Consider the following 69,412-nt stretch of genomic DNA (forward strand, 5'->3'; position numbering starts at 1 on the left):
GACCATTTAAGGCCTGGGCTCCACAAGGCCTGGACTTCACTCCTGTGGTATCTTGCAACAAGATATTAGCAGCAGATCCTGTAAGTTGTGAGGTGGGGTCTCCATGGATTTCATGAATAAGCCCATGGCTATGTTGCCATTTCATCTGTTGTCCTTTCTGACCACTTTTGGAAGGTACTGAAAGCCCTTGTCAAAGTAGCTCAGATTCTTACACTTGTCCCTTTTTCCTCTTTCAAACACACCACCTTCAAAAACCTTTTACTTGTTGCCTAATATATCCCACCCTTTGACAGATGCCACTGTAGATGTATCCATCAAAATGTTCATGGATGAGCAGTGTATGTCTAAAAATGAATGTTATACATATACACCAAACATCCCTAACAATAAAACCATGAGGTAAATAACACTGACCATTTTGTTACAGCAGCATCTTTTAAAGGGTTGAATATACATATTATGCTGCAAGTGAATAGTCAGTTATTATTAGGATCAGAGGGACTTTGACAAGGGCCAAACTGTGATGCTTTGTGGGTGTTTCCAGTATACAATGGTTAGTACCTACCAAAATGATTAAGTGAAAGACAACCAATGAACAAGTGATCGGGTCATGGTCACCCATGGCTCATTGATGTGCGTGAAAGGGTGAAGGCTAGCCTTTCTGGTCCCATCCTACAGAAAAGTTACCTGCCTCCTCCTTGCTCTCAAAAGTGGCGTGGATTCCATAAGCAGTTGAAAAGGTTGGGGCATTCAAGTGATGATTGACTGGTATTATCAGGCCCAAAGTGTGCCAAGAAAATATTCCCCAAACCATTAATAATTACTGGACTGTTGATATTAAGCAGGTTGGGTCTATGGATTCAAGATAGTGCTGCCAAATTCTGACCCCTACCATCTGTGTGCCTCAGCAGACACTGAAATTCTTCATACCAGTCTTTTAACTGTCCAGTTTTGGGGAGTATGTGCCCACTGCAACCTCAGCATTCTGTTCTTGGCTGACAGAAGTGAAACCTGACGCGCTGGTGTAGCCAATTTGCTTCAAGGTTGAACGTGTTGTGCATTCTGAAATGCTTTTCTGCTTGCCACAACTGCAGAGTGATTATCTTTCTTCTAGAATCTAACGATTCTCTTTTGACCTCAGTCATACAGCTGGACTTTGCTGAGCTGCTGAGCACTGGATGTTTTTCTTTATCACTGGGATCACATTTTGATTATTATTGTAAATGTTACCTGAAGCTGCTGGTCCATATCTGCTTTATTTAATCCACTGCTGCCTCATGGTTGGCTGATTAAATAGTTACATGAATAAGTAAGTATAACTAATAAAGTTCCTAATAAAGTGGTCAGTAAGCTTCTGTTGCAGCCCAGACATTTTCAGGTCCCAATGTTTTCTGCGCTGTATTAATCCATAATAGTTAAGTTAGTTGGGTATAGCTTAACACCTCTTGATTGCTAAACATTTTTGGTGTAAAGCCCTAACCCACTAGCAAACAGGTCAAAAGATTCTGTCATCTTAACCTTCATTAGTTTATGAGAACCGGACAACCTTGTTGTAGACACAAAGAATAAATAAAAGAAATAAAACCCAAGCAGACTGGTCTTAAGCATTTTATATAAATATGAACGGTGTGCAAATGTACTGAAAAGTACCTTAAACCATCTTACATATCTGAGAGTAATGTCCTCATTGACACATTCATTTTGAGTTCAACATAAAGAAACATTATTCAGTCAAGAGTAAATGAAAATGTTCATTACTGCACAAATAACAGTCTAAAAACAAAGGCCATTGCTACAGCTACACCCTTTTGAAACCTCATATTGGTAACATCACTGATGTGATCTCAGTGCAGTACCTGCAACAGGCCAGACAGTTCAATTCTGTCTCAGGTAAACAGAAGCAGAGTCATTGAAATTTAACAAAGTAATACTGTCCAGTAGAAATAAAAGCGCAGAGAGGACGTCATTCTGAGTCATGCACTCTTCCTCTTCTTACAGTACTCCAGCCCTTTTCTGGTTAGGTAGCCAAATGAGTATTCAAGCAAAACTGGCTCCAGCAATTTCCCTGTACCTCTGGAGAGTCTGCATCATCATGGTATCAAGGCCTGAGCCTAAGGCATGTTAGCTGAACTGGCACCAGGGAGTTTGGCTGAGGTCACATTCCAGGAAGGTGCTGATGACAGTACAAGGGGCACCGCTGATGGTCAGCTCCTGCCTGGACTCCACCTTGTAGCGCAGGTTGGTCAGACCACCCTCTGGGTCAATCTTGAACTGTTCCTGTGAAATTCACAGACGGACCATTAACCATTATAAGCCATTAGGGTCAGCAATAACTCAAATGTGTGTTATAGTTTGATTCTAATTACTTTTCACACATGACACCACAAAACAAGCAGAAACATCAATAAAATACAAAGAAAAATAGTCTAGTCTCTTAACTGAAAGAGGCTACTGTAGCCTTGCTTCAGTTCCATGAACTGTTAATGATGTGAAAGCAGAAAACCACTGGAAGAGCCATCTTAAACTTCAGTATTGTGTTCAGTTATATCATTTGTAAGGGATGTAACTGGCCAATTTGTACAGGATAATGAAAACAGAATTTTCCCCAAATAAGCTCAGAGAAAACCATTGTAGCCTAGGGAACCCTTGACAGCGTGAATACAGAAATTAAACAGATCCAAACAAAAACTTCCTGTTAAGGATAGAATAGCACTAGGCAGGTAAAATAGGCTCAATAAATCCACCAAATGCCATTCAAGACATAACATCCACTGCCCTTAAGAAGTACTAAGATCTTAAGCATTTTGTAATATTTACATTTTTTAATTCTCCTTTTTATTATGCCATCGCTGAAAATGTTCCTGTTTTGAATGTTGCGATTCACCGAAATGCACCACAGAGCGCCACAGGAGGTAATTCCTACCTATGGCCATCAAACTCTATAAATCTTCTCTTAAAGTGTGACACTATGGTTCATCTGTGGAACACTAAATAATTATACTGTTCATTTGTGCAATAATTTCAGAGGTGCAATCCTTGGACTGCTTTATACGGCATGTCATCATTTATGATCACAGTTACTGCCACTTTTCCACTTTATTATATTCACATCATTTATAAACACATACATATTTGTTTTGTCTCTTTTTGTTTGACATTTTAATTTGTTTATAGTGTTCATTCATACACAAACAGTTGCAACTATGACAACTGCAATTTCCCTCCTGGGATTAACAATGTATTTCTGATTCTGATAAACGAACTGTGCCAAGGCATGCTCTATTTTAACAGTTAGCAGTGTATTCTCTTTACCGGAAAGAAGGACCAAGATCTTTTACAAGATTATTTTAGATCAAAGAGGACTACTATTACCAATGGGGCTCTGGGTTTACCAAGTTATGGCATGTAATCTACTCTGAAAACATCATTTAGCAGACTCTGGATTAAAATCAGCATCTAGTCAGCAAATTCTCATTACAGCACCTCCCCAGCTAAAACTAACCTAGACTGCCCTCTGCTGGTGTGCAGTAAAAGCATGTTGGTAACTCGAGCATAAAAAGGAAATCGTACACTTCATTGTGATGGAAACACAAGCCTCCCTTACCAAACCATGTTTAGAACAAAAACTTTCATAACAAAAAAAAAACCTTTTTGGAGGTTTAGAAAAGAGGCAGTTATAGCTACAGTATAGTTACAGTTATCAGTTATAGCATACCTGCTTTTGTGCAGCTATCCTCTTCTGGTCTCTCTTCCTCCAGGCCGGGTCATGAATGTGCCTGAACGTTTTGTACCCTGTGTTTATTCCCTTTGGCCTAAAAAGCTGCATGGAATTCAAAGCACACAATATTTAGCACTAGGAAAATATGTGGCAATGTCATGTCGCTTTTATGTTGAGGTAATGGCCTGCGAGTTTCAGCTCTTGTGTACCTGCAATTCAGCTGTTCTTAGTCTTCTGAAGAACTCGTCATCTTCTCTTCCCCATCCCCAGAATCGATTAGACATGCCATTACACTATGAGAAAATATACATATACGCTAAATGAAAGATACATTGCTTTACCATGAACAACTCACCAGACATATCCAACTTAATCTTACCATTTGATAATGTTTCTTGGTAAGCAGTAGAATTCCTCCCACATATGTTTTATAGTGATACAGGGGATGTAGTTCTGGTGAGGCCACATGGAAGGGTCCCTCATCTGGGAATCCATAGTCCAGAGCTTCATTTTGAGGCAGCAGGTCCACATCATGCATTGCTATGTAATCTGTGTCATTACCGCTCTCCATGTAGCCAACATTAATAAGAGAGGCTCTGTTAAACCTGGAAGAAAGTACAGAACTCCAGTTTCCCCATCCAAATGTATCAGCTTTGACTGTTACTCTCATCAAAGCAAAGCAATCTAAAAATCTAAAAAAACTATGATAATCCAAAATGACTTTAAAAGAGCTCTGATTAAATGCTAAACTGATCATCTGTCTCAATAACTTAGAATTAGCTTCCAGTACAAAACAAGATACTCACCGAAAGTGATCCACCTGGTTAATTACGAGAATCTTGTGTCGAATTTTCTTTTTGTTGAGGAACGTGTGCATGTACGGCACAAAAACAAGCAGTTCTTCAAAACGCTCTCTGAAGGGAACTATGACAGCCATTTTGTGTGGCCCCCAAGAGGGGTCGTCGACAGTTGGGGTCTGTCTCTCCACAGGACAGGGCTGGTGAGGAGGGGGTCCATCGCGTATGGGTTGGTTCAGGTCTCCGGAACAGCTCAGCTGCAGCCACAAAAGGGACCCCAAGACGAGAACCATACAGAGGCCGAAGAGTTTCAGGACCGTGCATTTCCTTGACAAAAATCTGAAAGAAAAAAAGCAGCAGTGCTGGGTCACAAAACAGAATTCAAGTTCAGTCAATCAGAAAACCGAAAAGTTCACAAGTAAAAGCAAAAACACAGTCCATTATGTTATGCATATTTCACAAACAAAACAAGGTTAGAGAGGGATGCACAAGAACATCAGAATTATAAGATCTGTTTAGATAACTGTTTAAAATAGCAAATTCAGACAGATATTCAGATTCGAACAATTATTTAAAGTGATATTTGATTATGTATGTGTGTGTGTACGTATGTATGTACGTATGTATGTATAAAATGTCAGCAAACCGTCACGTGCAACAAAAGATTTATTTGTTTTAGAAAACCTCAAGCAAACACACACTGCTAATGTTACTCACAGCACATCTGTATGATGGGGCTTTGGGTTTTCACTTCTTGGAGGTTACCCAAAAGTATAAAACAAATAGTATATAGTTCTGAGACGACCGTGAGTCAAAGAGCAATGCTTTACAGGTTGTTACACTAGTATAAGACAATACAGAGAAGAATTAATCCTTTAAGCCTGGACCATCAATCAATTACCTGAAAAAAAATTATCAGATTTTGTATCATATCTGATACACTGAGAATTTATTGCCCACAGCAGACTTGAAAAAAAAAAAAAACATTGAACATATAAACCCTATATACTCTAAGATTGTCTAGTTGTCTAAGTTGTCTAGTTGTCTAAGATTACAAACATAGAGATCTGTATGTATTTTTCTGTTGTTGATACTTATGCAATTTATTATTATACTTACTTTAATGTTTTACATATAATAAACTCAAAGATATACATCTTATATGAAACATTCGGCTTTAAAATGTTAAAAGCAGAGGTGGGCAATGACAATATTTTATTGTATCGTGATCAATGTTGATATCATGATGCACAGCATATACTTTCCTAAGCATATCGAGGACATGGTCAGGACTTAAATAGCACTGATCAGCTGCACATTTCACTACAGTGTGATTAGTCTGGTCTAACTGGATGAAGGGCCGCACAGTTTTAATAAAATCACTGCACTAAATATGGGAGCGTATTCAGATGGTAGTTTTTAAGAATCTGTCACTACTGATGGGTTTGTTCTGCGATCAGGTCTATCGAGATAAATATGGTGATTTTAAAAAGCGACTGAAGCACTACAGCCTGCTGCTGATAAAGACAGCCACACCACTTACCTTCTGTCCTCTTTAAAATACAGCACCGGTTTCCTCCGTGAAGAGTACATCATCTTTATATTCCTGATGTGAACTGCGGTGCTTCTAAAAACGATTGACCTAAAAGCACAAACTTGTGTAACGCCAGCTACAGCTCACAGACACACATCCCGCCCGGTTACCGTCAGCGTTACCTGAAATCATTAAGACTAGCTAATTTATCCAGCCACGTCGCTCCATTACTCCTCTAATCTCACATCTGGCGACGGGGTTTGATGGCGGTACTCTTACATGACCGCTCTTACAAATCATAGCACGGGTTGGGTGTGAATGCGGTGTTATAGCTCATATGAAACAGGGTGGTCTGTTATCTCCTGCTGCCCCCGTTTCACCGCCGCTCAGCCGATAGCATCACGACACGTAGCGAGCTAAGCTAACCTTCACGATACCGCGGTTCGCCCGATGGAGCTCTGCCTGTTCCCCCGTTTATCCGGAGTCAGTGCCGCACACACTGCTGGCTACCCGAGCCAGAGAGCTCACACATAATGGCAGTGTCTGTTTCTGCCATTTCTTCTGGTGAAAACAGTCAGTAAAGTTTAAACAGAGCGGCATTAACAACAAAACAAAAAAAAAATCACACGCTGGCTGTTTTCGTTCAGTCCGTTAAGTAAAGCATCCCGATGGAAACATGAACTGCTACAGCGTTCCTAGTGCTGCTCAGTATATAGAGGCGTTTATAAGAGAAGGTGTTTCAGCTGTATCCGGTTTTTCTATCAAAGTTTAAACGTGGGAAAGTGTAAAAGTTTATTTGCTTATAGCTTATTTGTAATTTGGATGGTTTTAGAACTTTTGCTTTTAGCTACATATAACATAATCTTCACTGGCAAAAAGGTCACTACATTATAATTAAATTTAACTAAAATTGAATTCACACTAGAAAAAGATGTAAAAACATTGTAAAAAAAAATAACTTAAAATATGAATTCATGGATTTAATGATATCATGTCTAGTAAAATGAACTAGGAATAGCACTGATTTTTGATAGGGAGAACTGGGGAGGTTTTGCTTGCTAAAATGAATGTTTATATGTTTTACTTCTGCAAACTAACAGTTCAGTTTTATTTTTAGAGGGACTTCAGAGACTTTAGAGATCCAGTTGACCCGGCACCTGCATTGCTAACCAGCACTTCAACCGGCACGTCTTTCAGCAGGCGGCTCGCCGGCCAGCAAACTTTTCGGCTGCCAGGCAGTGGCCAGCATATCAGTCGACGCACCTCCTGGCTGCCAGGCGATCCTACAGCTAAACCACTCGACACGTCCTAAAGCTGACGGAGTTTTAACCAGAGCATCCTAAAAAACACCAGCCCTTCAAACTGACACAGCTAAAAGCAGCGTCTGAAAACTCCCAGCACACCCTGCGGCACACCATAAAGCTGCTGACACCAACCGGCACATCCTAAGACCCAGGTTTGCTAATAGACCACAGCTGGGTACTTGATCAAGATTTTATTGGAAATATTTACAAATAAATACACAAACAAAACAATGACATTAGTTTTTCACTCATTGTTTGTGTTACATGTCAATTTTTTATTTGCACTTTTAGCAGATGTCTGTCTGTCTACCTATCTATGCATGTCTTCAGGACAAGAAAAAAAAAAAACCTTGCAAATGATGTCAGAATAAAAAACACAGAGCCGAGCTGCACCTTAACCAAAGTTTAATAAAAAAAAAAAAAAACAAGCGTCACCCAGAAGAATCACCCAGAGGCTGTATCACTTCTTGTCTTAACGTTACCGTCTCAAGGGCACGTATGTCAGGAAGGGAAGGAACCTTGTGTGATCTGCAGGGGTTTTTCAGATTTAGGACACTGCAACGTCATGACTGCACTTTAAAATGTAGATTAAAATCAATTTAAATAAAACTAACAGCGGTGTTAGTAGACTGTGCTCATGTGTGCCAAAAGGGTCCTGCGTTACCGTAACTGTTCAGATCCACGAATCGGACTAATACATTATCATTAATCTAGTCCTAAAATGTAGACACATGCCTGTCTTAATAGGTGTGTTTTTAGTCTGATCGCTTTCCTGAGCCTTTATGAACCTCACTTGTTTTTACGCATGTTGTGCGCTTTTACGCACGGCGCGCGTTTTTACGCATGTTGTGCGCTTTTACGCACGGCGCGCGTTTTTACGCATGTTGTGCGCTTTTACGCACGACGCGCGTTTTTACGCATGTTGTGCGCTTTTACGCACGGCGCGCGTTTTTACGCATGTTGTGCGCTTTTACGCACGGCGCGCGTTTTAGCGCAATGAGACGCGATTTTATGCGTAAAACAAGGGAAAAAAAACTGTACACTCAACAATAAATGCTCTTTATGTATCTTTGTGCTGTGACAAGCTGATAAACACAGAATTCTGATCTCGTCTGATATTCATCTTTTGATCTCAAACCCAAACGTCTACAATGTTCAGCAAAAACTGAAGAATTTGCTTTTCCATTCTACTACTTATATTTATATTATACTTTGTGTGCCAGGCTTTACATCCAACCTGTGTTGAGCCGACAGTTAAATGTATTCGTACTAACAGGATAGCACAGCTGCTCACCAACTTCAGAATGCTCGGTTAGTGTGCTGGCTGCTTGAGGTTGTGCCAGGTGGTGTGCAAGCAGCTATAAGACACGCCGGTCCTGATCAGGTAATAACAGAGCCTCAACACCAAATCACACAGCAGATAAGGTCCACAGGTCAATGCTTCTTAAATGCGTAAAACAACTCATTACTTTCAGTCAATTGGAGGGAGGCAAGTTCTTTATTTCTGAGTGCAACCATGAACACAACATGACACAGTCACCCCCCTCCCCCATGGCCTTATTTAAAAAGCTTTAACCCTCAGCCAGCAATATCTGTGTACCCAAATGTCATCCAGTTACCCCTAAAAAAGAAATACACTCTAAAGCTTAAAAATGCAGGGGGAGGCAATATGAATGGAAAAAACTTATTTTAGACGCCACTATATTCTTTCAAGTATTTAAAATGGCCACCACCAAAGGATACCTTGAGCCACATATCCACATTTTAGGCCTTTGAGGACGAGAACATTTATTATATATTTTCAGTGTTAACAGGGCAGCTCTTCATGACCCAAAAGTCTCAAGAAATACCTGAGTATATGTGCACATGGGTTAGGGATGACCATGAGTTTTGTTTGAAAATACAACTAAAGGCATTATTTAAAGCTCCTTCAGAGGGTGGTTTATTTAAAACTCGTGCCTAAAATGTACCAAAACTCCCCCACAAACCAAGCAGTTAATAAGACTTGTCAATAAACTCTGTGTTTTTTCTGTCTGAAAGCAGAATCAAAATGTAACAAGCAAATCATACCAATCTAAAATTTTAGAGGCATATTATTGATACTTTCTTAATTAAATCTGCAAATGTATACCTAACTCACTTATTCATAAAAGCCATTTGAAATACAGATCCAGTCTCTGTACTCCTGTCTACAGAAAAGGGTACTAGAGCTGTAAACGACACAGTGATGCAGATGTGGCTGGGCTTTTAGGCTGGTTCATGCTAATTTAACAAATGAACTTTAAATAAACATATGGACATACATTCGCTCTGAAAAACCAAACTTTAAATAGTTCTCTAATTACTGAAGTAACACAAAATATTTTAGACAAACCAAACTGAACCAGTGATTTGAAGGTTGTGTCTAGGATCTGCGTGTGCATCCACACCGTAGGAACATTTTACACACAAAGTTCCAGATACAAACAACTAAACATAAGCTCATTCCAACCAAAATGCAAATTTGTTATTCTACAAAAAATATGGAGGAGGGTCAAAAACTCAAACCACAGAAAAAATTAGCAAATTGTATCTGTGTTTGTCCGTTTTCAACTGTGGTCTGGGGAAAAAAAGCTGAAAGTGGTTTTGACCTTATAATGAACAAGAAAAAGGTCTTAAAAACACAAATCTCATTAATATACTACTGACACTATAGAGAGGAAATGTTCTCAGTTTGTCAACTGTCATACACAGCTCAAAGGGACGTGGCACAGAAATGTGTACTGTAAAATAAATCTCAAGCCAAAATTGAGAAAATTTAGAAAGGGGCTTGAACTGGGAGACTCATCTCAGCAGTCTAGACTTCAAACTTTTGAAGCACATTATTTCTCAAACTCCTGTGTACTGCATGAACTGAAAAAGGAGAAAACACTGCAATACACTCTACACTAATTTTTTGGCCTCAAAGAAGCTCTTGAGATGTCTCATCTGCCAGAAGCCGATCGCAACCAGAATCAGCGTCTGAACAATGGACCACCACAGCACTCTTTGATTGGTGCTTTCGCTGGTCTGTCTGAAGCGCTCTTCACGGTACTGGGGGAAAAAAAGAAGAAGAGAAGATCTGTCAAAGGAGTCATACATGCCACTTTATCATTGTAGACCCACTCATTCATGCATCTAGTCAGCGAATTGTGTGACAGCAGTATAAAGCATACAATTATTAAAAATATGAGTCAGCAGCTTCAGGTATAGAAAAATATGATTGTTGGTGCCAAGATAAGATAAGATAAGAATCCTTTATTAGTCCCGCATTGGGGAAATGCTCAGTGTCACAGCAGAAAGGGATAGCAAGACACCCAGTTACAAAAATGTAGATAAATAATTTACACTATATACACAATATCAATAAGAATTTAAAAATCAATAACAATATTATTATTATTTTTGCATTGAGGGATCTCTGTTCCCTGAACATGTGTGTGTAGTTTAAGTGTGTGTATGTGGTCCGCTGGTAGCAGTGCTGGTTGTGCAGTCTGACGGCAGCAGGAAAGAAGGACCTGCGATACTGCTCCTTCACACACTTTGGGTGAAGCAGCCGGTCACTAAAGGAGCTGCCCAGTGCTGCCAGAGTCTCATGCAAACTGCCAGAGTCTCAACCAAACTGCTTTGAGTAATTCACTAACTGCTGATCTCTTGGGTTTTCAGCAGTTTACTCTGAACGCAGTGCAGCAAAGAAGAGAGATTAACATAATAGACTCATCTGAGCTGACAGAAAGGCTAGGGCAATCCAGATAAACACTCAATTGTACAATTGTGATGAGCTGGTAAGCTTCTCAGAATGGCAAACACATCCAACCCTGAAGGATGTGGGTTCTACTTCTGTCAGCCAAAAACAGAAATTCCACCACTATCAAAGCAATTATTATCGTAAATGTGTGTATAAATACACACACACACCTATGAAACAACTAAGAATACTTGATTATTTAAAAAAATCTATGTCACACTGAAAACCAACACATAAATGAAAAGATCCTCACTCTCTGATAGTTTTGCTCCTTCTGGATCTGATCGACCTGCTCCACCAGCTGGCGCACCCTGAGCTGCAGCTCCGTCAGTTTGTCTTTGGCAGCAATCTCGGCATAGTTGTTAGTGTGCTCTCCCACTTGGATGTCCAGGTGAACTCGCTATGGCAAGATATTGCAAACGATTACAGAAAATGACTGGGATGAAAATCATACAGTGGATCTGCGTAAAAACATCAGTTTCATTAGTCTATTTGACTACATAAATCATATAAATGGCTTAACTCACAAGCATCCCACCAGCAAACAGGGAAAATTTGGAGGAGTTGGAATGCAAGCAGATCTGGTGCTCTCCAGGTGTGTGAGAGGTGAAGGTGAATCTGCCTTCTGAGCCATACTGACGAGACAGGATCACCTAAAACGCATCAAAAAGCTTAGGCTGCTGAACATGAGCCCTAACACAATTTTATAACTGACAAACAGTCTAACTAAACGTGACCAACCTTCTCATCAGGATCCTTAACTTCCACAAACATTCCAAGTCCCTGTGTGGCAGGCAGGTACTCTTCTTTCTGTTTGTCATAGAGCTGTGTTCGATAGTTTCCTGGTGAAAACACATATGCACATACAAAATATGAATTAATGTAATCCTAATTAACACCGAAAGAAAGCGGAGTTGTGGACTCAGTTATGATCTGAACATTATGCTTAAAGACACTCACAAGAGGATGTTGTTTTACAGAAGCAAAAGTGTAAAGGTAGAAGAGGGAGACAATGCATAGCCCAATAACATTAGTATGATTACTGACGCTTTCTTTCTGAAAGGTAATTTATGATCACAAGATAAACTGTGCTTTGCTTGTTGTGAACTAAAGAGAAATCATCTGACAATGTAGTTCCTAGTTTTCCATAGAGGCTACACTAGTATTAGGGAGTATAATATGCAACTCACGAAAATCCCAGCATGTTATTCTCCTTATATTCCCCCAGTTTTTTCTATTTTATTCTAATTATTTTCTCAATCATGGAAACATCTTTGAGCAACAATCATGCCTGTGCCATCAGTCTGTGCAATCACAGATAATCACATCAGAGCAGAAGTGTGCAATATGTCAAATATATCATGATACTTCTGATAAACTGTATGATAAATGTGTGTTTTTTTCCTGGCAGCTTATCAGTTGAAATGGACCAAAAAAAGGAAGAATAAAAAATAAAAAAAACAATTCAGCACAGCACTAATCCAACCAGCACACCCAGCACTAGTTACCCTTTCTTTATAATGAAATATGCCGCTAGTCTTTGTTCAAGAAGTACTAACCACCACCCATTCCCAATATGGTCACAACAGAGTATTGTAATGTAATTTATCACAATGAGGGTAAATACTGGATATCTCCTCCCTCAACATTTATGGCTGAGGTGTTTTTAAGAAAGGCCCCAACTGCTCCGCTCAGGGTGTGTGCTGTCATTGGGCAGCAATCAAACCACAAAAGCAGTACGCATATACTGCACATATACTGCACATATACTGCACATGAGTAAAAAGGCACTCGTTTTCATTTAGGCTACGATCTATGTGATGCATGCTCTGAGCATCAACGAGACAGTTTAGCTGCAGCACAGCTGTGCTTCTCAGGTGCTCCTTCATTAGGGTGGAAACTGGATTCTCCAGGAGCACCAGGAGCAGGGTTGGGCAGCCTTGTCCTACACACGGTGCTGAATCTCATGCATTAATGTGCATTTTCAGACCAATCCTCAGACACCCACATTCCCATCGTGTTCCAGCTGTTCCCACACTTCAGCCAGGATCTCCATTATCCACCTGTTCAGTAGGTTACCTGCCTCAGCTGTGTGCAGAGCCAGGTCATGGACATTGCAGTGGATTCCTGAGGTGTGTAATGAAATCCCTACACTGTGGTAGTTAGTTAGTTAGTTAGCTAAACGAGAGACACCTAGCTAGTAAATGCAGTTTCCGTCCAATGGGGAGCTGACAGCCGGCTCGGACCCAAGCTGTGCTAAGCTGGCTGGCTGGCTGGCTGGCTGGCTAGCGCTCGTCACTATTTTGGTTTTCGTCCTGAAAGGTTTTAAACACCAGAGCCCCCTAACCCACATTAAACAGCCCACTGTTCAGTAAACGCAGAGTAGTCGGTCTCTCAGGGTCTGAACTCCACCCGTCGAGCAAGCCGAGTGCCCTGCTGTGACAGACGCCGCTAAGCTAGCTAGTCGCCAGCTATTAGCTAACTACTTAGCACTAGCTAGTGCTAGCTAGCACGTCCGGGTCTGCTAACCCCAACCAGAGCCCCCAACTTCAGAGGAACCTTTCACGGAGGATACTGACCAATGATCATCGTTTCATCCGGGATTTCCTCTATGAAGCATTTCTTCTCGGTCTCGCCGATGTGGAAGTACAGCGCTGACACGAGACTGTAGCAAAAGTTGAAAATCAAAACTGTGCATAGCGTAAACTGCATCCTGAACACCACCATCTTACCACTGCCGGGGAGCACGGAGCCTGCGCGAGGACACCAGTGCCACGTAACCTCTCGCGCACCTTCATCCAATCAGAAGCGACACGCGGAGGCGCGCTGCGCTCGACCTACCCTCTGGTCGTTGTAGTTTCACAGCACCTGCTGGGCACGGGTGAGGCAATGCAATTACTCAGGTAGATAGATATATCGCTGGAAGGAGGGAAGGAACAGTAATCCAGTGAATATGAATAAAGATTGGATCACTGGCAAATATTGGAAACCTACAGGTCCACTGGGAGTCAGCAAAGGCATCAGGAGAGCCCCAGTTAACTCAGTTCTGTGCCCCCAACTCCAATCCCACCTGCAATGCTGACCACCCTATTCTTTCAACACCCATCTACCTCTCAAATAACTCTAATTAAACACTCTGATTAACTGAATTGAGACATTACATTACTTTACTTCCCATGACTTTCTTTGAGCAGCTGCCTCACTCACACCATCCCAACAGGACGCTAACTGTGTTGCCCATACCTGATTCAAGTCAAGAGGCGTCAAGTACACAGTGGAGCAAAATCATGTTCCTCCAGTACTATGGTGCTACATGAAGCAGAAACCATACATACATTTATGGGACAATAAATACCATAAATACAACAGACATTAGACACAGTAAAGAGACGGGACAGTGCAACGCAGACAAAGTACTCAAAAGTGTTTGTGGTGGGGATGAGGTGCAAGCTATGTAACTTGCCATGACAAATAGGTACACTGAGGTAGAAGAGAGCAGTTCATATGTGTACAGTATTTAGCTTTAAGTAACCTGACAGGTGTGCAAGTAGGCACATGATGGGAGCATCAATAGAGATGTATATGTGAGTGTGTATGTGAGTGTGTAAGCATGAGGTGAGAGCGGTTCTCAGCTGAGTCCTTGTAAGTTGAGAAGTCTGACAGCTTGGGGGTAGTAGCTGTTGGAGAGTCTGGCAGTGACGGCTCGGATGCTCCGGTACCTCCTGCCAGACGGCAGCAGTGAGAAGAGTCTGTGTGAGGGGAGGGTGGGCTCGTCCACAATGCTGGTGGCTTTGCAGACGCAGCATGTGGTGTAAATGTCCATGACGGATGGGAGAGAGACCTTAGTGATCTTCTTAGCTGGCAGCTACCATTAACGCCTGCCACTGGCTGCCACTATTAGCTGCCCGAAGAGCTGTAGGTTGCTTATTATATGCCAGTGATTAAAACTGTGTGACCTATTCACTGAATGAGTGGAAGACCAATGTGAGAATGCTGTCCACTGACTTCAGTTCAGCTTTCAACACCATCATCCCTCAGCAACTGATCGGAAAACTGAGCCTGCTGGACTGAACACGTCCCTCTGCAACTAGGTCCTGGATTTCCTGACTGAGAGACTTCATTATGTCAGGATTAATAGCTGCATCTTCAGCTCCACCATGCTGAGCACTACAGCTCAAACCACATCATCAAACATCGCTGATGACACAACGTGGTGGGGCTCGTCAGAAAGAAGGATGAGTCAGCATACAGAGAGGAGGTGCAGTATCTAACAGACTGGTGCAGAACCAACAGCCTGTCTCTGATGGTTGTTGACTTTAGAAGAGTATTAGGTGACCACCCCCTGCTGGACATCAATGGGCAATGCTGTGAAAATCATCAGGAGACATCATCATCTACATCGCAGAGAACCTCACCTGGTCCCTCAACACCAGCTCCATAGCCAAGACCCTACAGAGTGCATCCATGGCTTTCTCACGCAGCAGTCTGTTAGAAAGCCCTAGACCAGCTTTTGGATGATCTAAACTGGTGTTGGATGGTCAAGGTGGTTGTAAAGCTGGTCATCTAGGTGAAAACATACCCTATTCTGGTAAGCCAGCTCTTGACAAGCATAGTGTGTGCTGCGTTTGATTTCAGCCATGCTTGGTCATGCTGGTTGACCAGCGTGGTCTTGCTGGTCATGCTGGTCGACCAGAGTGGGAATTCTCTCTATTAGCCAAGAACTAAAGGGTACTAATAAGGTGTCCTTTTGTACCTTGGTAAAGAACCCTCAAGTGAAGATTATTTAGACCTTATTTAGAGGTTCTTCACCTTCATACATCTCATGGTTCTTCAAAGCATGGTTCTATGCAAGGTTCTGCAGGAATCCCATATTGGGAGACCTGGTTCTCGATAGTCCCTCGGTGCGTCTGCTGACTCCAGTCCAGTACGTGGCGCTAATGCAGCAGAGCTATTCTCCTGCTATAACTCCACAAGAAGAAAGGCTTTGTTAGGCGCGTTTGTATTTGTATGCTAAGCTAACGTGGAAGACCTGGCTGACCAGGGAGTGAGGGCATCCTTTTGGCCATAGTCGGTTCCTAAAGTCGACGCGTTGGATGCAGGAGAAATGGGCAGGCGTGAGGACCTCAGCGACTTCGACAAGGGTCAGATTGTAATGGCCAGACGGCAGGGTCGGAGCATCTCTGAAACGGCACAGCTTGTGGGGTGCTCCCGGACAGCAGTGGTGAACGTCTACCGACGGTGGACCGAGGAGGGACACATCACAAACCGGCGGCTGGGGGTTGGACGCCCGAGGCTCATCGATGCGCAAGGGCAACAAAGGATAGCCAGCCTGGTCGGAAAGAACAGAAGACCAACCCTGGCACAAGTTACAGAGATCTTCAATGATGCTACTGGTAAGAAAGTGTCTCAACACACAATGCATCGCACCATGATGCGGATGGGTCTGCGGGCCCGCAAACAGGTCGGAGTGTCCGTGCCATCCACCCCTGGACACCGCCACAGGCGCCTGCTGTGGGCACGAGAGCACCAGAACTGGACTGTGGATCAATGGAAGAAGGTCGCTTGGTCGGAGGAGTGCCGGTTTCACTTACACCAGGAGGACGGCCAGCTACGTGTGCGCCGTTTACCTGGAGAGCCGATGGCAGCAGAAGGCACTGCAGAACAAGGACAAGCTGATGAAGAGAGTGTGATGCTCTGGGCAGTGTTCTGCTGGGAGACCCTGGGCCCTGTCATTGCTGTGGACGTCAATTTGACCTCGGACACCTACCTAAACATTGTAGCTGAACAGGTACGTCCCTTCATGGGGATGGTCTTCCCTGATGGCAGTGGCCTCTTTCAGCAGGATAATGCGCCCTGCCACGCTGCAGACGCTGTTCAGGAATGGTTTGAGGAGCACGACGAAGAGTTCAGCTTGTTGTCCTGGCCTGCAGATTCCCCAGACCTCAGTCCGATGAAGCATTTGTGGGATGGGCTGGAACAAGAAGCCCAATCTGCAGCGACTCCACCTAGCAATCTAGAGGAGTTGAAGGATCTGCTGCTGAAGTCTTGGTGCCAGATACCTCAGGACACCTTCAGGGGTCTTGTGGAGTCCATGCCTCAGCGGGTTGAAGCTGTTTTGGTGGCAAATGGAGGACCAACAGCGTATTAGCCATTAGATGGTCTTAATGTTATGGCTGAATGGACAGGTATTAGCCTAGTCCCTACAGTAGACTATGTAGTATACTGAATGGAGATTGTACAATGTAAGGAAAATAGATTTTTGCTTGTGAAAGTGAATTTCCACATTTTTCATTTAGAAATTATACACTAAAATATAGTTAAAATAAAAGTACTTTTGGCATGTTACCGATCAAATTGTAGTGGTCTTCGTGTTTTGCAAGTTATTTACTTGTTCAAATTTAATATTTGAAAGAAAATACTAGATTTAAAAAAAGTCTCATTTGCATAGGCCTATATTTAACAAAGCAGGCTGTGCAGATATATTTGGAAAGCTGACAAAGAGAAATTCTGCCATCACTTGTAACCACTCCAAAGGTAAAGTGGGACAGTTAAGTTACTTTGCAGCCAATAACAAAAAAAAAAATTAAGTAAACAAAAGACCACAACTAAATATGACAGATTGTTTGTCTTAACCTGAAGGCTGACTAAGGTTTTATAGGAAAATAAGAGTCAAAAACATCGGCCAGTACAGGAGGAACAGCTTTATTGCCCCCTTGTATGTATATCAGTGCATCTTAACCAGTCCTTGATAAAAAGGATAGTAGTTACTGTATTACATTAACAAAATAATCTTTACACAGATTGTGTAGGTGATCGCGTCTATAAAAAGACACGTCACATTCAACTAAGAAAAGGAAAGTCATTCACTTGCCAATGAATTCATATGGTTTTGGTTCAAAATATACAGCATTACTGCACTGTATTGTCCAAACTGCTCAGCATATGCGCAAAAAGAGTTGTTGCAGTCACCCATCATCTCCCGTTTTCTCAACATACAAAACACACCTCAGATTAGACTCTTCAGTTGTTCACTTCAAGAATACACACATTCTTCACTGCCAAACATTTTACATTCATCTGCAATCCTCTTTAAAATTGTCCGGTAAAACCTCTTGTTCCTCTTGTCGTTTCTGAAAGCCCACAGCTCCTACAGCAGCTACCAGTTGGTTAGTGGCAGCAAGTCAGCATGGCAGGATTGATTGCAGTTGGGGGGCCCACACTGAGTTTGCTTATAGTGCATCCATGGCTTCTTCACGCAGCAGTCTGTTAGTGATGCTTGTAAGCCCAAGCTGCTTGCTATGCAATCACAGACAGTATTTGTAATAAGACTTTCTGCTTTTGAAGCAGGGGTTTAAACCTGGCATAGGGTACAAGGAAATTAGGTAGCACTGCTGGTGGTTATTCTTGCAGAAGAAATGGCAATAAAAATAGAAATAAGGTTAAACTAATCTAAATAAGAGGGCAGAAATACAATCAAATATAAAATGCATATAGCAGTTGCTTAAATATATAATCTGAGAGGCTGCACATTTACTGAACTGCAGCAATTGCAGTGGCCCCAATAAATGAGTAATGCTGAATGATACAGTTGGATAAATGAGATGTATGATGTGTATATAGCAGCTGAACGTTTTCACTGATGATACTGCGTATTTACAGGATTGCAGCGGCTCTATAAACAGGTAATGCAGGAATATATATATCATCTCTGTCCAAAGAAAAACATGTATCTCCGAAATTGTGATTTTACAGGAGAAGGCAAACATATTCCTAACTCTGAATGGAAGTCAATGTAAATAAAACTATTCCAAGGCATTTAGAGCATTTCTATTGGTCCATTGATCCAGAACTATTCACACAGCGTACAGAGCAGCTACAGGATTGAAACCATGGAGAAAACTAAAAATGGGACAAAAATGGAGATACATGGTTTTCATTGGACAGCAGCGATATGCATACTAATAAGGTTGGGGATATATATATATATATATATACACACACTAAGGTGCCTTCTGATTGTAGATGTTAGTGTTGTGATTACAGTCACACCGGTCTGTGGCAGTGAGCAGTTCTCGTATGGCCCTGGAATAGAAGCTGTTCACTGATTGTCATTACTGACAATTTACTAGTCAGTGATGGGATGGACCTGAAGTGTCTACTGGTGGGCAGCAAATCAGACAAGAGTCCAGGATGGAAAGTATGTTGGCTGCTTTTCCTTGGCTTTCCTGGCTAAAAAGGTCCTCCATACAGTTTAGTGAGCAGCCTGTGATCTACTTGACATTATTAATGAAGTGAATAACACTGACCAGTTTGTAACACCGACATCTGTCCATAACAAACATGGGTCTTTTATTTCATTGCTCCTAAAATATTAGAAGCATCTTCATTGCCAACAGAGCAGGGCTGCAGAAATCTCTCACTGGAGGAGCTAGCTGAAACTACCTCTGTGCTTCCATAGAGTCATGCGGGTCTCCAGTCCAGTAAGGGGCGCAATTGCACCAGGGATCGTCTCTCTACTGCTATAACTCCACTAGAAGGACTATGGGGCTTTGTTCGGCGTGTTTATATGTATTATAAATGCTAACGTGGAAGACCTGGCTGACCAGGGAGTGAGGGCATCCTTTTGGCCATAGTCGGTTCCTAAAGTCGACGCGTTGGATGCAGGAGAAATGGGCAAGCGTGAGGACCTCAGCGACTTCGACAAGGGTCAGATTGTAATGGCCAGACGGCAGGGTCGGAGCATCTCTGAAACGGCACAGCTTGTGGGGTGCTCCCGATCAGCGGTGGTGAACATCTACCGAAAATGGACCGAGGAGGGACACATCACAAACCGGCGGCTGGGGGTTGGACGCCCGAGGCTCATCGATGCGCAAGGGCAACAAAGGATAGCCAGCCTGGTCGGAAAGAACAGAAGACCAACCCTGGCACAAGTTACAGAGATCTTCAATGATGGTACAGGCAAAAACGTCTCTCAACAGACAGTGCATCGCACCATGCTGCGGATGGGTCTGCGGGCCCGCAAACAGGTCGGAGTGTCCGTGCCATCCACCCCTGGACACCGCCACAGGCGCCTGCTGTGGGCACGAGAGCACCAGAACTGGACTGTGGATCAATGGAAGAAGGTCGCTTGGTCGGAGGAGTGCCGGTTTCACTTACACCAGGAGGACGGCCAGCTACGTGTGCGCCGTTTACCTGGAGAGCCGATGGCAGCAGAAGGCACTGCAGAACAAGGACAAGCTGATGAAGAGAGTGTGATGCTCTGGGCAGTGTTCTGCTGGGAGACCCTGGGCCCTGTCATTGCTGTGGACGTCAATTTGACCTCGGACACCTACCTAAACATTGTAGCTGAACAGGTACGTCCCTTCATGGGGATGGTCTTCCCTGATGGCAGTGGCCTCTTTCAGCAGGATAATGCGCCCTGCCACGCTGCAGACGCTGTTCAGGAATGGTTTGAGGAGCACGACGAAGAGTTCAGCTTGTTGTCCTGGCCTGCAGATTCCCCAGACCTCAGTCCGATGAAGCATTTGTGGGATGGGCTGGAACAAGAAGCCCAATCTGCAGCGACTCCACCTAGCAATCTAGAGGAGTTGAAGGATCTGCTGCTGAAGTCTTGGTGCCAGATACCTCAGGACACCTTCAGGGGTCTTGTGGAGTCCATGCCTCAGCGGGTTGAAGCTGTTTTGGTGGCAAATGGAGGACCAACAGCATGTTAGCCATTAGATGGTCTTAATATCATGGCTGATTGGACAGGTATTAAGCCTAGTCCCTGCTTGTTCAAATGTATCTTTGAAAAAAGGATAACTAAATCTGCTTTTCACAGGCCTATACTTTACAAAGCAGGCTTTGCATACATTGTAGGCCAGAAGTGACAATTCTCCAATAGAAATTCTTAACCCTATTCGACACTTGATTTTTTACCCGGCTGGCAGAAGTGAGACGTTCTGCTGTTCAGCCAAAAAAAAAAAAAAAAAAAAAAAAGACCATGACTGATCAACCAATACAGGAGGAACAGCTTTATTTACAATTCATTCACTACAGTTGTCCTGTACAAGCTTTGCCCATTCTGTTTCACAGAAAATGTCTTGTAGTAAATGCACCCTAATATGTAGATCAGTGCATTATAATCAGTTCTTGATAAAAATGATAGTAGTTTCTGTATTACATTCACAAAATCTTTTCACAAACGGTCTAGGTGAAGGCTCCCTTATCGTTGACACCTAACTTTCAACTGAAGTATATTTAAAAATTGTAAAAATGAATTTACTCGACAAATTAATTTATATGGTTTTGGTCCAAAATATACAGCATTACTGCACTGCATTGTCCAGACTGTGATGGGTCTTTCTATGGCTTGATTTAAGCTACTTCGGTTTAAGTGAATACAGAACAGCATTTCATAAATAATACATCTGCATTAACAGGAGAAAGAAATACTGGTGAATCTTTGGATAATTTGCCCTTGCGTATTGAACATATGGAAAAGAGGACAAAAAAAATTGAGATTGGAAATCACTTGTAAGAAAACAATAAGGTCTTATTTAACATTGTGTCATTTGTCACACTGCAAAACAAACCAAAAAAAAACAACCCTGCATCAAACAACTGAACCATCATCCTGGAGAAACATGCCACCAACGTCAAGCAAATATGCTTGAAAACAAAACGGCAGCAGCCGTAGGATTTGCTCTATATCTATTTGCATCTTATGTTTTCTGGCCGGGTTAACACCAACCCTTTTTTTTGGAGCTTCTAATAACCACCTTCCAAAGCAACAGACATTAAAGAGATGATGGAGATGAAATCAAGAGATCAAAACATACCCCAGAAAGAAAATAAGTGCAGACTAAAATAGTCAAAAAAGGTTTGCTTTTAAATCAAACAGTACTAAATAAAACCAAAAACCAAGTCATGCTACTTCACACAGATCTGCACAGATAAACAGAGATAACTGGAGAGATCACTTGTCATACATTTGGGCCTAATTCAACAAATATAGTTTCCAAAAGAGCTCCAATAATTGATTTGATTTAACTTGCACTGTTCAAAATGTGTGATCTCAGGTATAGTACTCTACACACTGGTGTGACCTGCCAAATAGTTGTAAACTGAAAACAGAAAACTGAAAAGGGAAAAACATCCACCTAGAAGTCATTGCAGTCACCCATCACCTCCTATTTTCTCAACATACAAAACACACCTCAGATTAGACTCTTCAGTTGTTCACTTCAAGAATGCGCATCTTTATCACTGCTAAAAATTTCACATTTGTCTGCAATCCAAGTTCTTACAAATTGTCCTTTTCAATATTGGCTAGTAAAACCTCTTGTTCCTCTCTTGTCGTTTCTGAAAGACCACAGCTCCCACAACAGCGCAAACAACGATCCCTAGAAGAGCGCACAGCAGGAGTAGGAAGACCTTCCAGCCAGTAAGGGGACTGCTCCGGAAATTACCAGTTGGATCATCAATGTTGTCTGGATTGCAGAAGAACAACACAAATGCAGCTTTAACATCAAGCAGAACGGTGCATATTTCACTGATCTTTACTGTATGACCCGTTGGACGAAACGGTTTCTGTACACTAATGTATCCTAAGATATATAACAGAAATGTGAAGGCCATAGATGCAATTTCACAACACCCAATATGCTACCTTTTGGAGACTTGAGCAGACTGACACTGGGCTCAATCTTAGTCCAGTCCTGGCTGTCCTCCTCAGCAGTGTGTTCTACCATAAGCTGGTACATTTTCATAGAGATGATGTCATGGTTGTCTGCAAAGAAAGAAAACATACCAAAGACAACCTTTAGTCATCAGGACCATAAGGAATAATTAACAGCTCTTTCTATGTCAATCAAGCTTACCAGAGAGATCTCCTGTTGCGGCAGAGGCTCCAAAATAGTAGCCTGTAGGGAGGCGAACTCCTCCAATATCAATACATTCTTTCCACTCATTTCGGTCATCGACATCAACCATAATCTACACAGATAAAAAAGCAGACAAAACCAGATCAAAGACATTTGCTGATGTTCAATAAGTAGTACATGGTGATAAGCAACTATGTTCAGTATCCTATATTTGAGACAAACAAAATTAGAACCAAAATGTTAAGGGTTATTAAGTAAAGGCAATGCTTAAGTAGAACTATTTAAATGTATCACTAATAATAGATATTAGTAATACTAATAAAACCTGGATGAAAAAACTACTGTTCATTATCATCTTTAAAAACAGTTCTACAGTAGGTTTTTTTTGGTTCTGTTGTGAGTTTTCATCTCCTAGCTGCCCCCTCCCCTTCCCCCCTCTAAAGGCCACTCCTCTCATCCCCTGCCCTATAGCCCAACAGTCTGGTCCTAATCCTATCTCTTTCCTGAACCAACATTTTATTAAAGAATGTATACAAAGTCAGGTCCAGCTACAGTTCTATAGAGCAGTAACGGTGTTAAGTATCGAAGTACAAATACTTTGTTACCTTACTTAAGTAGAAATCTTGGTTTTCTATACTTGGAGTACTTGTACTCTATACTGGAGTAATTGTTTTTCAGCCAACTTTTTACTTCTACTCCTTACATTTACACACAATTCTCTGTACTTTTTACTCCTTACATTTTAAAAATAGCCTTGTTACTCCAATTTCATTTTCAGTTTGTTTTCATTCTGGCTCGTCATCGTTCAAAAAAAACAAAATCATGCCACCCAGAAAGTGTGAAAGTGATTGTGGTTGGATGAGAAGTATAAACCTATCATTCTGACACCCTATTGCTTTGTAAGCGATCCATTGCACCTGCACATATCACGTCACACTCCAGCAAGGACATAGCAGACGTATGTAGCCTAGTATGAAGATGTCCGGGTCAGAGACTCAAGAGAACTTGAGTGAAATGTCCCAACTAAGCCCCACATTAACATTCCAATAAAGCTTCCTGATAACATGACTCTGAGGTTTGACTTTTTGCACCATTACAATACTTACAGGCAACTACTCATCATATTTCAATACATTATAGTGATTATGGCTTTTAGAAAAATGCTTTTTGGGGAGGTGGGGTAGTACACTATAGGCCTCTATGGCGCAGCCTAAGCTTTTGGCATTTGTTTTCCTTACATTACTTTTCCTTTTAAGTAGTTTTGAAACCAGAATTTTTACACTTACTTGAGTACAAAGCTTAAGTAGATATTTCAACTTCTATAGAAGTCTTTTTAAACCCTAGTATCTACACGTCTACCTGAGTAATGAATGTGAATACTTTTGACACTTTTATAGAGCAGTGTCTCTCAACCCTGGTCCTGGAGGCACCCTGCCCTGCACGTATTAGTGGACTCCCTAACAGACCTCCTGCAGCTCTGAAAGGGCTTGTTAGTGAGCTGGTTAGTTGAATCAGGTGTGTTGGGAACAGGGAAGCACTAAAATGTGCAGGGCAGGATGCCTCCAGGACCAGGGTCAAGAAACACTGTAATAGAGTAGAGCATGACATATACACACCCATGTGTGTATAACATTGGCTTATACAGTCCAATACAAGTAGTTTCACTTGATGATATGCTCATCATTTGTCAATGGTGACTTTGTAGATAGCAATAAAATCCAATGAACTTTAATATCAGCAGACATTACTGGTAAAATGATGTATTAGTTGGGTACTAATCTAAAGAGAACTATGGAGTGTTTAAGTTTTGGTAGCACCTCTTTCTATATTAATAAACCTTTGCAGTCATGCAAAAACATATCTTCATAGGTCTTTTTATCATGAATGGACCAAGAATAAGAAGAGCAAAAAACTGACAAATGGCAAAAACTAGCAACAGTGACCATATGTGAAAGTTTTGTTACTCCTCTTTCTATTCTAAATGTTTAAATGACAGGTTTGCTTTTACAATAAAGTCACAATATCGAAGACCGTGAACTGGGGTTCTTACTGTGAGTCTGCCTTTGGAGTATCGAATGGCAAGATATGTGTCATGGTCTCGGTTTCTGATTTCAGCGGAGCATCCTCCCAGCTCTGTGGAGCGGCCATCTTTTCCATGATCATACGCCAAAGAACCATTACTCACCATCGCAGAAATGTAGGGAAAGGAACGCTAGGAGACAAAGACACATGTAAAGCAATTAACACAATGCGTCCATTTTATACACAGCAGAAACGCAGTGCCAGTTTGTGGTGATGTTAAATCTCATGGGACTGCATGCATATTCTGAATGCAATCACAGCAAACAACCTATGGCATGATGCAGAGCTCATTTGCCATGAACAAACAAACAAACAAACAAACAAACAAACAAACAAACAAACAAACAAACACACACAACACCCCCCCCCTCCTCAAAATAAAACAACAACAACCAAAGGCTCGGTATTCAGAAACAGCAACCATACACAGTTTGGTTGAGCAGAAAAACAACTTGGAAAACATGACATGTGGAGTGGGCGCAAATTTGTAAAAATGATACAAATGTTTTATGAAAATTAACCTCAATCCTTACTCTGATCTTAACCATTTGTAACATTTGTACAAATGTGTTTTGATGTACTATTTCCACATGGCCTACACAAAGTGTTTTCACAAGCATACACATATAAAAAGCACTTCTTGTGCTTAACAGAACTGAAACGCAAAAAAAAAAAGTGATTAAAGGGACAGTTTAGGTATTAAATTAAATTATTAAATTATGTATTAAATTTATATATAACAAACACAGCTCATTATACCACTCTTCTAAAGAAAGAGAAGTTTCAGAAGACAAATTTAATTTACTATTCACAGACTGCACATAAATAAACCTCCTAGAGGTGGTAAAATAATAATAATAAACAGGCCTTAGAAGAAAAACTACGAATTACACTACAGTCCCAAACTATCCATTTAATAAGTATTCATTCTGCGATAAAGCACAAGGTTGAGATGAAGAGATGGAAATTTCACCTAAACCTTTTTTTTTTATGAAATGGATGTACAAACAATGAACGTGCATGTTTTGAGAAATAGCCAAATTAATACATGAAGTAAAAGCGAAACATATACTGTAGTTCCTTTAACTCACATCGGAGGCCTCATCGTTTGGGTATGTGTCTATAAATATGGCCAAGCCATGGAAGTTGCCATTGCTGCCAGGGCCTGCTGAGAAAGAACCACCTGTGAGTAAAGCACACTTACATCCATGCCGTGGAGGTCATTGCGGAAAGTATCCACAAAAATAGCCAGGCCTATAAAATGGTCTTGGTTTCCAAAGACTGGCCCTAAATAAAGGCAGGACAAGAAAGAGTCAACTGGAGCAAAACAAACAAATCATCGTCAGATTGCGTCAATTCTACTGCACTGTAACAAATATACATTATTTTACAGAAACAAAACTGAAGAAGAATCTCCTCTCTGCAAACAAAAGCCATACTCTTCTGTCATGGCTTTATAGAACCCAAGTTATCTTCCAGTACCACCACACTAAAGTACCGTGCTTTAAAACAAACAAACAAACAAACAAAAAAACGCTAATAGCTGACATGTACAATAGCTTACCAGGATGCAATCTTGCTTTTGTGTACCAAATTGCAATTCCATCCCCATGCAGATTCTTCTTTCCTGATCCATGGACTTTAAATTGCACATGCATCTCCCAGTCTTTAAGGTAACACGGCTGCATAGAAAAGAGTACGCTGGGATACATATGATGTGTGGCTACATAAAATACATTTATGCTGCATCAGTATAAATAACAAAGGCATTCATTGGTTTCTGGACATGAGCTAATACTCACCACTGTATTCCAGATGGAACCCTGCTTGCTACGTTCATCAGGAGTCAGTCGTATGTACTGGCTCGTCACTAAAGTACTCCCCCAAAAATCCCACTGACTTGAAGGACTTGTTCCAACACCTAAACACAAAAGTGAAATGCAGAAAATGGAGCACACATAGTAAACACAACAATTAATGAAAACATTGCTGCATATGCCACTTTACTTCTGAGGTCAATGTCAGGTCAGGTACTTCTATTATTTATACAAACACTTCTATCTAATGTTTATTTAAATGTTTGCACCATGGGTCTGAGAATAAGTTCATTTCAATCCTGTGTAGGTCCTGTACATATTGACATTTTGACAATAAAGATGACTTTAACTTAATACCACGAGCCAGTTTCGCAGACAGACTATGGTTAACGACGTCAGGACACTGCTTACAAATGTATTTTAGAATGGCAGTTTTGTTTTGGTGCTTCCAGACAAATCCACATGGAAAAGTACAGCCATCAATTTCTCACAAATATCTGCATAACTAAATTAAAATGTAAGCAGTTCAAAGTGGTTTGCTGTGAAATTCTCCATTTCAGAGAAACCCATTACAGGTTTGTTCACTGTAGTGGTGAAAGAAACCAGATGTCGGTTCCAAATAGCTCTCAGAAAGGCGTGACACAAAATCCTTATGAATATGATGCCCATCCATTTTTCTAGGAGAGTTTTGGCATAAGGTTTTAGTCTGAAAACACTTTTTTTTAATGTATCCATATTCAAACAAAACTATGTTAACCATGACAGAAAAAAAAAAAAAATCAATAAAAACTAAAATGGCTATATTTGTGTTGCATACATCGCACCACTGGTTTCCACTGCTGTAAAAAAAACAAACATAGGATTTCACATAATAAAAGTCAATCTTTAATTAATTAATTATTCAGAGATTTAGTAGAGTCTATGTAATATCCATTTAACAGAAAAGATCAGATGTGATCTGCTTGTTTTTTCCAGTTCAGCTGACTCAGTTTAGGAAGGTAATGTTTAATATGCAGTGTGGGGAATTTCACAGGACTGAGTGAGTGACCATCACGACCTGTTAAGAGGTGCTAACGCTAGAACAGGTCCTCCTGCTTTCAGGTGAGGAGCGTGAGAGCACTGCAGACAACGCAGTGAACAGAAGCGCTTTGAACATTGACAAACTCCACCAACATCTGAAAAAACAACCCGGTAACTTAACGTACTAATAAAACACCACAGTCAAGTACTAATAGACCCATTAATGACATGAAGGTTCACTTTACTGGCTGGCTAACGTTAACTAGCAGACTTCCGTTCACACGTAAACCAACAGCCTGCCCTAGGAGTCGAAAGCTAGACACCAGTAAAAATCTCACAGCAACAACAACTAGCTCACTTCACTTCTCCGTTTCCACTGAAGCTCTTGTTAAGATAAACAGTCTCCAGACTCAGCAGTGGTGGTCGGTCTTCAGGTTTCAGAAGTTTTGACTAGTCAGCTACTTGCCTTGATATGGTTTAATGAGTGAGTGCTCCCGCTTTAAGTGCTCAGCGTTGCCGTCTGTGATATCTGAGTACACCGAGGAGAAATGGAGTAACCAGAAAAGCAAGAATATTTTGTGACACATTCTGCAAACACCTCCTTGAGAATATCTGAGAAACGCTGAACGTCTTCTTTCTGGAGCCATTTTCAACCAGCTATTCTCTTCCTTCACGCCTCGACTTCCTGTTCCCGACCAGAAACACACCCCTCTTCACATCGGTCCGCATCGCAGCGCTCGCTTCACAAAGACCACAGGTCAAGTCCCAAACGGCTTTACACACCCTATGTAGTGCACTAGGTGAGCCCTGAAACGATGGATACCTCGACCAAACGTGTGTACTTCATATTCACACTGGGTTTGTGCCTGCAAGGTAAGTAAATAAATAAATAAATAAATAAATATATAAAATAAAATACATTTTATTTTATTTCATGTATACAGTAAAGTATCAAGGTAGAAAAATAATATTTAATATTTAATAAATCATTTCCTCAATTGAACAATTTATTTTCTTAATGTAATAAACTGTTCCCTTATTAAAGTGTCCCCTCTAAACTGAGGGAACTTATTATTAATTTCTGGGAACAACTAAACGCACTGAAATAACTTCTTGCTAAATTAAGGAAACAAATTGCATTATTTTTCTACCTCACATGTTTTGGGGTTTGGGACTCCAAACTGTATAATACAGTATTTGGATACATCAGACATTAAATCACCTACATATCACTGTGGTACTCTCTAGGACAATACGATTGAAAAGAGCAGAATATCATTATATTAATTATATCAGCCATCATAGTGAATGTAAATTAACTACCAAACCAACTCAGTTTCAAATAGTTAATGTTAAACTGGTCTAGGAATGAACAGTTTTATTGCACCAGGTATGTCATGTAAGATAATCATCAACCTGTTCGAGACACTGGCCCTCCAGGACTGGAGGTCTCCACTCTAATTTAATTCAGGGTGAGTATAAAAGCCTCAACTATTATTAAAATGTGAGCTTTGTTACTAGTATTTGTAAACCAAGGGTATTGAGTAACTTATTGAACTGCAGTGGAAATTCTAAGTAGATCAGGAACTGATCACCACAGGAACTTTGGTGTTTTGGTGTCGCCAATAAAAGTTTGGAAGTGTGACTGGAGTTATTAGTGGTTTATCATCTTGCTGTAAAATTGATTGTAAAGACCTGATGAATCACAAAGCAGATCACATGCGGTCACTAACTTTACAAAACTTAATAACAAAAGAGAATAACTAAATGTTAGTGATTAAATATTAAAAGTACATTCCTTTTCTCACAAAAAAAATACTAACCCTCTCTGCCCTTCAGTATTCTTCTCTTTTGCTAACATGGAATCCCACAGCATGAAAAAACAGGCATGTGAAAAGTACTCAAAAAAAAGAGAGAAATAACAAAAATGGCATAATTCTGAACAGAACTGAAAACTTTATTTCACACCAAAATGCAGTTTTACCATATTTTAAGAAGTCCATTTTCCCAAACAATTTAGGAAGCCATTCAAAACATTGCTAGCATACATGCTAAAGTTACTGCCTGTTTTTACTTAAGTACTGATAGTTTATTAAAGGTCCTTCAGGAAAGCCCACAGAAATGCAGGTTTTAAGACATTTCAGAAAACAATACACAATAAATACAAATATAAAAACAAACTAAAAAACAAAAATGTACAGCAGACTAAGAAAATATGTACAATACAGAGGAGTTACTGGTAAGACTGAATGCTGTCCAGCATAAAGGCATTTTTGGATACATTCCAGGTTATAGCAAGTCAAGGTATGTAACTGATGCATGTGTGTCTGAGGCTATTAGACCATGCTCATACTGTAAACACATTACAACAAATTAGAGGTTTTTCTTGTGACTGCAGTGTTCTGCATGATCATCCGTGAGAGCCTGGGTAAAGTCTGAATTCCAGTCCCTCTGGAAAATCTCCTGAAGTTGATTCTGTACAGTTTGATGTCCTTTTTCCACCACGGAGTCCGTCTGATTTACCACAAGCCCAACTCCAGCGGTCTGGCTAAAATAATTTTCAGACCAATTGGACGTCCCTACAAACAAAATGTACACTTTAGACAAACTTCTGGTTATACAACAATAGTTGGTTATATACGCCATTGGCATAAAGTCATTCACCAGAACCCTGTGTTCCAGTAAAACCATTACAGAACTGCAGCTAGAGCAAAAAATAAGTTAACGTACCAATGTAGACAACTCGGTCAGTGACCATATATTTGGCATGGTTGACGCGTGCAAAAGGGATGAGAAGCTGCTCGGGGGTAGAAGGTACCTCAAAGACTTTCTGTGAAAAATCATTCAAAGAACACATTGTTGTGGTAAATATGGGTGGCTGAAAAATGGAAAATCTTTACTGGCACATATCAGCTAAATTCTTTTTACTTTTTTTTTATTTAAATAACACATTTTGACATAGTATATAAATAATCAGAGTTTGTAGCTGAAGTGCTTACTGCTTAATCCATACAGTACCCGTCTAATCACCATACAGCTTTATAGCTGTAGCCCATTCACACAGAAGTAATAAGGTAATAAAAGTATGTCTGTACAAAAAACCTGTACTGTTTTTTGTACTGCAACCACAGTACTAAATACTTATTAACCAGCACTATTTAATTATAATGGAAATACAGAGGTTGAAGAATGGTCATATAAAAATGTAGTAAAACTGTTATGTTTGGTACATAAACATAAACCCACACCAATGCTAAAGAAGTGGACCTGAAATTAAAATAGTAAAAACTGATATGGGTCAGTTAAAAGACACTAAGAAGATCTTTAACTTACAACATGAATGTTGCATCTGAGGGGAGTCTTGCCGAGTACTGCCAAAGACTGCAGGAAGACAAACATGGCTCCAGGAGAATGCTTCCAGCAACTGACCAGCAGCTTTACCTCCACTCCTCGGGCACAGGCAGCCTCCCTAAGGGCTGAGTCAATGGCAGGCCAGAACCTAATAACAATAATAACTAACTTTTTTGTGCACAAGTGAAACATTTGTATAAGCAAATGAAATGATCTAATTCTTTAGGTTCTGTAATTAAAGGAAACAATGTTCAATCACTATAAATATACCTTAGTGGTTGTGTGAACTGAGACATGGGAATATAGTCCATGACAGACACATAGATGAACTCCTTGGCATCTGCGATTACGGACAGTATTGTAGAGAGATCATCGGAACGTCCATATGCGGACAGCTGAGGTGGAGCGCTCTATAAAAAGAGAGGAAAAAAACAAGGGCAAAAACGATCAATGTAAGACAATGAAGGATATTCTCTGCCACCAGACAAGAGATCCACAAAAGAGAGTCACATGTTCATGCACTACACTTGCTTCAAAGGTCATTCTTTGAAGCAGCTGGATGCCTTTTTGGGACAAACAACCAACCAGGAAGTTTCATAAAACACCACGTATTGTGCAATTTGTGTGAAAACATGAAAGCAGTCAGTGTAGACCAGAGGATAGGCAATGAATCCGAGAACTGTTGCAGATTATGTGGTAATGGTGTTATGAAATAAAGAAGTGACTCAAGATCCACAACAGTGTACATTAGGGCTGCACAATTTGAGGGCTGCAAAATTATTCCAATATTGATTTAACAGGAGCATTTGTGTAAATAAGCCCACTAGCAAAGGTGATTTTGTATTGTTTGTCTTAAATATAATGTTCTTTATGAGCATTTTTTTGGGTGTTTTGGTGAATATGGTATTTTGTCTACATTTTGTGCAGCTCTAGTACACACACACACACACACACACACTTTAACCAACAGACACAAACAGGCTGTTTACACCCTTCAACAACATGCTTTTCAGCGATAGGATCATGTTCAGATTTTACTTGAAAAAAACAAAACAACAGATCCAAGACACACTGCGATCCAATGTGAACCACATTTGGAAGACGTTTGGAGATCTTGACCTAATTCAACAAAAGTGTGTTGAACAAGGTGTGATGCATTTTCTATATCCGAATATAGTCACATAAGTAGAAACGCATCTGCTCAGTTACTAACTAGCAGGTGGGAGCATCTGCTAATAAGGAATTGAGGCTTGTTTAATCCTTATTTCCTGATATCTGTCAGCAAACAATGCACTTTACTGCACCAGTGGAGAAACCATGTTTACAGTGGGTTACAGCAAGTACAGTGCAAACCACATTTGTAATGTGTTCTTTACATGGAACAGATCTCATTGTGTCTACATTAGTGAGAAGTGTTAACCTGAAACGATCTGGACATGACACAAATGTCAATGCAAGGTGTAAACAAGCTTAAAGAGATGTATGTTACACTGTGTGCAGTGACTGGCATCCATTTGATGCATTTGTAAGAGCAAGACCATGGAACTCACAGACAGATAGACACGTGCAGGAACACCGTTGAATTTAACAGCTAATGGGTACTTAGAACTAGAGAGAGCAGAGAATCTGCCAGGCCAGTAGGGTGGGAGGGAACCGTTTTTCTGAGACCCGATTTCCCAGTAGACACTAAATATCCTCAGTGCATCCTGTGCCAAACAGCTGCAGTCCTCTACAGAAACCCCAACCTCCTTCACCTGTCAGAGAAAAAAGGGTTATGGTGTTAATGGAGTTATTGAGTAGTGGTTCCACATTTCAGGAGTCTAATTTCATCATTCACAATCATGCAAAAAGCCTACAAACATCAGATGTTGATGACTGCAGATATACCTGGGTTAGGGAGCGCCAGTCCATGTTTGCGCTCCCTACATACATATGCTTTTTGTCCACAACCCAAAGCTTGGTGTGGACAATACCCCCAGTGACACTCTGAAGGTCAACTTCTCTGATCTCTGCACCTAAACAGAGAGAGCAGATAAGGCAATGGTAAACAACTCTGTTGCTGAACAAGCGATGCTAAAGGCAAGAGAACATGCATTCAGACCTACCTGTTCCTGCTAGCTCATCCGTGTCTGCTCTGGATGTCTGCGGGGCATTAACTGCAATCTTCAAGTTCACTCCTCTAGATTGAAGCTGCTTTAGTTGGCTGAACAGTTCTTTGCCCTGAAATACAACAACATTTAAACTTAATTAGGGTAAAATACACATATATAGTAGATAGAAGATCTGTTCCATTAGTGATGCACCCTAATGTATCATTATAGGTTAACAAATTCAGTAACTAATAAAATTGGGACATTTTGTCACAAAGTTCAGGTTGAGCAAAACAAGATGTTTCTCTAGAGTACGATAAATATGCCATCAAATGTCTATGTCTCAAATCTAAACATTTTTCTGATGCTGTTATAAAAAACAATTATCAGCCAATAAAGCTACACTCTATAGATACAAGTATTGGGACACCTGCTCATTTGTTGTTTCGTCCGATTTGAAGGTATTAAACAAACATCTATCCTGCTTTTGTTGAAATAACTGTCTCTATTGTCCAGGAAAGGTTGTCTACTAGATTTTGGAAGATTGCAGTGAGGACTTTGCATTCAGCAAAAAGAGTGTTAGTATGGTCAAGATGTTGGCTGTTCACCACCCCACCTCATCCCCAAGTCTCTGATTCATCCCAGAAGTACTGACTGGAGCACAGTCATTCAAAAGAACACAGTTCAACAGCTCCACAACTCAATGGCCCTGTAGCCTATGCCTGGCATTAGGTATGGTGCCAACAGGTTCATGTTTGTAATGCTGTCCCGCTCTGGATCCTCACATTGATTCCTTCACACCACTCTAGATACTGCATAGCTGTGCAGAGGACTGCTTAACCTGCACAAACTTTCACATTAACACTGACAATGTGTCCTACACTCACTCATATTTTCATAGCTCACGGCTTGAGGGTCGCATTAGCCGTAGCTCTTCATTATCTCACTCTATTTTACTGTTTATTTGAGTTTTTTTTAATTGCACAACATATATTGCAGAAAAATAAATATTACAATGTCTATTTTTTCCAGGGTCGTGGGGCCCTACTATCCGGTGTCAAGCATAAAAGGGTGAGTTCTCCTTTTGAGTCTTGGTTCCTGTCAAGGTTTGTTTCTCTCAATGTGATGAAGTTTTACCTTACCATGACTGCCTTTGGTTTACCTAAAAAGGCTTGTATCTGGATTTCTGCTTTGTGAATACATTCGTTGTAAAAAGAGCTATATAAATGAACTGCTCCAGAGAGTCCTATTCTATCAGCAATACGTCTCTACAGGGACTAGATAAGCTGTGTGTTGCACATCTGTGTTAGCAATGAGTGAAACTTAAAGTGGCTTAATGCATTCATTAGAAGGGGTGTCCACAAACATCTGGACATACAATGCATGATTCTGTTCAGACTGTGCATGTCTACCTTTTATTATATTTGCCATTGTTCATAGTAGCTATCAAGAATGCAAATGCCATTCTGAGACAGAGAGAGCGTCACACAGGATGGCAGATAATACAAAGTACAGCACAAACACAGTTTAACAGTTTTACCTGAATGGCACTGGGCTCAGTAAGGCCAGTATCCAAGTCTCTGAGTGTGAGGTAGAAAGCTGCAATGTCGACAGAGCTGTTCGCTCGGTTGAGTAGGCTGGTCCAGGTGTGTGAAATGCTCTGCAGGTGTGGTGAGCCACGGGGGAAGAGCATTCCTTCAGGGAGACTCTCAACAAGGGTGAGCCTGATGGGCAAGTTTCAAACGTCATCTTTAATTACTTTGAAAAGCTGTGCTGATCCTCAATAAATATACTAAGATGTAGGTGACAAAACGTGGTTTTCTCACCTACAGTCAGCACTGCATTCCTCTTGGGGCAGCCAGAAACCTTCAAGCCAGTGAAGTTCGAGTTGCACCATGAGGTGAGACACAGATTTAGGGACCCCATAGAGCCAAATGTGTTGACCAAATCCACCCAGAAGCAGCAGAAGAGTTGGGAAGAAACAAAAGAGAGCAAAGCTCTTCCCTCTAGCCTACCAAAAGCAAAATTATGCACACAAGAGAGTCTTTATTTTCAAGCTTTCCCCCCTGTGGAAAAACAGGTCACACATTACAGCAGTGCCACAGTCAGAAAAGTTTCTACTTTATGTTGGTCTTGTTGTTTTGTGTACAGCCACATTCATAGCAGCTATACTGTTTATTGTAATGACAATGTAACAACTAGGGACAAAGTATTAATAAAATATTATGAATAAAGTACAACTTACCCCTGATGATTTAGGAGTAGGTTTACTGTTTTCTACCAGAGCAGAATCTACAGTTTTACTCTTAGAAGAGACATGTGGAGATTTCTGTTTCAAAGGTGTTTCAGAGGACACGTCAACTGGACGCTTTTCATTCGTCTTCAACACAGGACACTGCTTGTCAGTATCCTCCAAGACTGGTTCTTTAACACCATGGGGAGACCATGTTGACTCTTTTAAATGTGTCTTTTCAGAGTCTTCTGCAAAACTCTTCATGTCTTCACAATGTTCTTGCTGCTGTGAGGGCTCCATCTTCACACTAAGTGCAGGTAGAAGCTCCTCAGGAGATGCAGTGCTGATGCTGAGACCTTCTGTAACCTCATCTTGAGAGGCAGAATCAGAGTCTTCTTCTTCTTCTTCTTTGGAGAAAGACTCCATGCTATCAGACTGCAGTGCATGTGATGGCTCTGAGAATAAACTTGTCACGTGTGGTTCTATCTCTGCCCTCAGACTGGGTCGCTGGAGTGATTCTTCAAGCCCCTCAGAGCTCCTGGCGGTATATGTTTTTGGTTCAGGTGAGTGATTTCGCTTGAGGGGAAATAGGGCATCTTCTGAAGTCTCAGAAATGGGATCTGAGGAGTCGGAAAGAGAGAGATTCTCAGTGCTGCTTGACTGTATGCGGGAGGGCAAGGTTGTTTCTCGGTCCCCAAAGACTGGTAATTTTGTTCTCAAAGGCTCTCCAGAGACGATTCCTCTCTCTTTCATTAGGCCCTCTCGAACGGGCCCATCAGTCTTCACAGGCAGCGATGACTCTGCAGTTGGGGTAGTGGTTCGCTTGCGAGCCAGCGAGCTTTGGAAAGTGGGGATGCGAGAGGTAGGTTTGCCAGCTTTCCGTGATTCTTCCCCCTCCATCCTTTTATCAGCTGCTCCCTTATCTTCATCCTCCTTTATTCTCTGGTGTTCAGCTGTCCCAACACTTACATTTTCAGTTTCCTAAAAAAAAAATCATAATGCAAATCTTTATCAAGCAGACGATAAAGCAGCCTATTCTAGTCAGCCTGTGTCAGCAAATGTAATCTGTAAGAGTGGCAGAGACAGACGTTAAACAAGAAGATATGGGTAACTTACTGCCTGGCTGCGCAGTGCAGTGACTAACTGGCAAAATATGCAGTAGACCACATCGCCTGGCTTTCATGCTTAGGAGGCAATGACTCAAATATTTAACAACAGACACAATTAACGTTACAAACCCCGACCACAACAACACAAGACGCTGTGGGCGCTTAAATAAAGGTTGTAGTCAGGAAAGTTACCGTTTTCAAACTAAGCCACACAGCTAGGAAGTGAACATGCTAAATGGCTAACCAGGTTAGCCACCTAATGTTATAGCTATAGGATGGGAAATACAGAAATAGCGCAGACTTACCATCTTTGGCACCGTTTCAGGCACAATATAACGTTAGTTAAAAGCCTACACAAGCAATACTATTTCTATCGCCAATATAAATGTACCACTTCCTTATTTTCAGACTGCAGAGCGCACTGGCTGCCTAACGTCTGATGAATAGCTGCTGATGTATCTGCAGCTAAGGTTGTTGGCTAGCCAGCTGCTGTATTAAGAGAGAGAGAGAGAGAGAGAGAGAGACAGTGAGAGAGAGAGGCTTGCTTCAAGTGCGAGTTACTCTCTGGTTTTGCGACGTGGCTGTGCCTCCGTACAGAGTCAGGAGGAAAACCTCGCCTACTTCACCAGCAGCTCCAGCTAAATACCCACCTCTGCATAACAGTGCATGTCTCTGAGCCGTGCTGATCGTCTCACAGGCGTCTCGAGGCGAACTGACCGCCTTCGTCCCATTATAACACTCAAATAATGAGCTAAACTCTACGAATAAATACAAAAGTCTCGTCGATTATAGACATTAAAAGAGTGTACTCTAAATACCATACACATACGAGTAGTAACTTGCTGTCTGCGACTCAATCGCGTTGATGAAACACAACATCGGAGGCGAAACAAACGTCAACAGGTTGAGATTCAAATTGAACGAGCCGCGGTTTCCGGTCCTCACTCACAATTGGCGGCCTGGCAGCGGAGCTGCATCTGCAGGCAAACAAGGGGGTGTTTTACCCCCCATTTCCAAAACAACGAGGTCAAGAGCAAACAGATCACTGTCAAAAGGAGTTCAGTAACAGTTCTCAGAAAACTGAGACCTGTTTACTACGATACAGGCTGTTCTATTGTATTTAACCGTTTGTATTTAATGTATTTAATCTCTGCAAAAAATAAATAAATAAAAACCATGAGCATATGTAGTAATAACAATAATAATAATTATTATTATTATTAGATCATTTTAATTGAATACACACCAATGCGTCGTTCATGTACTGTATTCAATACAAATTAATTATATACAAAATTTATTTATATATTTTTTATAGATTATTTTTTGTATTGAAAACATCCACTTTGAATGTAAAAATGTCCCATAATAGTCTATTCATTTAGGTTCACTGTATGCATTGAAGTGTAAATTCTGTTGTCAAATACGGCGGCAATTATATTTAATCGTTTATGTTGAAATTAAACTAATGTGTTTATCTAGCAAAAGAAGTGTTAACAAATCTTAAAGCTGATGTGTATGAATGTTACATTATGATTTGTTCAATATCCAATATACAGCCAACATTATTATTATTATTATTATTATTATTATTATTATTATTATTATTATTATTATTATTATTATTATTGTTATTGTTATTGTTGTTGTTGTTGGTGTTGTATTACAAAAAAAAATATGTCATTATACTATAAAAATAATCGGATGCAATCTGGAAAATGTCGTAGATTTTTACATTTATTATATTATATTATATTATATTATATTATATTATAATTGTGGTTTAATTGCAGACCTGTAGCAGACAGTGCCGCTAGGTGGCGTCAAACCATAACAACATACAAAAGCCCTGGTATTCCGCTTCGCTCTCAGTTACGCCGCAGATTGAAGAAGGAACTGAACTGTACACTGTGTCAGCTGGCTGATATTAAAACTATAAACTGGATGAGGTACAGTGTGTCTTACTTTATACATTTACACTTATAGAACGTGTTTAATGCTGCAGCCAGTGTTTTGCTCTGAAAATGTCATTTTGAGCGTATATCTGCCTGACTGTAGCTAGCTAGGTTAGCAGGCTCAGTAGTTTTAGCACGTTAGCTGGCTAGTAGCACTAGCTAACCTAGCTGCCTCTGTTGTTGTTGTTGTAGTAGTTGTAGTCGAGGTAGCTCGCTGAGTTACACCTCCAACAAGAAACGACTTCGAAAGAGTCTGGGATGCAGAACTAGTCCAAGCGACGTCCTGTTGATTTAGCTAATGGTCAGACTGGGTGAACTCCTGCTGATTTGTGGGTATATATGCTGTACTGTCAGCAGCGTTAGGTAGATTATTGTAGTTAGCTTGCTGTCTACTGTAATCCTGTTGAATAATAACGGAAGTCGTTATAGCGCACCTTTTATTTTCATTTTCGTTACAGGTTGGAAGACTTTAAAGACACCTGGGCTTCTTTCTCGATACTGACAGCTTCAGTCTTTGTTAGTCTTCTTGTGTTGACAGTTTTATATGATCACGTCATGTGTGACTGTGGCTGTTTCTCATACTCATTAGCTAAACCATAGGAGATGACTTATTCACTGTCAGAGGGACAGCAAGGATTTCGGGGTTTTAAGTTTACTATGTTTTTTCCAATCTATAAATCCTCGCCTGATTAGCCTGGATCCACAGCATTCATTGATTATCTAAGGGAACTTGCATAGCTGCACGTCTTAAAGCTTTATCCCTGACCCTGTTTTTTTTTTTTTTATGTTTAGATAGAGGGAATAACACTCAGCTAAACCAAATATTCAGTGTGATTTGTGGAGTGTAGGGTGTACATTGCTTTATTTTGCACATTTTGTATTGTAAGTAAATAGACTTACTACTTCAATTCTACTAATCATTACCACATAGTCGTCTCTGACACACCACCATCATGGAGGTTATATCTGCTAATCCAAACTCTTCCTCGCCCCCACCACCACCACCACCTTTTCCAATAAGCCCGGCTATGGCTCCGTCTGTACAACTCGGCATCACTATAGTTTACACATGTCTGTATGGAAGTTTGTTCTTGATAGTGTACGTTCAGCTTTGGCTGTTGTTACTCTACCGCCACAAAAGGTGGAGCTACCAGAGTGCTTTTCTTTTCCTCTGCCTGTTCTGGGCAGCCCTCCGCACCACGCTTTTTTCCTTTTACTTTGGCGATGCTCTTGCGGCCAATCACCTGCCCACTCCAATCTACTGGCTCCTCTACTGCTGTCCTGTGTGCCTGCAGTTCTTCACTCTGAGTCTCATCAACCTGTACTTCACCCAGGTAAAGTGTGCAAATTCTACATTTAAGACATTTATTCCTGGTTTTCAGCTGTCAGTTGTTGTTATTTTTAACTCCTGGCCTTTATTTTGTCTCATGTCCGCAGGTTTTGTTTAAAGTTAGAGGGTTATTCAGTATTGAACCCAGTAAAGGACTGTGAGTGACGTTTTATTCTTGTTTCAAATTAAATGAGTGTTAAGACTGAAAAAAAAAACAATTAATGGAGATGTTTACCTGTTCTTTTAGATGGGCGGCTCGTTTTATGTATGCAGCCATGAGCTTTGTCTTCTTCTGTGTCAACGTGATTTGTGCCAGCCTTGGCGAGAGAGGGGGCACAGGTGGAGTTGGGGCCAAAACATGGGGCCTGGTACTGATTCGAGTCCTGGTGAATGATCTGCTTTTCATCATACAGGCTGTTTGTCTGGCCACGTCACTGCTTCTCTTGACCCGATTCTCACCATCCACCAGCCCTTATCTGCACAGCAAGGTATCCCATACCTAATCATCGTCATTGTTATTGTTATCGGCACCATTATAATCATATCATTTTACATTACGTGACATTATTAGTCCCTGTCAGGTATTGCTAAACTAGTAACAGGGTTGACAGGGGAGTGGAAGATTTCACAAAGCAGGATTTCACAGTTATTCAGACAACTTAAGGGAATAGTTCGGGTAAAAATTAAGTTACCGTAAAACCATGATTCAGTCATCAACCAAGACATGTTTGGTATCTAAATTTGCATCTTATTAATGCTTCTTTACAGTGGGAGATGCTTGGCTAGCTTTGCAAACAAAGTCTATAGAACCATGTATAAATTTCCCTGCATAGCTGAATGTCGGGACCGCCATTGATTTGGACTTTACTTATCTAGTTAAATGGAGAAATCCTTCTTTGTGAAATACGCCCTAAGACTATTCACAGACATACTAAGCATATTCTGTGCTCAGATGTAACTTGATGTGACGTGACACATTTTATGAAGTTCTTTATTAAGTTCTTCTCTTTTACAATACCTATGGAAATCTCATTGGATAACAGGGGACCACTGTTTGCCGGACAGCAGTGCTGGGAGCTGGTGTAATCTTGCTCTTCTCAAGCAGAGCATGCTATAACCTTACTGTGCTCATCCTGTCACAGAAATACAAGGTAGCATCCTTTGGCTTTGACTGGTACAACATCTCAGATCAGGTACGAAGCTTGGCAGATCTCTAAAATGACAATATGACAGAAAATGAATCAGTTGATGACCTACTCTGTCAGATGTTAAGTTCCTTTTTTTCTCCCAAGGCTGATCTTCGGAGTGAACTCGGAGACACAGGCTACGTGGTGTTCGGCCTTATTCTTTTCATATGGGAGCTTCTACCCACCAGCCTGCTTATTCTCATCTTCAGAGTATCACGCCCATCACAAGAAATGGTTAGCTTTTCTGTCTGTATGATAGCACATTCACCATTAGTATTTATTCAGTTCTTGGTAATTAGGGTTTTTTATTTTGTTGTTCAGAATTGCAGTCCAGCTATCAACACAAGAGGGCCACGCTCATATTTCTTTGATGACCCGAGGGGGATGGAGGGTGATACAGGTGCTACTTGGACACACAGCTTACGTCCTAACAACAGGTATTACAATATAATTAATTTGAGAGAGTCAAAGAGGTTTCCTGAGATACTAGGCCATCAGTATTGATGCCCTGACCATGATTTACTCATGTGAGACATACGTTTTTCTTGTTCCAAATCAATTTATATCTATTTGATAAAAAAAATAAAGGGCAAGGCAAAACTGATTAGAACCGCCTTTTTTGTCTCCAACAGCTGGTTTGGTTCCAGTGAGACAACTCCACTCCTCTTCAACAGGACAGATCAGACCAACCAGCATCACTCCCTTTATTCAACTCCACAGAACTGAGCTTTCCACTGGGACATAGAGATCTGACTGTGATCTAATTCTCAGGCAGTACTGCATCAGTACATCATCCTGTGGAGACCAATAGGTATTATTTTGCACTGACTATACGCATTGCTTGCACCTTGCATTTAAAATCAGTCTTGACAGAACTAATAGAAATTCTTCTAACTAAATATATATACACCAGCATTTTAAAGGGATATCCAGACTCTACCCTGTTTACATAAATATGGACCAATAACCTGTTTGTATGGGTTAAAATAATAGAGCTTTAGTGGAATGAACTCTTCTATGTATTTATCATCTAATGTCTTCTCTTTTCTTTTAAATAACTGACAAATGTGAATGATTAAATAATTCTGAAGTGTAATTTTTTAAAGGGAACAGTTTAAGAGACTTTGATCCTCGTCTGCCTCTGTTTTTAAAAATGAATTTTACAGCATTAATATGCATTATAATTTTATATATCTTGAGATTTAGGATTACACTTTTTGTCCTGTAGTCTGAAGAATAAAAAAACATGATTAATTGGGAAAAATGACTGACTTGAACAGTTTATTCTGCAGTATGTACATATTCTCCTATTAAAACACTTTATACAGTATGTACATGTATGTTAATTTACTCTGCCATGTTTGTAAGATCTCCCCCTCATAGCAAAATTGCAGATCTAACCAAAAATTGAAAAAGCTACAAATTATCAAAAGCACAAAGAATGGAAAAAAATATCCACCTTTAAGGACACATGGCAAATCCACAAATCATCTTCATATTTCAACACTCATTCTGTGTGACAGGATTCAAGGAAAAAAAGACCATATTCAGAGAATGAAGTGAGAAACAGATGGACTATGTAGTTTAAAAATTAATTGACCTCTGGCATGTCTTAGATTACCGATTCTGTACTTATGTACATAGGAACTGGTCTTCTTTCTCCGAATCTCCCAGACACCTCAAACAAGTCATATTTGAAACTGGCTTGACATGCTGCACTTAAATAAGATCTGAACATATAAGAGCCACTAGGGAGACAATCTGATCTCAAGCACCCAAGGGATGGGCGTATGAGATTTATTTCTACTCTAGGAAGTCCTTTCTGAAGTGCCACGGCTGTTTTTATTTTTTTTGATGAATAATCAGTCATCAAGAGGCGGCGTGGTCTCTAGCTTGCGCAGGCGGCGGCGTCTCAGCTCTGCAGCATTTGGCTCCCCATCATCCTCTCCTCCCTCTTCCTCCGTCTTCTCTGCTGCTGCAGTTAAGTTTGTCTGGGAAAAACCTGTTGCTCCATTCACAGTACCAACTGCAGAGAGCAAGAAAAGATCAATCAAATTAACCATCCAAAGATCATCATTATAGATTGCAACAACTGAAGTTTAATAAATGTCCATGTTTCACATCAATCACTCACTAGTTTGTGGTCCACTCTCCTGGCCGGAGGCCTCGTTGCTGCCTGCTGAAGCAGAGGACTCTGTTCTGCCTGGCCCGCTGGCCTCAACAGGGCTGCTTTCTGAACGAGGAGGACTAGGGAGCAACAGAGGAAATGAAAGAGGAAATACTTGATAAGCGAGTGTGTGTAGCATTGAAGCTTTTTTTTTTCCCCCTCCATTTTTTGAATTCCAGCACAAGGCCAGTGGGCAACTACTAGCGTCAGGTGGAAAATCCCCGCCGCCAAAGATGGCTTACCTGAGCGTGGCAACAGTGGTGAGGTAGTGGTGAATGTTTAGCATGGCAGCATCCAACAGTGTGTGAATGTTGTGAAGGCACTGTAGCCTGGCTTCCAGACCCCTCCGGCCCTCCTGCTCCAGTTCTCTCAGCTCTTCTTCTGACATTGTGGATAGGGACGCAGGCGGAGGAGGCATGGACGACACTAACAAATAAACAAATGGCAAAAAGATTACAGCAAAAACCTGCATTCACTCTATAAATCTACATGCATTACATTAGATATGTGAAAATATGTGGCAAGCAAAACTATAGGCACCCCTGGTCAAAATTTCCGTTACTGTGACTAGCTAAGCAAACTGAATATTACTTTCTTTTCCAAAGTTATTTTCCAAATTATTTTTTCAATTTCATCATTTACAGTTTCAAAATATTAATTAAAAGGGCTTGTGCACCCTTTATGGAATGTGCCACAACTTTTTGTAGTCAACTAAGAGTCTTTCAGTTCTTGTCTGGGGGATCTCCCTCAGTTATCCTTGAAGAAGACTTCCAGTTCAGTAAGATTCTCGGGCTGTGTAAAAATGCCCTGCTATTTTGAGGTCTGTCCACAGATTTTACATTAGGAACAACCTTTGTACTTGGCAGCTGCTTCTAGGAGTTCATCACTGTTGCTTGTTGAGCCATAGCCATAACTATTAAGATCTGAGGCCTTTGTAAAGTTATGTGGGCTCAAATCTCTTGGGGTGCACAAACATTTGCATGGTGCTCTTTTCCTTTTTCTCTCCCTACTCATATTGTACGAGGGGGGGGGGGGGGGGGGTCTTGCTTAAAATGTTAAAATACTTGACTACTCACAGTAGAAGAAACTTTGACAAGGGATATCCAAACTCATGTTTGTTTCCTGTCCATTTTTTTTTACAATTTCATCATCTAAACATAGCTTTGTATGATAAAATTAATCAATATTTTAGTTTTAGCAGATGTCAACTAATGATATACTGAATTACAGATATCAACCCAAACGACCATATGGATGATTTCTTTTTTGCACATTCAACAAGATTTTTCGTTCAATAATTTCAAATGAGGAAGCTTAAATTGCAAAAAATGGTTTACAAGATCATCCATACTGGCATGGTTACAACTGCCAGTGCTCAGAGTATAAAGCAGCGCGAGTCAGGTGATTTAAATGTTCCCCTCAAGCTGAATGTCACACTCACTAAAAGGTGGAGGTGGAGGCATGGGTAGCCATGGTGCAGAGGGGAAAGGTGGAGGCATGGAGAAAGGGAATCCAGGCACTGCAGTTCCAGGAGCTGCAGCTGCACCATCTGTACTGGGCTGACTGGAGCTACTAGACCCTGAATCTGCAGAATAAGAGAAACATTTTTGGACTACCCATGTATAATGTTTATAGTGAAGTGGATACATTCATATAAAAAAAAAAAAAAAATCAGGAACCAGATTAGGCATTAAGTTTCTAACCTCCAAAAGAAAGTCGTATTTTGTTATGCAAAGTTGCATTGTTCTCTACACTCTAAAGACCTAAGCCCTACTACTTACATCTAATAGAATTAGCTTGATAACTCTGAAATAAGCTTAACCTGACTAACACGAGGATAAATAGAACATATTTGTGATTAACTTTGTGCACACATGCATGGTATAAAAATTGTGAATTTAAAAAGGGGTGAAAAAACCAAACGGCACATTCATTAGTGTGTAACTAAGCTTGATGGTTCTTTAAATCAGATATAAGAACAGTCCTGGATTGGATTAAGCCTTATTATCAGGAGATAATGCTTACCTGCCCCCGGAGTCTGGGTTGCATCGGCACTGGTCTGTGTAGTGCTGGCAGCAGCTTGAGCTCCTGGTGGACCAGCAGGGGGACCAGCAGCACCAGGGAAGGGACCCCAAAAAGGGAAAAGACCTGGAGGGAAGTGGGGCATCATACCGGGTGCAACTAAAGAGAATACACACAGTGGTTAGGAGAGAATTTGTTCCAAAACATCCAAAACACAGTGTAGTTTCAATAAGATTTGCTGCGTCCATGTTTACCATTAGCAGCTGGGGGAGCAGGATTATTAGCCGGGGCTGCAGGGGCTGCAGGGGCGGCTGGAGCAGCTGGAGTTGGAGCTGGATTGGGCTGTGATGCTCGCAAAACATCCATTCGACAAGTTGGACATGTCTGCTGCCTCTGAAACCATGAACGAAGGCAACTGCCACACAGACAAACAAGTCAATAGTTGTGGAGCATTCAAACTGTTAACAAAAGAACAGACAACTTACAGGAGTAGTTTGGAGAAATATTTATTTACCATTATTGCCATCACTCGCCCTACATTCAGTTTATTGGCCAAAACCGTAGCTGAAGTTTAATGCAAGTCAGAATTGTACTGCAAAATGGGATGTTGTAACCTTTTTGTAGCTTTCCAATAGATTTTACAGCCAACAAAGATTTTGGCATGTATCGGCCACTGTGTATATGAGACTGGTGACAATCTAAATCTATTTTTACAATTTTAGCCCATGTCATGACTGACTGACTCAAATGCTATAAGTGGAAAAAATACTGGACAAACTGGACAGGAACCTTGAGTGAAAGATGTGGTTGCAGGGCAGCTTCTTTGCTCCGGTTACCATCTCCTCTCGACAAATGATGCACACATTATCGGAGGCTTGCAAGTCCTCAGGAGTGGCATCTGGATAGCTACAAACGGTGCAGAATGTAAGTCACTGAATCCATTCAATTCAGAAACAATTTAATGTAGTACAAATTAACTCACAGTGTGTTCATGTTGCGAATGGCTCGTCGAGACATTATTGCGTCTGTCACAGCCTTTTTGAATTGCCTGGGAAAGAAAAAAACAACCCTGATAAATCAAGATAGTAGTAGTAGAAGTATATCAGTATAATAACTAATAACTAAATTTTTGGCCAAAAATATTTTAAATGAGTTTTTGGGCCTAAATTTACAGAGATGAAATTGGTGACTGTTTAGGTCCGGTGTTTGTTAGCAGGATTACCCTAGCAACTTTTATTCGTAACTTTATTTGCTGATTGACTGCACCTGGGGTAAGTGAGAAATCACTTTTTTTTTAAAGCATGGATTCCCCTACCTCATTGCAAGATACATAGGTCGAATGGCAAACAGGGGGAAGGTGTGCACTTTGATCATTATTGTCATGAACGCCATGTACAACAGCACTTTGATGAAACCTGGGTTTAAAAATAAGAAAAACATATGTAAGAATAATCAAAAGAAGCGCTGTTCACATGCAGTTACATTACAAAAAGACAATAACCCTAACCTGTGAAGAGCTCTGTGTAGAGCATATACACAGCTTTATTTTCCCACGGGTTCTCACTCTGCAGATCGATGGTATGCAAGGTGTACTTAATGAACGTGGTGAGAACCATGGTCATAAGAATTGCATACTGAAAGAGAAAGGTATCAGAGAGTAAGAGATAACATGAGACAGAAAGCAAGAAAATTTAAGTGTTAAACAGTGACTGATGGGAATAATGTTCTGGCAATACTGCAAAACATTCAGAATTTTCTAAATTGATGAAGTAGTGTGGTGGTGTCTGATAAGGCTCCTAAAAGGAGTGTATGAAACAGTACTGTCCATCTTGACATGACATTTAATAGGCATATGAAAGCCTCAAGTTAAGACAGAGCGTTTGCCAAACACAGTTAAACAATGATCACCTCGAATCCGAAGACCAGCTGTACCGAGGCTCCTCTTGTGATAATACTATGGCAGGCATGATTGACAAATAAGAAATCCAGCACTCCCAGTAAAACCATTAGGGCTGTTGCAGGAAGAAATAAATTGTATGTCAGAACAAAGAAGGATGCAAAATATGATGCAATACCAAGACACACTTTCCAAGCAAGGTCATAATGCATTGACAACAATTCTAAGAGCAGGTGTAGCCTCAAAATTTGCATATGTTGAAAATAGAAATGCAAAGCTGGTGCTCTTGGGAAAACTGTTCAACTGTTTCATTTTGTGTGATTTCTGAAGTTACTGTAACTACAAACCGTTACAACTGTGTGTGTTGGATCTATAAACCCACCTGTATGTAAACTAAATCAAAAAGAGCCAACAGTGTGTATACTCACAGACAACTCTAAAATGGAAGACCCATGATATATTTGGACTCCTTTCCATCTTTGAAAAAAAGAAAAGAAAGGTCACATCAAGTTAAAATCTATGTAAAACAACATTTTCAAAAAGGTGACAACATCCTGTTTACTCACAAAGTCCACCCTGTCTTCGGCCAGCCAATGGAAGCACTTGAGGAAAAGCAGCAGAGTGAAGAGGGCCACAAAACGAGGGGAAAAGTCATCCCTGAACACTGTAAAGGCTAAGCAGGTCTCGGTCACTGCATACCAGGAGCGCTCAATCAGGTGCTGGTGGATGTAAGGATATGCAACACAAGCAGTTAGAAACACAAAGCCCTGAACACACCTGTGCCGACCTCCAAACAGAACCCACTTTACACAGCTGCACACATACCTCCATCTCTGCAGCTCTCAGTTGGCCAAAAAAGACCTTTCGCATGAACTTCCCCAGAAGAAAAACTAGCACAAAAGCCTGGATATACAAAACCTGACAAAAACAAACAAAAAGACCAGGTTTTCATTACCAACATAACCATGGTAATTCGTACACTTTTTTACACCAAAATGAGGACAAGCACCAAAAGAAGCACTTTCACTTAAAAAAAAGTGCGAAACTTGTAAACTTTGCAAATTTTATCGCCTGCAGAATAGAGGGTAGGCGCGTGATATCACAGGTGGTAGGAGTCACTGTGGATATTCAACAACTCAGATATAAGACCAACTCAGTGGTAGCGTTAGAGTTCAGTGTGAACTCTTATATTAACAAAAAAAAAAAAAACCCTGAAAGAGCTGTGGGCGATTGACTGTAGAAACAGATTCAGCAGGAATTCAGCGCTCTCCTTTTACAGACTGCTGAAAGCTAAGGAGAAGAGAAACAAATGGATTGCTGCAATTCGCAGAAACAAATGGAATCCAGGCACCAAACCGTGTGTAAGCTCAGGTCGGAAAAAGCCAAGGCCACCATAGTTGCTAATTTAGAAATATGTTAAATTTGATTCAAATTGATAGCAGACAAACCTGTCTGATTTTACCCTTCGTCAATAGACCATTGGTTATTTGGTGATTAGGATGGATCGCTGTTGAGTCCAACTGCCTTTAACTTGAGCAGATAATGGCTTGTTTCAGTCCTGGTTTGGCTGTTGTCCCTAATGAATGTTTTGCCACTCAGTCTGACTAAAAGGGGTGTGTTCCAGCTGGAACGTGACGTCAATGCATACCCTCAATTATGTCAATTACATAATAAAGATATATCCTGATCCAAATTTGGTATCTTCCCAGACAGCCTTTTGTACTAACAGGCAGATGGATTATATAAGGGGAATGTTCATTCAAATTTGACCAGTAAAAAATATATATATATATAAATAAAATGGTGCTGATTCCAATTAATGCTCCTGTAGAAGCAGATCCAAAGACACAAATTATTCAAAGATACTACTGATTAAGTTATTTTTCCCATTTATTTAAAAATGCAAAAATAAAGGTAAAAGTAAAATGATAAAAAACAATACAAAGATGCTTTCAGTTTTGATGCTGCGTCAGTGCTGTCAAAACAAGCAAGAAAAATCCCCACAGTTCTCAAACCAATCCCCAGGACCCCCAGATAGTCCACATTCATGCTGTACTGCAAGCTGGGATATACTACAAAAAGGCCTGTGTATTGGTCTGTGTAATCCACTGGGCTAATGAAGAATAAAATGAACTTACTGCCATACTAGGGCTGCTTTTGGTGAGGTATACCACTGTAGGATAGAACTGGTGCTTGAGGAAATAAGCATGGGCCACCACCGCACCAGTCAGCGCCAGGCTAGCAGCCGTTACCAGAGCTGCTCGCACCATTTTTGCTCTACGTCAGTAAAAGAAACACAAGAAAATGACAGCACAGATATTGTTTAGTATTGTCATAGGGGTCAATATACACCACAGAATGGGTTGAACTGCTCATTATGCTCAGAAACTAATCTTAAAATGGCAGATTAATCCTGAATGATAAGTCATGAATCAGTATGAGAGATATCTGGACTTCTTGATCCAAAGACAACCCAAAAAACAAATACACAGGCTACTTTTGTAATTAAATCTTCAGTGTTAATAGTCATTTGTAAACAGCACAAGTAACACAGTCTAAAAGCCAGCTAAGCACAAAAAGCCAGCCATTCACTTAACAGCTGTTCAGAGTATACAGAGTTTACAGGCCAGCCTGAAGAACTTTCCACACCCACTCTGCCCAGGTGGTCTGTCTGTAGCCTGTAAGCTAACTAACTTGTCATCAGAGCTAATCATAACGTTAAGCGTCGTTTTAACGCTTTATAACATACAAAGATACACAGACATTCATGTAACGTTAGCTAGCTATAATCTACAATGACAGAAGCCCATCATCAACGTGCTGCCATTCCTTCTAGCACTATCTAGCCAGCTAGCGTTATGAACTAACGTTAGGCGAGCTAGCTACAAGTTGAGCTTCAGGGCCAATCTTACATGATGTTTATATAAAAGATTATCCGTCCAAACGCTGGGAACGACTCAGCTAACTCTAACGATATGAACAAATGATCATATTCAGGAAGCTGAAGCTGGTTTCTCACTGGGATAATCTATCTAGCCGTTCCACCTTAAGCAGGGCAGTGGATCCATTCTGCAGACTGCACCTGGAACGTAGTGCTAAAGCTAACTGCTGCCCCTCTTAAGGTGGAGCGGACAATTGGAATAAGACGCAAATGCCAGCCTACTGAACTAATAGCTGACGTGTTTGCGAAGCTATTTGAACTTTTTAATTAATTCATTCATTAATTAATGAATTATCCACCCAGCTAACCAGCCTGATCCCGAATTAAAGCCCTGCCTCGACCCTCCAGCAGGGTTCAGCTCCTGCAGTGCGGGCGGACTCGAGTCAGCTTACCCTACAGCTCCTGCTTCACAGGGCAGCGAGTCTAATGCAGCCGCAGAGCGCCCTGTAACCCAACCGGCCGACACTCAAGGGCAGACAGCGACGAGCTGCACCCGTCACCAAGCAAAACTACAAATCCGTCTGCTCTTCCATCCAACTAAATAATCTTTCGACGCCCAAACGTGTAAAGCTCGTCGCAGCTTTTCGCGATTACGTGTTTATTTTTCGCTTGCTCTACAAAAGGCCACCTCATTTCCGCCGTTGCCACGCCTGGAGCACGACAGAGGGCCGTCCGACCAATAGGGATCCACACAGACCGGCGACAGGCTTCTCTCCCCTTCAAAGTAAAAGCCTTCTCGCCCCAATTTATTTACACCCAAACAGCGCGATAGATTTTAACAGGCAGTCATTTGGGTTTTACAAAATGCACAAGTTCATGTGCATGGGATTTTTATTACTAATACAATTTAAGTCAGTATTATGGACAAACATATTACATATACACTATTCCCACCGCCAGTGGGAGTGTTCCTGTGTTGTACTGAGCACAGAGTAGAAACGCTTCCCCACCACTTCCACCAAATGTTTCCTGTAGCTGGAAATAAGGGTCTTCTGTAGGTATTTTGCTGTTACCCTTGGGTTGTTACTAGCTAGTCTTTTTTAGGGGTGTAAAGCTCTTGGGGTGACCCTAACAGGAAGCCCACTCCAAGGTGGAGTAGCAACAGTCCTAAATTGTATCCATTTGTAGACAATTTGTCTAACCGTGGATTGATGTACACCCAGGTCTTTAGCAAGTCTTTTATAGCCCTTTCAAGGGTCACGTGTTTCTACAGCCCATCTTCTGAAAGGTGTTTCATGAGAGGGTCGGATCCAGTTCATAGTAAAGCAGCCGAAACTTCACAGCCAGAGCGGCACATCTCAGTGTAGCTGGCACACCATCCAGCATATATTAAAGCAGCCAGCACAAACTGTGGCATATCTTAAAGCTGCCACCACCATCCAGCTCTGATACAGAGTGAGAAAAGATTATTAATACTGCAGCATCCTTAAACACTGTGTTATTTACTAAAAGCAGTGGTTCTGGACAGAACCATGACAATCTAAATACTCATATAAATGCTTAAATGCCGTCTGAATACTTTCTTTCTGGTTAGATTCTTCTTCTTGTGAGGCTCTTTAAAGAACCTTTTAATATTGTGTAGCAACCAGGGCTACGAGTTAAAGAACTAGTCACTTCTTGCCTTAAAGTACAGGTAAATAAAAGTTCCAAAAAGTTGTTCTACACTATGCTGTGCAAGGTAGGGCACCGTTTTTTAAATACAGCTGTTTTTTTTAGCTGATTATAGTCTAAGCGTTTCTGGGCGTTTACGCACGGCGCACGACTTTATGGATTTTATGGCTATGCACGGCGTGCGTTTTTACGCGTCAGGTGAGTTTTTACGCATTTATTGCGCTCTTACGCACGGCGTGCGCTTTTACGCATTTTGTGCGTTTTTACGCACGGCGTGCGCTTTTACGCATTTTGTGCATTTTTACGCATTTACTGCGTTTTTACGCATTTAGTGCGGTCTTACGCACGGCGTGCGCTTTTACGCATTTTGTGCATTTTTACGCATTTAGTGCGTTTTTACGCATTTAGTGCGGTCTTACGCACGGCGTGCGCTTTTACGCATTTTGTGCATTTTTACGCATTTAGTGCGTTTTTACGCATTTAGTGCGGTCTTACGCACGGCGTGCGCTTTTACGCATTTTGTGCGTTTTTACGCACGGCGTGCGCTTTTACGCATTTTGTGCATTTTTACGCATTTACTGCGTTTTCACGCATTTAGTGCGGTCTTACGCACGGCGTGCGCTTTTACGCATTTTGTGCGTTTTTACGCACGGCGTGCGCTTTTACGCATTTTGTGCATTTTTACGCATTTAGTGCGTTTTTACGCATTTAGTGCGGTCTTACGCACGGCGTGCGTTTTTACGCATTTTGTGCTCTTTTACGCACGGCGTGCGCTTTTACGCATTTTGTGCTCTTTTACGCACGGCGTGCGCTTTTACGCATTTTGTGCGCTCTTACGCACGGCGTGCGTTTTTACGCGATTTGTGGGCTTTTTCGCACAATGTGTGTTTTGTTATGCATTTTGTGTGTTTTTAGGCGTTTAGTGCGCTTTTACGCACGGTGTGTTTTATGAATTTTGTGTTATAGCATCAAAGAAACAATAAGGCTTAAAGTAATAACAATATGCAACCGTTTAGCCAAACCAGGCTGCCAAACCATAAATGATGGTAATGTAAGAGTAAGAAATAATTATTGTTAGACAAGGTAATACGATGTGAATGGTTGGTTAAAACTGCTGTGGTTACGCACTGAAATGACGTAAGGGATAGGTGGAGTGAGCGAGTGACTGAGTGAACGAGGGAGGAAAAAAACGGAGAGAGAAGCGGGACGAGAGCGGTGTGTGAATGTCGGGAGTGAGACTGCAGTTGAAGCAGCCGCAGAGCAGCCTGTGAACTAATGACCGAGTTTCCTACTCTTCACCTCTCCGTTCAACCACGCTACCCATCGCCAACTCAACCAACCCACAGCCCAAGACTGAGGTGAACTGGCCTAAAACAGACAGATTCACCCATTCTGAGTTTTACAGCAATATTTGAAGGATTTGCCCAATCAAAGCGTAGAGAAATGAGAGTGATGGCATGTTGAGCTTGTTTTTGCCAGATCCGACTGACCAGATGACCAGATCTCACACCAAATTATGATTCTCAATTATAAGAAAAATACATTTGAAAAAATGTTTGTTTGACCATGAAATATGAACTGAAGTCTGTTATGCTTCCAGATGAATTCCAGATTTTCTAAAAAATCTTTCTTAAGCAAGAAGTTAAGACGAAAATCTGAAGATTCTTCAGAAGACTTTTGAGATTTCAGTTTACCCTTTTTTAAGCATAGAGGCAAGAAAAAAGCCTTTCTAGGAAGAATCACACTTTTGTGAATCCAGCTCCTGGCTGGTTTGCAGTTCCCTGCGTTTAAAGCTCTGAAATAAACCCGCAAGCTAACGTGCTATCTCCAACTAGCCAGTGCACATATGCAGACCCTGCCTCGCAACAGAAAGCGCCTGCTACCGGCACTCAACCGGCAAAGGCGCAACGAGCACAAAGGTACAACGAGTGGTGTTGACAGTAGCTTGAGCAGACCTCCGCGTGAAGCCGCTGCTATGCTGTTGTGCTGTTGTGCTGTAGGACCTTTACATCAAGGTTCTTTACACTCACACCAAATAAAGATTTCTTTTAAAGAGTGGTTATGTGATGCTGTGGACGAAGCACCCACTTCCATAAAAAAACCTTGTTGGCTCCTTTCATAAATTATATATATATATATTTAGAGGCTCTTACTGTCTTTATTATTTTTGCGTTCGTGTGGTTCTGGATCTGTTCTTTCACTGTTGTTTTTATGAAGTCTATTTGTTGGCTCTTGATGGACAGAGTTTTAATACAGAAGTCTGAATTCTAAAGTGTGCTTCAGCAGAAAGAATCAGATAATAATTATAATAAATAATCAATAATATAATACATAATAAAGAATAAGAATATTTCTCTACAAGAATCCTGCCCAGATGTCTCCCTCTCTGAGGATTCATATGTATATATATATATATATATAATTAACCTCATTTACATATCATCACTGTCACTGAAAAAAACGCGTACCTTTAAAAGGGAAACTACAGGAGAAGAATAAAACCCTTCACTGGAAGTCAACGTTAAAAGACTTTCTATTGGTTCATGGTGCGCTCAGTGGTGCGCTGATGACGTGGCCTGTGAACAGAGAAGACTGCGCGTGTCAGGGAGGTTGGGCACCTTGTGTGATCTGCAGGAGTGTGTTTCTCTGGCGCTCATATGTGCCAAAAAGTTTCTGTTCTGATCCATGATTCAGATGAATATATTATAATTAATGTCCACCTGAGATGTAGTCACATGTTTGTTTTTTAACTGCAGCTGCTGGGATTATAGTCTGAGCGATCTTCTGGGCATTTGAGAACCATTTTTTGCGCGTTGTGATTGGTCATGGCGCGAGTTTTGACTTTTCTGTTTTCTATTCGTGCTGTAACGTGATAAACGTGCCATTCAGAGCCAGGAACTGTTTAAACAGTCATTCTTACTAAGCACAACTGGAAAACAAGAAACACCCAGTCACATTGTCTGTTTTTTTGCCGATTTAAATGGGTTGATTCAAACAACAGGTGCCATGTTACAACCCGTCTAACATCTAGATGTAAATATCAGTAAATGAAAGATGGAATTCTGATCTGTTGTCTCATGTTCATCTATTGATCTAAAACTCAAATGTATTAAGTGTGGAGCAAAAACTAAAGAATTTACTGTTCCAGTACTCATATAGTTATATGTGCATTGGTCTTTACATCTGCTGCCAGCAGGGAAAAACACAGCTGCACTGGATCTGCCGGATGCTTAGAGAGCGATGTGCTGACTGCTTTTAAATGTGTGGGTTGGTGTATTGAGTGCTCCATGATGTGTTGTATGTTGTGCCAAGTGCTTTAGGATGTGCCGGATGATGTGCCTTCTGCATTTTCATGTTCTGATTGGTGCGTTGACTGCTGTATGTTGTGCTGGACAGTGTTCTGGCTACTGCACAATGTACTATGATGTGCCAAAACACCAAGATGTTCCGGCACACCATAATGTGCCAGTTGGATGCCAGATGGTGCACCAGTTGCTTTAGGATGTGCCAGTTTGTGTGCCAACTGCTATAAGATGTTCAGAGTGCTGTACCGAATATACAGATGGTGTACCAGATGGTATGCAAGTGGTGTGCCCATTGCTGTAGGATGTGCTAGTTGGTGTGTCGACTGCTTTTAGATGTGCCGGATTGTGTGCCAACTGCTGTAAAATGTACACTCTGTGCCAGATGTGCCGGATCATATGTTGTCTGCTTTTTAATGTGTCGATTGGTATGTTGACTGCTGTATGATGTGCCGGATGGTGGGCCAGCATGCTGGTTTGTGTGCCGACTGCTGTATGATATGCCTGATGCATTAAGATGTGCCGGTTGGTGAGTGAAGTGCTCCATGATGTGCCGGGTGGTGTACCGAGTGCCTTAGGATGTGCCGGATCATGTGATGACTGCTGTAAAAAGTGCCAGAGGGTGTACTGACTGCTTGTATGCTGGAGGTGCTGGATGGTGTGCTGAGTGCTTTAGGACATGCCCAATTGCGTGCCAACTACTGTAAAATGTGCAAAGTTCTGTCCCAGATGTTCCGGATGGTGTGCCGTCTGCTTTTTAATGTGCCGAATAGAGTGCCGACCACTGTATGATGTATCATGATGTATGAGTGTGTGCCGGCTGCTGCAAGATGTGCTGGAACACCATGATATGCTGGATGTTGTGAAGAGTACTGTAAGATGTGCCGGTTAATGTGTCGACTTCTGTATGATGTTTTGGATGGTGTGCCAGCACATCTTACAGCACTATTTGATGATTGGTGTGCCGAGTGCTTTAGGATGTGCCATGTTTAGATGTGCTAAGTGCTGTGCCAGATGTGCGGCTTCATGTGTCGGCTGCTGTAAAATGTACCGAGTGCTGTGCCGAATATGCCGGATGCTTTGTCTGATGGTGTGCAGACTTGTGTAAGATGTACCAGATGGTGTGCCGGTTAATGTGTCAACTGCCGCATGATGTGCAAGATGGTAGGCCGGCTGCTTTAAGATGTGCCAGCACACCATGATGTGCCTGTTGCTGTGCCAACTGCTGTAGAATGTGCCAGATTGTATGCTGACTGCTGTAAAATGTGTAATGCTGTGCCGGATGTGGCAATGTCCAGTGTGCTGTGACATACCAGATTGGTGTCTTGGTACGTTTTACAGCAGCTGGCACACCAGCATACAGCATTGATGTGCATCGTGACACACCAAGATTTCTTTTGAATGTGCTGGATTGTGTGCCAGCTGCTGTTAAATGTGTTGGTTGGTGTGCCGACTGCTGTATGATTTGCCTAATGGCACGTTTTGTCACCAGCAAATCTAGCAGCAGCCAGCACACCATCCAGCACTCCACACATTTTACAGCAGTTGGCACACTTTGGTTTTTGGTGCTGTAAGATGTGTTGAGTGCTGTACCCCATGGTGTGCCAAGTGCTGGGTGACATGCCCAATAGTGTGCTGGCATATTTTGTCAGTAAACCAGCACACCATCCTTCATGTCACACAGCAGCGATGTGATTAGATGTGCCGGTTGGTGTGCTGTCTGCTGTAGAAAGTGCCAGATGATGGATCACTATGATATATGATGTACAACCAAGATGTGCCGACTGCTGTATAAAGTGCCGGATGGTGTGCTGGTCACTATAAATTTACCATTTCACTACCAACATAGTCTTGAGTTACTACATGGTTAGGTTGTTTCTGTCACCTGACAAAGGGTTCTTTATGTAATGCTGTGAAAGAACCATCCATTTCCATAAAAACCTTTTTGGCGCCTTGACCAAGTCATAGATGTTATATTTAGCGGCTTTTATTGTCTTTATTATTTTTGCGTCCCTATGAAGGTGTTCTAAAGAAGGTGTGTTTTCTAGATTTTCTTAGATGTTCTTTCATTGTTTTTTTGGCACTTGCTGCAAAACTAATTTTAATACAGTCATTTCATACTCTAAAGCATGCTTCAGCAGAGCTTGACTCTACAAGTTCAGATGCAGAATCATGTCCAGATTCATATCGATAATTAACCTAATTGACCTATTATCGTCACTGTCACAAAAAAAAACCAAACAAACAAAAAAAAAAAACGCAAAAGACTGGAAACTTCACAGGAGAAGAAAAAAAACTTCACTGGATATCAATGTAAAAAGATTTTTTTCAAAGTCATTGTGGAACATTTCTATTGGTTAATTTACCACCAATTTGTTAAAACTGACACAATAAAAAGACCATCTGCCACATTATATCAAATAGTGAAAAAGGCCTATGTTTGGATATGCTGAATTTTTGCCTTAAAATAAAGTCTTAAAACCCATTTAAGCACACTTTTATCTTAATGTCCCTGTCTATAAACAGTATAGAATAAGTGTGTCAGTAAGGTAAGGCACATTGTGTGATCTACAGGAGTGTGTTTGTCATATTTAGGAAACTGTGACCTGAGTGCACTTTAAAATGTAGATTAAAATATGTAAAAGCAGTGTAAGTCGACTGAGCGCCTTGGTACCAATAGGGTCCCGCATTGCCGTGATCTTACCCGCGATTCTAGTTCTTTAATCCGTTGTTTTGTGCACTTTTACGCGTCTGGTGCGCATTTACGCACGGTGTGCGCCAAGATTTACGCACGGTGTGCGTTTTTACGCGTCTGGTGCGCTTTTACGCGTTTTTTAAGGAAACAGCTCAGTACACTCAGCGTTAAATGCACTTTTCTCTATTGCTTTAATATGATAATTTATTCATTATCATTAACTGTATAGACAAGCAATCTAACAGGACACATCCTAGATGTAAATATCAGGGAATAAAAGTTGGAATTCTGATCGTCTCATATTCATCTTTTGAGCTGAGCTCAGAACAAGGGTTGCTGCTGGTTCTGCTAGTCTTGTTAGCATTAGCTTTCTGAGCTAATGTAGCTAGAACGGTCTAACGTATAGGACAGCTTTGCAGAGTTTAAGGAACTCTACTAGCTAAATTCTCCAGCCTGATGCGCGTGTTTCTCTGGAGATCTGCTCAAAAGTGCCCAATTTCACTGCTGTTATCTTGGCCTTTCACAATCACTGCTCCTCCAGTAATGGCTGCCCACTGCTTCGGGCATGTGTGCTCACAGTCACGGATCGGTTAAAGGTGGAAGCCAAATTTGTTTGTCTTGATGGTAAACGTAACAGACAGATCTCTATTACCATGCTAAGGGAATTAGTTCCGTCTTAGCAGAGCTAAACACAAAGGCTACTTTCAACTCGGACTACAAGGTGTCAAACGTTGCTGTATAATGACCTGCTCAACTGGGTCATGCTTAATTCAATAAATGTATTTGGTCTTTCTAATGCAGTGAGCATGATCGTGATATTAATATGCAAAATAAACACTCCTAGCTTTTTAATCAGAGTAAAAACATATAAACCCAAATTAAAGTGTTCTTTTTCTTACATTCTTCACAGCAAATGGTGCATTTCTGAATATGTTGATTACAATGAGCATCTCCAAGCTGTAATGTCCGCCAAAAGACAGATTTGGTAGTAGTGTTTTTTTTTTTTTTTTTTTTGCAGAGGTTGGGTTACTCATTTTGTCTACTTTTCAAGCTGCGTTTGTCCAGTGGAGGGCACCAAACGACAGGCAGTGTTCTCTTTGGTGTGAATCTCCAGGCTTATACTTGAAAATCAAGCACACAGGAGAATCATAGCTTCAGTTTATGGCTAGTTTAAACTAAAATCAAACTCAGGTAACACACTCCTCAGTGTAAAGTGTAAAACAAAAATAGTACTGTTTATCTTCTAGTTACCCATCAATGTTACAATATAAAGAGAAAGGTAAATTGCTTGTCAACTCACTATTATAATTCTCAACAAAATCCTCAGCAAAAATACCTCCACTAAAATAACACACCTGAATTTCATCAGATAGAGACTTTATTTAAAAGCAGTAACCTTGTGTTTTTGCCTTAAGGCAATAAAAGCTATAAAAAGGAAACAACTGTAGTGAGCAGAGTCTAATAGTAAACATAAGAGAGACTATGAGAATAAATGGGATTAGACAACACAGCAAGTAAAAAGATTCTTATAGAATCAGAAGATTGCCATTCTGACAGGTGTAAGGTGAAGTAAAGATACATGAAATTATTTCATTCAACTACAAGATTACCTACAGATAGAGGAAAAAAAACTCATACAAGCATAAATTTAAAAACAAACATGAAGGCAATTGCTATAGCAGTAGTTAGTCCATTGTATGCCACTGCCTAGAATTTTCCTCTGCTAAATGTGCTTGTAGCCTCAGTTATTTCTCATCGTTCTGACTGCTTCAGGGTACCATGGCCCTTCAGCAGGTAGTGTAAACAGTTCAGCCCTTAAGACCTCCTTTTCTTTCAAAACTGGAAAAAAAGCATTGAACAAAAATCCACATAAAAAGATCCTCCCAGCCCATGGAGGGCCCATCATTAGGAAACCGAGGAGATGGGGTTCACAGGGGAGCCCATTTGAGTCAGTACTTTGTCCAGCCATTGGAGGGGACCATGCAGATGCACTTCTATCCAGCAGGGGGTGCTGGTCACATCTTGTCGATGGTACTCAGCTCCCCAACCCTGAGAGAGAGAGAGAGAAATGGCAAATGTAGTCACTTCACTCAAGTCATGCATAGAAATATAAAGAAAAATGGTAGCATACATTTACATACATGCAGTTTATAATCAGGGAAAGTACCTTTACAAAGCTCATGCGAATGGTGCACATCTTGGTTAGCTCATAGACAGCCTCAAAGCCATGGTTAACAGACTGGGCGAGAAGCTGGGCAAACTCCTGGTTGTTGAAGATCTTGAGGCTGCAGCCACTGGGGATCTTGCAGACGGTGGTGGGGTGGAAACCATGGTGGTAGTTGCAGTTCCTGCTCTGGACAAAAATGCTGGTATCGCTCAAGCACTCAGCGTACACCTCTCCTCCCACATAATACAGATGGACACCTAAAATTAGACAGAGGCAAACAGAAGATAAAACTTCAAATACAATCCAAAAGAAACTGGACACCCCCGGTCAAAAACTGTTAATGTAACATTTTAAAGATGACCTCATTTCCAAATGCCATAATGTTACAGAACACAGTTCTTAAATATTTTAAGCAAAATTACCCCCCCCCCCTGTTCATAGTTTCAAAATAATAAACAAGGGAAAAATGTCCAAACCAAAAATTTGCACCATGCTTGGCAAGTACCATAGCTTGTAAATGCTTTTCATAGCCAGCTAAGACTTATTTCCACCCTCTCTTCCTTGAAAAGGGCCTTTGTGTTTGTCACTTTTAGTGCCGTGAGACCATCTTGCATGCACTGCACTTTTGAGGTCTATTCACACATGTTTAATAATGGTTGGGTCAGGGAACAGTGAGGGTAATGGCAAAATCATCAGCTTGCAGGTACACTTGGGGCACATTTAGGACCATTATCCTGCTATAGAAGTCATACCCATTTCACCTGCATTTTTACTAGCAAAACACTGCCCATATTACTGGCTGCAACACAAGCCCAAAGCTTAACTGGCTGATATTAAAAGAGACGCTGTTTCAAATCTGCTTAGATGCAGAACATAAAAAGAACACAATGCTCCTCATTGGGAACATCATGAACTTTGTGCATACCTTTGCCAATATGGCGGCGGGTGTTTTCAATGGTGGAGTTGCGGTTGACGTTGGAGAGCAGGCCCAGGCAGAAACGGTTCTTGTTGTTGGATGGGTCAGTGAAGCCATCCACCAGAACGCTGGTAGAGGAGGCGTGGTAAGCCTCACCCACTCTGTTATTCAGCTCATAGTACACAATGGAGCACCAGTGACTGGGCTCTTCATACTCAACTGGCTGTACATCTGATGGGAAGATAAAGAAGAAAGAAAAAAAGAAAGACGTGCTTTAGAGAAGTGCAAAAGCTACAGTATTGTACGGACTGATGATCTGCAACATGAACTGGTAAAAGTGCAAAAAGACACAGCTCACAACAGGACCGGATTCTTAATTCTGGGTTAATCATTTCATTGATTTGTCAAAGTGGCAAACCAGACTGAAAGGAGTCAAACCAAAACCACAACTTATGTTTTCCAAAATTAAAAAGATGAAGATTACATGTTTCTGCCATGGTTTACAGTGACAGGATGGCCAACACTTGAGTACTTTGGCTGTGCAGGTTTAAAGTTTGATAAATGTAAACTTTCAGCACTGCAGGCAGTGCAGTAAACAATTTCCTCATTAAAAATGAATTGCTGAGATGTGCAAAAACATTTTGCAGCAATAGTGTGAAACCATCATACTGTTTTGGCAGACACAGGCTAATCAACTAATACAGGGAACTGAGAGAAGTACAACTGAGAGCAGAGGCTGCGACACCCTTACCTCCTCTGGGCATGTTCTGAGGTACCATGCTGCTGCCAGTGTCCATGGACTGAGAGCCATCCTGCCCCATCTGCTCTTCTGGAGGCATATAGGCAGGGGGAGGGGTGTCAGCTGGAAAAGAGACACCATAAAGAAAGCAGTTAGAAGGGGAGACGCTGCTGCCAACAAATGGTTCATCCACATCAATACCCTGGAGTCAATGTTTCAATGGATCTTTACCGGAAGAATCACCCTCCCGCCCCCCATCTTATGGAAAGCTTTTAGTGTCTGATTTCACAAGTCCCTGACATCAAACGCCCGTTCCAAACCAACCCTTCACCCACAGCACTTTCGACAAGGAGATCTGATTCCATCAAGAGCAAAATAAGAAAAAGCAGTTTGACCACTACAATGCAGATACGCGGGAGATTTTACTAAGACTTTCATCATGACAAACAGAAACCGACGCTGCAGTTTTTAGTTGGTTATGGCATATAGACATTATACACCCTTCCCATCTACCACTGTTTCCATCTGAATACAACACTATGTGGATGGCCATTAAAACCACTGGACACAAACAGATACACAGATGCACAGAACCTAAAGGTAACTGCATTATGCTAAATTCATCACAGTGTACAAAAAGGTATCATAAAGGGTATTATGCTAAATCCAGTCAAACACACTGAGCCATGAGTTCAACACAATCCTTCCTTTAGTCTCTCTCTCCGACCGTTATAAAACATTAGCGTTCCTTACGCCTGAGAGGACCCAGCCTGCGGATGCAGGCATCAGCAAATCCCACAGATCTAGAATGGGAGCGGACAGGCTTGTGCCCAGCGATGGGCACCCAGCAGCACCGCTACATTCATCTCATTGGGCTTTGCTGTGCTGCTTAGCTGGCATTTCAATTGTTCAGGATACACAGGGTCCCAGCATTGTACAGCTGACCTTCATAATTCATCAGCTTTTTGTATCACAGGCATTTTGTATCACAAACATTTAGCTTTGCCAACTGATAAGTTCCCCTAGCAAGAGCTATTTTTCTAGTCAAGAACTGCAGAACCCTCTGCATTCCATTTGCGCCAAATTAAAATTGGGCTTTATAAATATCTACATACGACCTCAACACCCCAATGGAACGTTGACAAATCCCACGTACATATACAGTTTACAATCTGCTGTACTGAAATATACTGACAGCTGAGGGAGCTGTAAATGTGAATACCTGGAAGCTGGAAGGGGCTGGATGGGCCCGAGCTGGCAGGGGAGTTGGGGTATGTGCCACTGCTGGCAGGGGAGGGTGGATAAGGTGAATTCGGAGAGACTGGGAAGGAGCCACCTCCACTGTGCTGCTGGAAGGACTCTGGGAAGGTGGCATTCAGAGGCATGTGTGGCTCATTGTGGCTAAGGTTGCGGAACTGCACTAGAAGACTGTGCTGGGGGTTGAACTCGCTGTGTCTGGGCACCAACACTGGAGGAAGCACTGATGGAAGAGGGGATGGGGAAAAAACAAACAAACAAACAAAGTCAAACATTTTAAAAACCTAAAACATTCTTATATATGATGCAGGAAGGGTGTTTGAAGTAAAGTGTGTTTAACTAGTTCTAGACTGAACAGCTCAGCATTCAGCCAACAATTCAGCAGCGCTAGTGGAAATGAGCATTTTCTTAGCAATTACTTACAAAATTAATTCTGTAATAGACACTGCTGCATACTAGTGATGCACAAAATATATGGCATCAGCACTGCCATTGCAAAGCATATGTGCAATAGTCACATGGCAGGATGTGCAAGGTCATAAAATATATATCACAATATATACAAACAATTCTGCACTGTTCTCATTTTCCATGACATATGTGCCAGAAGCAAGTTATATAGTGCATTTTTTTTTTTTACTTTTGTAATGTCAGTGTTTGTAATATCATGAAGCACTACCATGTACTGATACATAGCTGTGACAAATTCATGAAATTAGTGGTTAAACATATCTTATATAATATTATAACAATTTGCTGTCATTAAAAATAACCAATTACTGCAGGTGTCCTTTAAATAATGCATAGTTTCTTTTAGAAGTATCTTTTAGAAAACAGCCCAACAAACAGACATATTACTATATGTTCTACAGTGTGACACTATACATTATATAGTAAGGGTTCTGCATGTGTTACTCTTCAGTTAGACCTATTTTCTGACTTGCACAAACAAGAACATTATAGCTAGGCAGTTCCAGCTTCAAGGCAAAAGTCAAAGCAAAACAGCTCAGTTTCTGCCTCAACAGAAATGTGTTTTCTCTCTCCAACATGACATGTGATATCTGTCCTTGAAAAGTTCAATACAGTGCTCCTGATCCACAGCATTTTCAGAGCAGAGTGCAGCACAGGTTACACTGATTGGGAAGCCTTTCAGAAACAAGAGGAATGCGATAGCCTTGCCTTACACAACCACTAGATATTCATTATGAGAAATCTGCTTGTACCCTGTCCATCAGAAGTCTTGTTTGCGTCATGTTTTACACCATGTGACCGTGTATAAAGAAGCGCTTGAGTCGTCAAGGCTTACCAGGACTTTCCACCCTCTTGTAATGGTAGGGGTTGATGCACACTTCTTTCTGTTTGGAGCCGAATGGGTATTCACACACTTCCAGGGGCTTGAGCTCATGGTGGGACTGCAGGTCAGGCCAGCGCCAAACGCGGCAGTAGATGACGTGGGGGAGGCCCTTCCTGTGGGACACCTGCAGGCGACCGTCCAGTGAGCGTGGGATGGTCACACACTTGCTAGGCTGCCCAGGGCTGCTCAGGGCCTTCTCCAGGTCCTCCATGGCACCCTTCTTCTTCTTTAGCTTCTTAACCAGAGCATCCACAGCCTTCTCAGCCCATTTCTCTTCTTCATCACCCTGTTTCCAGCCCAGCAGGCGTTTCACCGCTGGGCTGGTGAACGAAAACAGGCTGGACATAGAGGTCATCGTGCCACGGTGCACCAGGAAGAGGGAGCTGAACCGCTAGTCTGGCTGCACTGGGCCAGGAGGATGGCTGTGTTTGTGTGTGTGTGTTAGGGGGTGTATTTAGGGAGCGAAGGGGCTTTAGCCTTGCACGGCCAAGGACAGGAAACTGAGGCAGGACGCAGCTGCTGGTGCTCAGGAAGGCTTGCAGTGGGGGGGTGGGATGGGGGGGGGGGCAATGGGGGTGTAACCGGGTCACAACCACTCAGGAACTGGGTGCAAGGGGTAACGTAGGGAATGAACCGATGCTTGGAACTGCTCTTAAACTGATGGTTAGCTGCAGATTGCGTAAAGAGCAGCTGGCCTAATCCATGCTAAACACAGGATATGCAGGGGAAAGGGCAAATTTATAGAACGGCACCTGCAAAACAGTGAAAAGATGTGTTACAACCACAAATACTAATCTCTTGAGATACATGAAACACTTCTTGAAACACAGCTTAAGATAAAATGTATAGTTCTCTAATTTACAAACAGAGGCATTACAGACATTAAAGGATTGCTTGAATTCAAATTACACCGTTTCGCAGGACAGTTACTGCTGAGAGGAAATAAACAGGGGAAAAATCCAAGATATGCAGCCAATTTAATAAAATACTGCATAGGATTCATATGACATTTCCACACATCCACACATAGTGAAACCCCTCAAACCAATGCCACATTTGACATTTGATCTCATGTTACCATTCATTAATCATTTGTCTTTTTTAGGGGCAATTTATTATATTCAAGCCATTATTGAGTGATTTGTTTAATGCATAAAATAGGCTATATACACAGAAAGTACAAACATTAATTCAAAAAAGTCAAACAACTTTGATGTACCACATGAGAAAAGAAGATGCTGGACATTGACAAGTGAGCATATAAATCAAACACATGATGCGTTATGAACTCTGTTGCCAATTCTTGCAAGATCCTAAAACGATCAGCAGGACTACTTGTGTGTGCGGAATACTGTTAAATACTATTCAGTCTTATAAAAAGAGAGGGAAAAGGAGCACTCATTCCGATAAGCGTGGCCTGGGAAGTACCCATTTACCATGTGTTGTGGTGCGCTATAACAGAGCACCATTGTGTTGCATCTGTAAGCAACAGGCTCTCCATGCCCCACCCAGGGAGCTCTCAGGGCGAGTCAGCAGGACAGACAGAGAACAGCAGAGCAGAGCAAAGCCCAGCTGCTGGAAATATTGCGAGCAAAGCAAGACAAAAAGGATATCAGGCCACTGTGAGCCACTTCCTGTAGCCACATCCCTTCCCCTTGACCTCTTCTTCAGCTGCCAAACGTCAGCCCCAGCCCATCAGGAAAAACTGTTACTATTCAGAGGACTCCCATGTCCATAAAGACATGGCAGTTGTAGTAGTAGCAGCAGCAGTAGTAATTAAAACAGCATCTTTAGACAAGCAAAGCCTAATCATTTTGGAATGACTGGAAGAAGGCAGACATAGAGTGTAGTTTAGCCAGGGACTGGGAAGCTCCTTTCTGTGCACTAACTGAGAAAAGTAGGTCATCTTCTCTCACTTCTGTCTCAGCCCCCTCACAATCCAGTGCTGCCCCTCTCTTGTCCACTGGCATATAGACCACCAGCGTGGTAACAAGCAATGAGTGATTGGGTAAAACAATAATTAAAGAAAAGAAATTACTTGCTGATGAATTTCCCCTTATCCCAAACACTGCTGATCTGCTAAGGTTTGGTGCCCAAAGTCTACTTCATTAGTTTTGCACTAGATAAAAGTAATTAGCTAATTAGTAAATTAGCCTCATAGCTCTGGGGGGAAAGTTTTAAACAAACAAAAAAAATAAAGAAATTGAAGACAACAAACACGCTTTGAATGACTGACTATGGCTTTATGCTTGAAGTTTCAGTTTGGCAGTACAGGTGCTACAGAGACACGACTGCTTATGGTACAAGCTTATGTTGACTGTTGAATTCATATTCAAAGCCCTTCCTATTAGCAGCAACAAACACTTCCCTGAATCAGCAGCTTGTTCCAACCCAACTAAAGCTTTAATGGCGCGTGACTGATGACAGCAATACAATAACCTTTACTACAGGAAGCAGAGGACACGACTCCCAAACATGAAACAAACGCATGCACCATACACAAACAGTTCCCTACTGCCTAGAACAGATCAACTCAACCCAGCGGCTTACATTCAGCCAGCTCTGTTGTACCATCTTCTAAATGAAAACCAATCGAAAGCATTTACCTCTATTGATTTTTCCAGTCTTCATGGGCGGCCTCCTACTGCGCTAAAGCTCGTCCATTGGTGTAGGCCTTAAAGAAACCCTTATGCTGTAAGGAAAATTAAGCTTGCTCTATTTCAACTGAAAATGAAATGAACTGACTCAGCACTGGTCATGCATGACCTAGACAAAATACATAGCCAGGCCCAATACAAGCAAACATCTGCACTATGGGACCTGTCACCAAACAAGATCTCCAATCTGTCTCAGAGAGAAGGGGGGGAGAGAAGGTCACACCCATGTACAGCTGAAGTGCAGTGGGCTTAACAGAGCTTTGTTTTATTGGTTTTGACACCATACATCCCCCAGTCCCTGGAGACTTACATCATCCACACAAACAGGGCAGTCCTTTTTTGCAACAGAGCAATGATTACCATCCTACCACTCTTGTGGGACTGAATGCTCAACAGCACTTTCCCAAAAGAGTCCATTTTGGATGATGACCTCACATTTACTCATGTATTTTCAGCATCAGCACCAACAACCCTTCAACACAGCTTTCTACAGCCATACAAAAGGGATGGCAGAAGGGATGGCACTTTATATAAACACATTCTCTATATAACAATAAATGACTGTCTGAGCAGGACCTAGAACCTTACTTTAGTAGTGCTTTGCCAAATATAAATTCTCAAAGTCAGGGTGGGACGTCAATACATTACAGAGATTAAGATTTATGTGAAGAGGCCAAGACGGTCAACATGACAGCGACCATGAACTTCTGAGCACATCGTTGATATTCTCAGTGCTTAAAAAACACTGACCAAACTGCAGGTTTCATTATGAACAGCGTAATCGGGTCTGTTAAACAGGATGGAGTGCAGCAAGCACACTAATTGAAAACCACTGCAGTACGTATGGGACAGTATTTGAGGAACTTTAATATTGTTTATAGCTCAGATGTGTGTTTGCTGTATTGCAAGACATTATTTCGGAAATTTAAATTGTAATTCTGAGCCAAAAGAATCTGTGTAGAAAATAATTACACACAAAATATCTAAAATCACATCAAATCCTGACCCGAGTCGCAAACCACATTGGACCTGAAAATAGGTTTATTACACTGCTAATATCTGTCATGTTTCGACTGCTGTATATAACTGACAGTGACACTAAAACTGTTACTTGTACAGGTAAATTAATAGCTTAGCCCAAGTTCAAGAGAGGGATGAGCTCAAGTTCTAATTTTAGCCTTCAAATAAAATAAACACTTTATAAACTCGACTATTATTTTACAATTAATCATTTTTTCATTAAAACAACAACAAAACAAAAAAACAACAACTACACAACAAAATCAACCCCACACACCTGTTTGGTGCTTGGTGCACCCACAACACTACATCACAAATGTGAATGTGCTGTTTGTGGCGGTGATTTACTGGGTTAATGCAAAAAGGAAAGTAACATCATAAAGCACTTATTTATAAATATATAACTCTAACATGTCAAAATATTGTGAGAAACTAAACAACTAAAGTGGTTCAAAAAACAAAATTACCTGAACAACAGTAAAAAGATGGCTTTGTCCTTCTCCTATAAAAATTATGATACAAGGTTTGTGTGTAAAAGCAACAATACACATCTTGAAATCCTGAATACTGCGCTTTGAGGTGCGCAGAAGACAAAAACCAGACCAACACTCCCCAACCAACACCAACAAACCCAAACACTGTCTGGGTGTGCCATAACCATCCTGTGATCCCTGGGAAGACTTTGGATTGCTCTCTCATTTGGGCTCGTCAGTTTCCTTTCTGAGCATTTTAATGCAAACCAGTCAGACAGTGTGTACGCGAGAGACCTCTTTAAGTCTTTAAGTACAACACTCGTCAGAGGGTGCGCAGTAAGCTTAGACAATATTTAAACTGATGAACTGTTAGCTGGAGCTGGGGCTCTATCTGTGGACGCAGAGATAAGCTATCTGTGCAGTGGTAAGGTCAGAAAAGCAGGCTATTGACATTAAAAGTAGATTTTCACACATGTTTATCGGCGTCGGAGAACAAGCTCTGATGCTACAGACGTAAACTATTTTTAAATGATTGGTATTCTTTTCAAGGGAAGGGAGGAAGGTCATTGCCAAGTACAGCACTGCATTTGTATATCCGAGGTCAATAACTAAAAACCTCTACACAAATCTTTAGTAGGAGTTTAGCGTGGTGGTACATAACCTTAAACCCCAACAACCACTCATCAAGAGAATGTATAGTCAATATGTCTATGAATATACAATTTTAACCCAATTAATAAACAAAGGTGTATTTTTGCTGTCAGACAAAGCCCTTGTACCTGCAAAATAGGAACTTTTAAGGAGAAGGAAAGGCTGCTTAACCTTTAATGTAAACAGGTTTGTCTTCCATTAGTCCTTTCAAAGTCAGAAAGTGAAAAAAGGCATGGTTTTTGGGTGACAGCTAGGAGCATGTGTGGTACTGCCACAAGCACCAATGGAAAAGCATGTCCACCCAAAAGGCAGACCTCGAGTCCACAGACCAGTGCCTCTCTAATCAGATCACATCCATTTCAGTAGAAAGCTGGTATCTCTCCACA

At 41.3% G+C, this 69,412-nt stretch overlaps 7 protein-coding genes across 11 annotated transcripts in view; 1 reads left to right on the forward strand and 6 right to left on the reverse strand.

Moving 5' to 3' along the window:
* Positions 1-1,603: 1,603 nt before the first annotated feature.
* On the reverse strand, positions 1,604-6,713 carry b4galt7 (xylosylprotein beta 1,4-galactosyltransferase, polypeptide 7 (galactosyltransferase I)). Its single transcript, XM_072663516.1, has 6 exons — positions 6,059-6,713; positions 4,525-4,854; positions 4,098-4,323; positions 3,928-4,011; positions 3,716-3,820; positions 1,604-2,277 (listed from the first exon to the last, which is right to left on the reverse strand). Exons 1-6 carry the CDS (start codon positions 6,109-6,111, stop codon positions 2,122-2,124), a joined length of 954 nt encoding a protein of 317 aa, XP_072519617.1. The 5' UTR covers positions 6,112-6,713; the 3' UTR covers positions 1,604-2,121.
* A 2,555-nt stretch (positions 6,714-9,268) lies between these two features.
* On the reverse strand, positions 9,269-13,873 carry tmed9 (transmembrane p24 trafficking protein 9). Its single transcript, XM_072664007.1, has 5 exons — positions 13,699-13,873; positions 11,861-11,961; positions 11,647-11,772; positions 11,373-11,519; positions 9,269-10,425 (listed from the first exon to the last, which is right to left on the reverse strand). Exons 1-5 carry the CDS (start codon positions 13,844-13,846, stop codon positions 10,276-10,278), a joined length of 672 nt encoding a protein of 223 aa, XP_072520108.1. The 5' UTR covers positions 13,847-13,873; the 3' UTR covers positions 9,269-10,275.
* A 7,244-nt stretch (positions 13,874-21,117) lies between these two features.
* On the reverse strand, positions 21,118-28,594 carry lman2 (lectin, mannose-binding 2). Of its 3 annotated transcripts, none has more exons than XM_072663215.1 (8): positions 28,369-28,594; positions 26,868-26,986; positions 26,630-26,747; positions 26,157-26,230; positions 25,034-25,195; positions 22,981-23,095; positions 22,770-22,889; positions 21,118-22,590 (listed from the first exon to the last, which is right to left on the reverse strand). In XM_072663215.1, the coding sequence occupies exons 1-8, from the start codon at positions 28,547-28,549 to the stop codon at positions 22,430-22,432; spliced, it is 1,050 nt and encodes a 349-aa protein (XP_072519316.1). In that variant the 5' UTR covers positions 28,550-28,594; the 3' UTR covers positions 21,118-22,429. The 3 variants fall into 3 exon arrangements, with proteins under 3 accessions (XP_072519316.1, XP_072519315.1, XP_072519314.1); XM_072663214.1 differs by having other exon boundaries at positions 26,157-26,233; XM_072663213.1 differs by lacking the exon at positions 26,157-26,230 and adding an exon at positions 26,270-26,352.
* A 1,241-nt stretch (positions 28,595-29,835) lies between these two features.
* On the reverse strand, positions 29,836-37,546 carry pld7 (phospholipase D family, member 7). Of its 2 annotated transcripts, none has more exons than XM_072664022.1 (11): positions 37,336-37,546; positions 35,589-36,557; positions 35,170-35,354; positions 34,884-35,067; positions 33,359-33,473; positions 33,141-33,268; positions 32,804-33,007; positions 31,524-31,663; positions 31,236-31,401; positions 30,633-30,732; positions 29,836-30,481 (listed from the first exon to the last, which is right to left on the reverse strand). In XM_072664022.1, exons 1-11 carry the CDS (start codon positions 37,414-37,416, stop codon positions 30,276-30,278), a joined length of 2,478 nt encoding a protein of 825 aa, XP_072520123.1. In that variant the 5' UTR covers positions 37,417-37,546; the 3' UTR covers positions 29,836-30,275. The 2 variants fall into 2 exon arrangements, with proteins under 2 accessions (XP_072520123.1, XP_072520124.1); XM_072664023.1 differs by lacking the exon at positions 37,336-37,546 and adding an exon at positions 36,991-37,202.
* Positions 37,547-38,551: 1,005 nt separating this feature from the next.
* Positions 38,552-42,487, forward strand: gpr137 (G protein-coupled receptor 137). The gene is made up of 8 exons (XM_072663937.1): positions 38,552-38,634; positions 39,099-39,974; positions 40,078-40,127; positions 40,218-40,458; positions 41,014-41,163; positions 41,263-41,391; positions 41,479-41,594; positions 41,790-42,487. The coding sequence occupies exons 2-8, from the start codon at positions 39,594-39,596 to the stop codon at positions 41,881-41,883; spliced, it is 1,161 nt and encodes a 386-aa protein (XP_072520038.1). The 5' UTR covers positions 38,552-38,634; positions 39,099-39,593; the 3' UTR covers positions 41,884-42,487.
* syvn1 (synovial apoptosis inhibitor 1, synoviolin) lies at positions 42,426-50,818 on the reverse strand. Its single transcript, XM_072663936.1, has 16 exons — positions 50,577-50,818; positions 49,382-49,520; positions 48,069-48,161; positions 47,810-47,962; positions 47,672-47,720; positions 47,255-47,358; positions 46,854-46,980; positions 46,662-46,761; positions 46,329-46,394; positions 46,136-46,252; positions 45,601-45,761; positions 45,350-45,505; positions 44,766-44,909; positions 43,567-43,750; positions 43,292-43,404; positions 42,426-43,183 (listed from the first exon to the last, which is right to left on the reverse strand). Exons 2-16 carry the CDS (start codon positions 49,511-49,513, stop codon positions 43,020-43,022), a joined length of 1,863 nt encoding a protein of 620 aa, XP_072520037.1. The 5' UTR covers positions 49,514-49,520; positions 50,577-50,818; the 3' UTR covers positions 42,426-43,019.
* Positions 50,819-59,152: 8,334 nt separating this feature from the next.
* smad5 (SMAD family member 5) overlaps positions 59,153-69,412 on the reverse strand; it is an 11,431-nt gene continuing 1,171 nt past the window's right edge. The window contains exons 2-7 of one of the 2 annotated variants that reach the window (XM_072663089.1): positions 64,178-64,977; positions 62,837-63,094; positions 61,627-61,737; positions 60,885-61,106; positions 59,960-60,216; positions 59,153-59,841 (exon numbers count right to left, since the gene is read on the reverse strand). In XM_072663089.1, coding sequence (XP_072519190.1) covers positions 59,698-59,841; positions 59,960-60,216; positions 60,885-61,106; positions 61,627-61,737; positions 62,837-63,094; positions 64,178-64,580 — 1,395 coding nt within the window. In that variant the 5' untranslated portion in view covers positions 64,581-64,977 and the 3' untranslated portion in view covers positions 59,153-59,697. Of the gene's footprint in view, positions 59,842-59,959; positions 60,217-60,884; positions 61,107-61,626; positions 61,738-62,836; positions 63,095-64,177 lie in introns of both variants that reach the window. The other variant, XM_072663090.1, reaches the window with a different exon arrangement.

The sequence above is a fragment of the Salminus brasiliensis genome, chromosome 19 (assembly GCF_030463535.1).
Source record: "Salminus brasiliensis chromosome 19, fSalBra1.hap2, whole genome shotgun sequence".
NCBI lineage: Eukaryota > Metazoa > Chordata > Actinopteri > Characiformes > Bryconidae > Salminus > Salminus brasiliensis.

Bases quoted from the DNA above. Each gene is read 5' to 3' on its own strand.
- b4galt7 (XM_072663516.1), bottom strand. From the start codon at position 6,111: ATGATGTACTCTTCACGGAGGAAACCGGTGCTGTATTTTAAAGAGGAC. The intron at 4,855-6,058 runs GTAAGTGGTGTG...TTTTTCTTTCAG, and splicing joins TATTTTAAAGAGGACAGAAG to ATTTTTGTCAAGGAAATGCA. The intron at 3,821-3,927 runs GTACACAAGAGC...AATTCCATGCAG, and splicing joins TAAGAACAGCTGAATTGCAG to CTTTTTAGGCCAAAGGGAAT.
- tmed9 (XM_072664007.1), bottom strand. From the start codon at position 13,846: ATGGTGGTGTTCAGGATGCAGTTTACGCTATGCACAGTTTTGATTTTC. The intron at 11,962-13,698 runs GTCAGTATCCTC...TGTTTTCACCAG, and splicing joins GGATGAAACGATGATCATTG to GAAACTATCGAACACAGCTC. The intron at 10,426-11,372 runs GTGAGGATCTTT...TTTTTCCCCCAG, and splicing joins AGGAGCAAAACTATCAGAGA to TACCGTGAAGAGCGCTTCAG.
- lman2 (XM_072663213.1), bottom strand. From the start codon at position 28,549: ATGGCTCCAGAAAGAAGACGTTCAGCGTTTCTCAGATATTCTCAAGGA. The intron at 26,748-26,867 runs GTGAGTATTAGC...TTTTCTATGCAG, and splicing joins GTTCCATCTGGAATACAGTG to CCGTGTTACCTTAAAGACTG. The intron at 22,591-22,769 runs GTAGCATATTGG...TCTGCAATCCAG, and splicing joins TCTGCTCAAGTCTCCAAAAG to ACAACATTGATGATCCAACT.
- pld7 (XM_072664022.1), bottom strand. From the start codon at position 37,416: ATGGGACGAAGGCGGTCAGTTCGCCTCGAGACGCCTGTGAGACGATCA. The intron at 35,355-35,588 runs GTAAGTTGTACT...TGCTTTTGGTAG, and splicing joins CTACTCCTAAATCATCAGGG to GCTAGAGGGAAGAGCTTTGC. The intron at 30,482-30,632 runs GTACGTTAACTT...TTTTGTTTGTAG, and splicing joins TGACCGAGTTGTCTACATTG to GGACGTCCAATTGGTCTGAA.
- gpr137 (XM_072663937.1), top strand. From the start codon at position 39,594: ATGGAGGTTATATCTGCTAATCCAAACTCTTCCTCGCCCCCACCACCA. The intron at 39,975-40,077 runs GTAAAGTGTGCA...TCATGTCCGCAG, and splicing joins TCAACCTGTACTTCACCCAG to GTTTTGTTTAAAGTTAGAGG. The intron at 40,459-41,013 runs GTATCCCATACC...ATTGGATAACAG, and splicing joins GCCCTTATCTGCACAGCAAG to GGGACCACTGTTTGCCGGAC.
- syvn1 (XM_072663936.1), bottom strand. From the start codon at position 49,513: ATGGTGCGAGCAGCTCTGGTAACGGCTGCTAGCCTGGCGCTGACTGGT. The intron at 47,359-47,671 runs GTGAGTATACAC...TTCCTGCAACAG, and splicing joins CTTCCATTTTAGAGTTGTCT to CCCTAATGGTTTTACTGGGA. The intron at 45,762-46,135 runs GTTCCTGTCCAG...TCTGTGTGGCAG, and splicing joins AACCACATCTTTCACTCAAG to TTGCCTTCGTTCATGGTTTC.